Here is a 69,390-nt window from a genome sequence, read left to right as displayed (position 1 = left end):
GTCTTAGGATACTTAGGCTTAAGTGTCCTTGGGTTTGAATAGTATTAAGTTGGGTGACCTCCTAGGAAGTCCAAACTCAAGAGTTTACAGTTGGTTTCGATACACTGCTAAGTGGGGATGCCCTAAAGTCATAATACATGGTTAAAATGTTTAGTGTGAAAGTTTGGCATATTTAACTTGAACACTCTGGTGCAAGTGGCACTAAAGATATAATGAATAAGATAGGGATACCCAATCTCAATTATTATGGACCCTTGGCTACAAGGGTTAGTTTAGGTGCACTACCAAGTGTGGGGGATGCCCTCGGGTTATAGTCAACAACTTAAATATTTGGTGGACTTAATATTTATTGGTAAACATATTAATATCTCAATGTAAAATCACTAGTGATACTATGGCTAAATAAGGATAAGCTCTTTGTTAGGTTGAGGAATAATATTCTTAGTTCAAAGTGTGATTTGGTCAAGGTGACCAAATAGGAAAGACAACTAGGTGAAATAAGTTGTGATAATACAATGGTATTGCGAGTTTAAGAAAAATAGTGTCTAAGGAAGGAATCAGATTAGGGTTGCAAGATTAGACCAAGGATAGAGCCCCATAACAAAAAATGTTAAAGAGACATATTAGGGGTGAACATCCCCTAGACTTGATAAAGTAGAGCCTTTGTTATAGAATTGAAAGGATATCTTAATGATAAAGGTAACAATTTTATGTTGTTTGGTGTAATAATCAAAGGATAAGTGCGAAAGATTAATAATGAAGAATGGGCCTTAGAAATTGCTAGAAGGAATCCAAATTATAAGTTAGGCAAGGAATCACTAAGTGGTTGATGCTAATGGATTGTGAAAAAGGAATTATATTTCTAATGATGGAATTCCTAAATGCTCCAATTTGGCAAAGGTAAAAGCTTCAAGAGATGGAGTAGCAAGATAACCAAATGATGGGACCATAGACAACTCTAGCATAAATTATGGATAAGTGGAACTTAATACCTAAGGTGGTACAAAATAAAAGAGAGGATAATAGTGCTCTCAAATAAAGGATTTCTTAGGATGGGGAAATGAAGTTTGTACAATATGTGCAATGTAAAGTGTTAGAAACACTGAGGAAATTGATTTGAGAAGTCAATATTAAAATTCCAAAGTATGATCGTTATGTTGATAGAGGTAGAGATTACTCTAGAATGAGTAGTAAGATTGAGATGGAGAAGATATCTCTAACAAATTTACCGAGAACCAAATGAATAAAGGGAAAGGACCACATATGATATAATAAGACTCTAAATTGAAAAGACTATGCTCTTTAAAGGATGGGCAAGGTATGGTGAGCCTTCAATGTCAAACCATGACAAATATTAACTTGAGCTAAAGATGAAATGATAATCCATGATGGTTACTTTATAAAATGATTTATCATTTGATGAGGACATCGAACTTTATCTATGGGTAGTGGAGTTATGAGACATAAAACCAAAGTGGAGTTGAAGGTGTGACAGGCAATGGTCAAAGTGAAAGTTCAACAAGCATAACATGTTTGCTCTAGCTTGGAAAGTTGAGAACTAGAGTGAAACTCTAAACAAAGTGCTTGAGGAATAAGCATGAAGCAATCATTAAATGAGTCTCTAGAAAGGGATATAAGAACGACTGATATATGGAAAGTCTCAGGATACATGAAAGTGTCGGGACTGAATTCGAAATGAAGTTTGAGAAGGAGTCTAAAAATCAAGTCCGAGATGGAGTCTGAAAAGGAGTTCAAGATGGAGTCCGAGATGAAGTTTGAGATGGAGTCCAAGAAAGAGTCTAAGATAGAGTCTGAGATAGAGTCCAAAATGGAGTTCGAGAAGAAGTTGTAAGAGACTAAATTTTCCATTCTACTTTAGTCACTTAACCACACCTCCGACCACTTGGAGGAGTCTCATTCACAACCTCCATAAGTCCAATTCAGGACTTGGGACTTGCTAGCCCCGAGAATGGCATCCATGCCACTCAACATTTGCACTTGGTCTAAGTGCTCCATGTGTCCGATCCCATGACCGACACTCAAAGGTACCATCGACATGGCAGCTTGTCACGCTAAGGCCATGCCCAATCACCTTTGCCACACTGGTAGTCCAATACCACATGCACCCCAGTCTTGGCTCTCCAAGACTAGGCAAACCATCCGTGAGTGGTCATCTCAGATCCACTCCTTAGCATCCTTAGGATGCTCACCGACAAGGGGAATAGCCTTCCCCAATATCCCTCTGTCAGTCCCCACTAAGTCCCTTTCTGCCCCTGGCCGTGTTTGCCAACACTGCCACTGGATTGAGGCCCACAGGCCCGACCACTAAGTCCCACAGTCTTCTAGGACTTCCTCATTATACGACTGTGTCCTTGGTCACTACCCCAGAGGACTGCTCTTTTTCCTTTCCACAGTTTGGGCCTTTGGGGACAACATTTTAGAACACCGTGGCCTTACACAAGCCACCTAGGTACTCTCCCCGCCTTCCACCCTTGGGTGCTCTAGCCATGGGCTTAGAGCGAGGTTCCGTTAAGCCACGCCTGGTATCCAAGTAGGTAGTGCCACCCACACTTGGACTGGGAGCATCGGCCAGTAGATCTTCTGGGGAACTAGAGCTGGCTCTTGAACACTTCACCAAGCTACCCTGCTTGTCGGTCCGTGTTCACTCTAGTCTTGGACTTCCCAGTGGTCAGCTCATCACCCAACACTGGGTCTGGCCTTCCTGGGCCAAACTGGCCTTTCCTGGGCCAAACTGGCCTTTCCTGGCCAGACTGGCTCCACTGGGCTCCAACCCCCACACTCTCCCTACTATACTTTTGGAACCCCCCGCAGCCCCCCCTCCCCCTAGGGGACAATCGCTTTGGGCTTTCACCCAACTGCCTGTATTAGTATTCGGACTCGGACTCGGACTCGGTCTCGGTCCCGGATTCGGACTCGGACTCGGTCTTGGTCTCGGTCTCGGTCTCGGTCTCGGTCCCGGTCTCAGTTCCATCTCGGACTCCATCTCGGACTCCATCTCGGGTCCATCTCGGACTCCATCTCGGGTCCATCTCGGACTCCATCTCGGACTCCATCTCGAACTCCATCTCGGGTCCATCTTGGACTCCATCTCGATCCATCTCGGACTCCACTTTGGGTCCATCTCGGATCCATCTCGGACTCCATATCGGACTCCATCTCAGACTCCACTTCGGGTCCATCTCGGATCCATCTCGGACTCCATCTCGAACTCCATCTCGGACTCCATCTCGGACTCCACTTCGGGTCCATCTCGGACTCCATATCGGACTCCACTTCGGGTCCATCTCAGACTCCAACTCGGGTCCACCTTGAGCTCCATCTCGGATACTTCCACATGTCATGTGTTGGTCCTTTTTGGGTCCCTTTTTGGAGCCTTGCTTATTGCTCGCTTCGTGCTCATTCCTTGAGCACTTTGTTGGGAGTTCCACTCCCGCTCTCGACCTTCCAAGTCAGAGCTTTTAGTCCAAACGTGTTACACTCGTTTGGCTTTCGCTTCGGCCACTACCACATGGCACCCTTTCCGGCTCCACTTTGGGGCCTAAGGATTTTGTGGCTCACAGAAGTATGAGGAGTCTGAGATAGAGTCTAAGATGGAGTTCGAGAAAAAGTCCAAAATGGAGTCTGAGATGGAGTTCAAAATGGAGTTTGAGGTTGAGTTTTGAGATAGAGTCCAAGACTGGGTTCGAGACCAAGACTGAGAAGGACGCATGCATGGATTAGGGGTAGAAATATATTGTAAGGAACCAATTGTAAGTGACTAAATTTTCCATTCTACTTTAGTCACTTAACCACACCTCCGACCATTTGGAGGAGTCTCACTCACAACCTCCATAAGTCCTATGTCGGACTCGGGGACTTACTAGCCCCAAGAATGGCATCCATGCCACTCAACCATTGCACTTGGTCCAAGTGCTTCATGTGTCCGGTCCCATGACCGACACCCAAAGGTACCATTGATATATTGGCCTATTACGCTAAGGCTATGCCCATTCACCTTTGCTGCACTGGTGGTTCAATACCACTTGCATCACAATCCTGTCTCTCTAAGACTAGGCCATCTGTCCATGAGTGGTCATCCTAGATCCACTCCTTAGCATCCTTAGGATTCCCATAGACATGGGGAATAGCCTTCCCCAATATCCCTTTGTCAACCAAGTCCCTTTTCTGTCCATGGCCATGTTCACAAACACTACTATTAGATCAAGGCTTGCAAGCCTAGCCACTAAGTCCCATTGTCCTCTGGGACTTCCTCACCATATGACCATATCCTTAGTCACTACACTAGAGGACTACTCCTTCTCCTTTCCCCAGTTTGGGACTTTAGGATAACATTTCAGAACACCGTGGCCCTACCCGAGCCCTGTGGGTACTTTCCCCACCTTCCGCCTTTAGGTGCTCTAGCCATAGGCTTAGAGCAAGGTTCCATTGAGCCACGCCAAGTATCCAAGTAGGTAGTGCCACCCACACTTGGACTGAGAGCATCGGCCAGTCGATCTCCCAGGGGAACTAGAGCCGGCTTTTGAACACTTCACCAAGCTACCCCGCTTGTCGGTCCGTGTTCACTTTAGTCTTGGACTTCTTAGTGGGCAGCTCATCGCCCAACACTGGGTACAGCCTTCCTGGGCCAAATTGGCCTTCCCTGGCCAAACTGGCTCCACTTCAGTCCTCCCCCTACTATACTTTTGGAGCTCACCAAACCCTCTAGGGTTTGGGAGACGAACGCTTTGGGCTTTCACCCTCTCAGACTCGAACTTGGACTCGGACTCTGACTCGGACACGGACTTGGACTTGGACTTGGACTCGGGCTCGGGGCTCGAGCTCGGGCTCGGACTCGGCATAGGGCTCGATCTCGGTCTTGGTCCCGGTCTCGGTCTCGATCTCGGTCTCGGTCCCGGTCCCGGTCTCGGTCCCGGTCTCGGTCTCGGTCTCGGTCTCGGTCTCGATCCCGGTCTCGGTCCCGATCTCGGTCTCGGTCTCGACCTCGGACTCCATCTCGGACTCTGTCTCGGTCCATCTCGGACTCCATCTCGGGTCCATCTCAGACTCCATCTCGGACTCCATCTCGGACTCCTTCTCGGACTCCATCTCGGTCCATCTCGGACTCTGTCTCGATCCATCTCAGACTCCATCTCGGGTCTATCTTGGGCACTCCCACGTATCATGTGTTCGTCCCTTTGGGTCCCTTTTTTAGAACATTGCCTATTGCTTGCTTCATGCTCATTCCTCGAGCGCTTTGTTGGGAGTTCCACTCCCGCTCTCGACCTATCAAGTCGGAGCTTTTAGACCAAACGTGTTACGCTTGTTTGGCTTTCGCTTCGGCCACTACCACGTGGCGCCCTTCCGGCTCCACTTTGGGGCCTAGGGATTTTGTGTCTCACACCAACTCCCTGAAGTGTCAAAAGCTAAAGGATCCCCGAAAGTATAACCAAAATGATAAAGAGTTCATCGGATGAGACTAAGTCCGAGATTGAGTCCAAGACCGAGTCTGAGATTGAGTCCAAGACCGAGTTCGAGACTGAGTCTGAGACCGAGTTCAAGACCAAGTGCAAGACCGAATCCAAGATTTGAGATCAGGACTGAGACCAAGTCTGAGATCAAGTCCGAGGTTAGGTCCGAGATCGAGTTCGAGACCAAGTCCGAAGTTGAGTCCAAGATCTAGTTCGAAATTAAGTCTGAGACCAAGTCCGAACATTAATATAGGTCGTGTATGTGTCTCCCGGGGGGGGGGGGAGCTGTAGGGGGTTCCAAAAGTATAATAAGGATAGTGAGATCTAGAAATTAATCTTGAAGGAACTCTTCAGTAGTGCTTCTAAATTGACTTGAGGTTGAGATTAGGGCTAAGGGATAGAAGTGAGGGAGTAAGGGTACCCATACCAAGCTGTTAGGACACGGTGTTTCCCCTTGGTGTCCTCAAGTAGGTGTTGCACCCAAGGCTTGGGATTTAGAGAGTTCCATGATCAAATTTTGTTATACCAAGGGATGTTAGGAATTTAGAGGTTTGGTGTGCTTGGCTACTTGTGCCTGTGGGGAGTGTAGCCGAACCTTAAGTCTAGTCTAACTTGGGGAAAGGGATTGGGAGAGAATTTGGGAATCCGTGGATGGATGGTTAATACTCTGTTGCTTGTGCAGTGAGCTATTGAGACCAAGTAGGACCAAGTAGGAGTTGGTACAATAGGCGAGAACCTTGGCGAGGGAACTTAACTAAGGCCAAAGCCGTGGTGGTCAGATAGACGAGGTAAGCTAGTAAATTGGAAAAGAAAAATTTGTAATTTACATATTATATTGTTTTAAATAGCCATTAATCAATGGAAATTAAACCCATGCTATTTACTTCGATACCACATGTAACACATGTTATCTCTCCCTTTAATTAGGACAATCGTTTGATAAGAGAGCCCTTAGTGACTATTTTATCCTCATTTATTCCTAAGGTTCCAAGAGTCCACGGTGACAATATATTTAAGTCTTATCCCATAATCATATACATGTAAGTAACTAAAAGAAACGACTCGAGACAAGATTCATAGGGTTCAAATGTAAAGGGAAAGGGCCACTCGTCTCTTGAGTCATTCCCTTTGGTTACTTACAATTCACCACGCTGCCTACAAGTTCACGCCCTCGTGAATGGAAGCTGGAAGCCACAGCTTTCCCGAAAGCCCCGCTCTCTTGACACCCTACCCCTTGGGTCGAACCCAACTAGGAGCAAACTGGACCTACCAAATGTCAATCAACATGTAATGTGATTCCCTTTGGTTACTTACAATTCACCACGCTGCCTACAAGTTCATGCCCTCGTGAATGGAAGCTGGAAGCCACAGCTTTCCTGAAAGCCCCGCTCTCTTGACACCCTACCCCTTGGGTTGAACCCAACTAGGAGCAAACTAAACCTACCAAATGTCAATCAATATGTGGTGCGATTCCCTTAGGCTAACCAACAAAATCAAACTTGAGACCTCTCTGATACCAAATGTAAGTAATTGAGTTTGGACTTCTTGAGAGGTCACCCAACTCAGTATTATTCACACCTAAGGACACTTAACCCCAAATATCTCAAAACCCTTAACCAATTGGAAAAGGGGGTATACTTTTATTCATGCATGGGGTTCAAATATAGAGGGAAAGGCCTTATGAATAAAAATGCACCCCTTTTTCTAATCGATTAAGGGTCTTAGGATATTTGGGGTTAAACATCTTTGGGTATGAATAGTGCTGGGTTGGGTGACCTCTTGGGAAGTCCAAACTCAAGAGCTTACAATACATTACAATCATTAAGACAAAGGTGAATGGACATAATCTTAACATAATGGTTTGATATATAGTGGTACCTTTATGTGTCTATTGTGGGGTATTGTGGGGTTGGACAAATGGAACACTTAGACCAAATGCAAAAACTGAGTGGCACAAAGGCCATTCACAAGGCTAGTAAATCCTTAAGTTAGGAATAGAATTTATGGAGGTGGTGAGTAAGATTCTTTCGAGTGGTTAAAGATGAGTAAAGTAGAATGGAAGAATTAGTTGCTTATACAAACTAAGTTATTACTCCATGTTAATAGCCATATCATAACTTATAATCCATAGTAAATCACATTTTATTTTATATTATAATCCATCAAAATATCTATTATTCTATCTAGATTTTCATAATTGAGATTGTCAATATCAAGCAGTACAAATCCAAGTTTTCTAACATTACAATGCTAAATTATGAAGAGTAGCTTTCGATTTTTACATAACAAAAAACTACATGAGAATGAGAAAAAAAATTAACTTGGATTCTCTATGTGTTAAAAATTTATTTTTTCTGTTCTTCTATTTTTATCATTTTTTAAATCCTTTTTAAGCTGAAAGGCTCCATAATATAATTATTTTATTTTTTATAAACAAAGATTTTACCATACAATTTTATGGTCATTTCTTTTAAGATGATATTCATTATCTTGCACATTACCACTCTCTTGGAGTTTAAATTAATACTTATCTTTTCATAATTGTTACAAATATGACTGTGGGTATCCAAAGTTACTTATTGACTAATCCTTTTAGATATTCTTTCCTTACTGCCACAACAATTAGAGGTTAGTATTGCTAGGTCCGTATTGGGGGTTAGTATTGAAAGTTGGTATTGCCTTTATCAGTCCCTTTTGTTCAAGTGTTAATAAACTTGACTTAGCATCTATACTTGGCTAGATAAGCATAAAAAAGGAAATGTCTATTTAGCCAAACATATTTGGCCTAGCTTGTTAATTCTCTTTTGCTCTATCATACAATAGTTTGACAAAAGCCCCGTGATATTGAGATTGGTCCCTTAATATCCACCAAATGATAGGTTACTATATTTGCTAAACACTCTTGCTATCACACCCTTTGTGTTAGTCATGTTATGTTTTAATTGCTATTTATGGAAATTGTCTAGATTTGTTAATTTGGCATATCTATAGAATAGAAATTGTCCTAAATATAATGGTGTTAGTCTCGTGTTCAAATTCACAATTTAGTGCCATTCCATAATTAGTAAGTTTCAAGTTTGTCCCAAAGACAAACTCCTAGTACTAAGAGTGTCGCGAATGTGACTTTGGGTATCGAAAGTTACCCGTTAGCTAGTCCTTTCGGATATGCTTTCCTTACTGCCATGATGGCAGGAGGTCGGTATTGCTGGACCCGTTATCAGTTTCCCATTTGAGCTAGTTGAGAAACTGGTCAATGACCGTGTACTTAGATCGGATAAACATAAGGTAAGAACCCTATATGTTTCTTGCTGAGCATACTCGGCCTAGTTTGAGAAACTACTGTCATTGGCTTGCACTTGCTAGTATCAAGAACCCTAGCGATATTTATCGCTAAATGATAGCTTACCGTGTCTGCTAAACACCTTTGCTATCATGCCCTTTGTGTTAGTCTCATTTCGGTCCCAAATGCTATTTATGGAAAGTGTCTAGATTTGCTCATTTGGCATATCTACGGAATGTAGAGATCGGCCTGAACACAATGGTGTTCATCCTGTGTCCAAATTCATAATCTAGGGACATTCCATATTTAGTAAGTTTCAAGTTTGTCCCAGAGACTAACTCCTGATACTAAGGGAGGCTTGGGGTGAAAGCCCAAAACATATGTTCTTCACGGGGGGGGGGGGCTGTGGGGAGTTCCAAATGTATAATAGGGATAGTGGGTAGGTCGGGCATGGCTGACCAACTTAAGGCATAATCTAGCTCTCGCTTGTGTGCTTGTCCTTGTTCTGCGTCCGGCTTGGGTCTAAGCCCAAGTTCCATTCCATGCTAGCTGGTGGAGTACCCATGTCCTCACGTTAGGCAACCAGTATGCCGAAATAGCGCTAGACTCCGTTTAGCTCCATTTTGCGTGCTGATCCTGGCATTGGGATGCTGGTTGCTCTAGGACTATTCCAAGTCGCTTCGGGCTCTTGTCCCTTCGCTCCTTGGGCTGTATGCTCGGGAGTTGCTCCGTGGTTCAGTTCCGTCACTCCTTGGCTCCAAGCTTGGGAGTTTGGCACCATTTCTTCATTCAGTGGCCCAAGGCCCTGAACCTCAGGTTCCACACCATGTGACACGTGGCATGTGACACGTGGCATCTGTCATGTGGCACAAAGAGGTTCCGCTTCGTGGTGTTATCCTATGGTAAATCACCATAGGATAAAGGGTAAAAACCACGTGCGCTACAAAGAGTGACTAGGGGTGAAAGCCCAAAGTGTGTGTTCCTGAGGGGCGGGGTTAGGGGTTAGGGGTTCAAAATGTATAGTTTAGGGTTTAGGGTTTAGGTGTTAACTCTTATTTGTGTGTTTGTTATTGTTTTATGTCTAGCTTGGGTCTAAGCCCAAGTTCCACACCATGCTAGTTGGTAGTGTATACATATCTTTGCATGAGGCCACCAGTATGCTAAAATAGCATTAAACTCTATTTGGCTCCATTTTGCATGTTAGTTTTGGCATTAAGATATTGGATGCTTTAGGATTGTTCCAAATTGCTCTATGCTTCTGTTTCTTTGCTTCTTGGGCTGTACACTCAAAAATCACTCCATGCTTCAATACCTTCACTCTTTAGCTCCATATTTAGGAGTTTAATTCTATTCTTTCATTCAGTGGCCTAAGGCTCTAAAATTTGGATTCTACCCACTGTCTTTGGATATGAGGCATATGGCATATGGTATGTGACACATGGCATATAGAGAGTTTAGATTCTGCTTCATGGTTATCCTATGGTAAATCACCATATGATAAAAGGTGAAAACCACACACACTACAATAATATAAAATTTGTTATTAGGTAAAACTTTTAATGATAATGGTGAACTAACTACTCTTGGAAGCAAAATTTATTTAATCTTAGAAAAAAGATTGGTCAAAATGATTTTTAGCTCCTAAATTCATATAACTGTGCACAACTTTTAGGAGTTGGTTCATTCTTAAAAGTACGTTATTATCACTATTGAGAACATTCAATTAGTTTTCAATTTAAATATTTTCTTTAGCTTGGTATTCTTAAGCGGGTATGGAAAATCACTTAACTGTGAAAAAAAGAAAGTATGAAGCCAAAATGCAAAAAAGAAGTAAACAAATAAATATAAATAACAAACAAACAATTTTTAATCAAGAAAAAATAAAGTTACTCATTATATTAGGGTTGTTTCATACTTTTCTAGCTACAAGTATATAATTGCATTACTGTATAAACAAGTACAATATCATTTATAAAAGTAAAACATCACCAAAATCAATAACATAATCTTAATTTACATCCTAAAAATCAAATTAAATAAGTTTTGGGTCATGTTGTAGTGGTAAAAATCAAAGAAAGAAAATTAAATTGTTTAATAACATATATGCTACACTTGAGAAGTTACAATATAATATTTTTAATATTATTATTTTAAGAGATAATAATATTAAAAGTTTGTAATCATATAAAATATTAATTAAAATAAAATAAATAAAAATTTAATATTGATTTCCTTTTGTATAGAATACTCAACACCAATATTAAAACTGTTTAAGAGAGCAATTACAGCCAATGTTTACCTTTCAATAACTTTTTATAATTTTAGATTAAAACCTGAAACTTCTTGCTAATTTATTTAATTTAATCATGCATTATTGACACATGTTTTTTATATAAGCTTCATAAAAATTAATATTTAATACTTATATTTATGCTGGTAAATAATTTATTTTATTATGCAAATACATTTTGCATTCTTTGGAAATCTAAAATATGAAATTTTAAATAGAAAGAAACTCAATTGTCACAAAAGAAAATTTTAATAAATATATTTAATAATTAGTTAAATAATTTTTAATTCTATTGAATAATTACACTAAAAATAATTTTGTACACATTGGATGTAGCAATGCTTAGTTTGCTTAATCATAGTGTTATTCCAACTTATATGATCAAATAAAATTTTTATAATTATAAGCATGTTTGTAATTTATAAACACAAGATTAATGTTATTGCATATCAACCATTAGATGGTAGAGTAAAATAGAATATACTAGAAAGTCTTTAAGAAATTTTATAAATTATATACATTAAATTTGAAACCCTAAGCCCTAAACCCTAAACTAGTTTATAAATTATAAATACAAGATTAATCTAAATGAATAAGAACCATTAGATGGTAGAATATCCTAAAATATCCAAGCATATTCTAGGTATATCCACTCAGTCCCTAAGCTAACCAAATTGATGAACATTAAGTCTGCAATTTTATAATATATGATTCGCCGCTATATTGTTATATAAGTTATAGATTATATAGTGATTTTGCTGTTATTATTTTGCTCATGATGATGATGGTTCACTTTTTTTATCAAGGTTGAATTTCAATCAATAAAAAATATTATCAGTATTAGAATTATGTTTGCATAAACATGGCTAAAATCGTGTAACTTTATGTTGATAAAAGATAGTGCACCAGAGAACTTTCTTTCTAAGGAGGTAGATTCCATTTGACTCTATTGGTAGTTATAATTCAAAATCCATATTATAAACTTTTTTGAAATTCTATTGATCTCTTTGTTCTTGTTTAGAATGTTAAGCACTAATTCAAGGACTTTAAGATAAGTCTGGTGCTAATATTAGAGACTCTATGAATACCCACTAGCATGAAAAACATGAAAAATACCCTGAAAATGTCTTGTAAGTTTTCATTTTGCACTATAGCTTTGGCAAAGCATTTCAAAAACACCAGGACATAATTATGGTTTATATGTCAATGAAAAAAAGTAATATTCTAATATTATGATAAAAATCTTTGAGTAAAATACTTTTAAAATATATATTTCAAACACTTATTTAGTCATTTTTATATCTATTACCAGGTGGGAGCTACCTTTGGCAATACTAGGTCATCATTATTAAATTACATATTGCAATAATAAAACCTATACAACTTTGTTTCTTTCAGTTTCTCTTTGGGTTTCATGTAGTAAACAGTTAACATATAGTATTAATGATAATTAAAACAATAAAAAACTTTAAGAACCTAAATGGGATGCTTGGATATTCTATAGTAATACTATTTTTTTAATTTCTTTTAACCATTTTAATATATATGCAATAGCACCATTTATTGAAATGTTTGATTCAAATTATTCATGCTCTTATTAAATAAATAGATTTTAGTTTATGAAACACACTTGCAAGGGAATATTATTTATATATATTTTTTATATTAATATATGCATATGCTCTTATCTTCTAGCATATCTATAAAGATTTTTCAGTATTTCAAAAGAGTTAGTTGCGATCATATACATGTTTTTTTATTTTATATTTTCTTTCTTTTTAAATAGTGATTGTCAAATAATTTGTGGTTGATAGTAGTTTGACAAGGGTAGTAGTCATAAACCTCTTGAAACCACGTGCCACTGAATTTTTTTATCTGGACAGGAAGCATGAGAATTAAAGCTGGAAAGCTAGATCAAGGAATCAGATGCAGATCTAGATTAGGATACCTGGCAGGGTTTTTATTTTATCTTACGTTGAAAGTATGGGCCTCATTCTTTCGGAGGGGTTGAAGTCACCGCTTTCCCATCCAAAAACTCCGAGTGCAAGGTTTCGGCGGATCCAGCCAGTTCCGCTCTCCCTAGTTTCTGGCTCAGGCCACGATGATCAGTGACGAGAACACACAGTACGAGTTACTGAGGAGCTTCTTGGAAGGACGGCCGGAGTTGGAGAGCTGTAAGATTTAGAACTTCTGCAATATGAAAACTAGATTCCAGGAAGTAAAAGAATTGTGTACCTTTCAGGAAACTTTAACCAAAAGGTGAGTATGAACAGAACAGTGAAGATTGCGTGCGTGCCAGGCGAGTCATAACATGGCCTTCCATTCCATATCTCATGCCAAAGTTCTTAAGTACTGACACACTTGCAACACAAGTTCTTTATTTTTCCCTTCCATCTGATGCCCATGTTTCATACTAGGAAGGAAAGCCAAAACAAAGAAGACACTCTTGACTTGCTATCCCGAAGGATGAAACTTGGCTGCCAACAGAAGGGCCTTGTCACTATAAATTTCTTCCACGCAGCTTGCCAGTCCCCGGTCGATCTCACAATTGAAGAAACACTCACGAATTTGGAGGATTGCGAGCAAGAGCTTTAAAAACATGCCGGTGTTGCGTTTCCATCGCTCTAGTTTTGCCAAAGTCTCGAATTTTTAATTTCGTGTGTAGCGTGTGGTGGTTTTATCAAGTGGGCAACAACGACCACAAAGAATTGATCGATTGCTCAAAGCTTTCTGGTGGGCATGTGATGAAGTGGTGGTTGCTGCAAAATACCCCCAACAACTGAAAAGATTGGACCACTGTTTGTTCCTCGACCACCGAAATTCCGGGTAGAAATCTTATCCGTTGACTCTTTGATGACCATCGCTGACCTCCATTGACCAGAGAAAAAAACAACATGGTCTCTCCATTGTCTCTCTAACGAAACAACGACAACATGGTGTGTCCGGCAAAATGCTTTACAGCACCGTCTTCTCTGGCCGCTGACGTGGGCTCGGATCTCCATTAAATGCCCGCGCAAAGATATATCGCCATAGAAAACAGGGGAGCTCTGCAGAGAGCATGGGCGAAGCATTGCTGACAAGAATGCCTTAAGAATCGCGCTCGTCTCTGGCAGTAGATAGATTGATAGATAGTTTCGCGAGCGATTCGCGCTCGCCCACCAGGGAGATTGGGAGATTCGAGAATCGCCATCTTTTCTCCTCTCTCTTGTCTTCTTCGATCGATGATCTTCAACCAAAAGTACCACGGGAGGAAGGGCGCGTTGCAGCGGTGTCGATTGTGGGTGCAAACGCTGGGCCGGGATATGCAGAAGAGCGGAGTTTACAGAAGCGTGACCGAGTACGTGCCGATGATCACGGGAGCAATCCTGACACTGCTTCTGTTTTGGAGCTTCTTCGTGTCACCTCTGCTCGAGGCCGCTCAAGAGCACGTCATTCAGCACGAGGACAAGAGCAAGGCCACCGAAGCCGGGAGGCACACCCTCTCGGTCGATGGATCATCGAGGCAGAACTATGGTGGCGGGCATGGAGCCGAGGATTTCATGCCGGAGAGGACCGACATAGAGTCCCTGCTCAACAAGACGCTGTCGATCGATCCGCTGCTCAACACCTCCTTCACCCTGGGCGCCAGGATCTCCGACTGGGACGAGCAGCGGCGAGCGTTCCTCGAGAAGAATCCCGACGCCAATGTGGATTCCTCGGGCAGGCCCAAGCTTTTCATGCTGACGGGATCGCAGCCCGGCCCCTGCCACAATCTCATGGGCGATCATATGCTCCTCAAGGCCGTCAAGAACAAGATCGACTACTGTCGCATCCACGACATGGAGCTCTTCTACAACATGGCCACCTTCAGCCGTGACATGCCCTCCTGGTGGGTCAAGCTCCCTCTCATTCGATCTTTCATGCTCGCACACCCCGAGGTGGAGTGGCTATGGTGGATAGACAGCGACGCCGTCCTCACCGACATGACCTTCCAGTTCCCATCGGAGCGATACAAGGACTACAACCTGGTGATCCATGGCTGGGAGCACCTCGTCTATGGGGAGCGTAAGTGGACTGGTCTCAACATGGGCATCTTTCTGGTGAGGAATTGCCAGTGGACGCTGGATCTCTTCGACACTCTGGCGCCGATGGGCTACCGCGGCGTCGTGGGCGATCGAGTCGGGAAGGTCCTCACCATGGCTCTCTCCGGCAGGCCCGAGAGCTTCGAGTCGGACGACCAGGGAGCTTTCATCTATCTCCTCAATGCCGATCGCAACACCTGGGGATCCAAGGTCTATCTCGAGAACTCCTACTTCCTCAATGGATACTGGAAGGATATCGTGGACAAGTATGAAGGCTATGTGGAGAGCAGCCACCCGGGATTTGGCGACGATCGATGGCCTTTCGTCACGCACTTCACCGGGTGCCAGATTTGCAGCGGCAAGATCAACAACGTCTACACGGCGGAGGAGTGTACGGCACAGATGTCGCGGGCGCTGACGCTGGCGGACAACCAGGTGCTCCACTCGTACGGATACGCGCACCCGAGCTTGGCCACCGCCGAGATCGTCCCCGTCGACAAGAAGGATGCCGGCGACGACCATCATTGACCGGCATTGACCCTCTGTTTCTCATGCGCTGGATGGATTGGAAGCTTACAAGCGGGGCAGCTGAGCGCTTTTCTCCTCCGTGCAAAGGACGAGCAAGGCAGAAGATACCAAGTGAGCGATATGATCTTCTCTTTTTTCTTCTTTAGTTCTATACAAATCCAGTTGATAAACGCATCAAAGAATCAAAGATAGTAGGCAGAGCCAGCTGCTGCCAGCCAGTTTAGCTGTGCGCTTTAGAAGAAAAAACTGTACTCGTTTACATGGAACAAAAGTACTGTCTATACTCTCTCTAGACGACCCCGGCCTCCATTGCTACAAGAGTAGCAGTATCTACTCTAGAAAACTTAAAGTTCTAAATTCCAACCAAAGAGGAGAGAGAGAGAGATGGAAAGATGTGACTGGGGATTCTTCTTTCACTGTTCTAGCTTTTCAGGGAATAGACCTTTAGAAGAAGCCATGGCTGGAAGCAAAATGCCAAAGCTAAAAGATTGGAGGTGTAGGACCGAAAGAAGGAACCAAGCAAAAACAAAAGAGCTAGTTCTTGTGGATCAGTCAAGTTGGTCACACATTTACTCGCCACTGACGGTTTCACAGCGGCATTCACCGACGCTGTTAAAAAACACAAAAATTTGCCCGGTCAAGCAAATCGCTGACCGAGATGGTCAACTACTTTCAGGTGGGTCATGAAGGAGGCATGGGGCGGCTCAGATCGCGCACACGTGTCCTTGTATAGAGCGTTGGATCGCCTCTAGGGATTGCCGCGGAGGAGCTGGGCAACAGGCGCCAAGAGCAAGAGAGGTGAGTGCGCGTGATCTTTCGATCTTCTCTAGCTATGGATGTTTCAATCGATCGAATCGATCGTAGGGACAGCTATGGCGCATCCGTCGCTGGATTCCACCGTCGACAGCCTCTTTGGCGGGAGGAGCCCAGAGGATTTCTACGCCAAGCATGGCGTCACGCACGGCGAGAGGATGATCACAAACGCCCGAGGCATGGCGCAGTACACGCAGTCATGGCTGCCAACGCGGGAGAGAGTTAAGGCACTGGTGATGGTCTGCCATGGCTATGGCGCCGACAGTGGCTGGTTCGTGCAGCTCACAGCTATCGGCATCGCGCAGAGGGGATTCGCCGTGCACGCCATCGATCACCAGGGCCATGGACGATCCCAGGACTGGCAGGGACTGCGAGCTTACGTCCCAGATATCAATCCGGTGGTGGACGACTGCATCGCATTCTTCGATTCCGTGCGATCCCAGCAAGAGTTCCAGGGACTTCCGGCCTTCTTGTATGGAGAATCGCTGGGTGGCGCACTGTGCCTCTTGATCCATCTCCGCCAGCCGGGGGTCTGGAGTGGAGCCGTGCTGAATGGAGCGATGTGTGGGATCTCTCCAAAGTTCAAGCCGCCATGGCCGCTCGAGAACTTGCTCTCGTACGTGGCGGCGCTAGCTCCGACTTGGGCGATCGTCCCCACCAAGGACATCCCCACCGTGTCTTTCAAGGAGGCCTGGAAGCGCGAGCTCGTCAAGAAGAACCCGGTCCGCTACTCCGGGAGGCCGAGAGCCGGGACGGCACTGGAGCTTCTCAGGGTGGTGAGAGAGCTGGACGAGCGGTTCCCAGAGGTGACGCTGCCGCTGCTGGTGATCCATGGAGAGCTGGACGTGGTGACCGATCCGGAGGGGAGCAAGGCCTTGTATGATCGATGCAGCAGCAAGGATAAAACGCTGAGGATCTACCAGGGAATGTGGCACCAGCTCGCGGGCGAGCCTCCGGAGAATTTGGAGGTGGTGTTTGGAGAACTCTACTCGTGGCTGGAAGATCACGCTGTCGCCGCCGCCGCCGCGAGCTCTCAAGAAAAACCATGAAATTCTTGTCCACCACCTTTCTCCATCGCAAGAAAACAATCTTCCAAGCTTGATCTTGCAACTATACTCTCTCGATCTGGAGCTCTCGTCTAGAAGACGACCATGATCCTTGCAACGTTTTAAAATTCTTGTCCACCAGCCTCTCTCCATCGAGAGAAAACAATCTTCCAAGCTTCCAAGCTTGATCTTGCAACTATACTCTCGCAGAGGAGCGAAAATTTTCTACGCTCTCGATCGTGGTGGCGAGCATGAATTGTGGATGTTGATATTGGCGAGGAGCAAATAAGCTCCGCCATCGCCGGGGTTGAAGTGGAAGACGTTGCTCGCGATCTCCGCTCCATGGCGGGCCTCCGTACACGCCCCGAGCAAACACTTCCAGTCGAGCGCGTCGGGTGCGTACGGCATCCCCGCGATGAGGCCTCGTGCGTCGTCCACGTGTCCGGATCTGGCCAGCAGCGCCACCATGACACGGTAGTACGGCTTGGTTGGCGCCAAGCCATAGTCGAATGCCATGGAGATGAAAGCGCTCCTCCCAACCGCGAGCTTCCCCCCGTGGTTGCAAGCGATGATCGCCACCAGGAAGCTGATCTCGTCCACGGCGCTCTCCACCGCCATGGAGTCGAAGATCTGGAGCGCGCTTTGGCACAGCCCCTGGTTCGTGTAAGCCGCGAGCATCGAGTTCCAGCACGCAATGTCGGGTCGCTCGGGCATTGTGTGGAAGAGGAGCTCGGCGCGTTGGAGGGCGCCGTTTTGCGCGCAGGCGGAGAGCATCGCGCTCCAGGAGATGGCGTCGCGCTGCGGCATCTGGCGGTGGAAGAGATGGAGCGCGCTGGAGAGGTGGCGGTTCTGGGCGTAGGCTCGCAGGAGGGCGTTCCAGGAGACGATGTTGTGCTCGGGCATGGAGGAGAAGATCTGTGTGGTGTTGTCGAGGAAGCCAGCGGCGGCGTAGGCGGAGAGCATCGCGTTCCAGGAGACGAGATCCAGCTCCGGCATGGAATCGAAGACGCATTTTGCGTCCTCGAGGAAACGCCCGTTTTGGGCATATGCCGTGAGGATGATGCTCCAGGAAACCACGTCCCTCTGTTCCATCCGATCGAATTCTTGTTTTGCTAAGTCGAGGCGGTTTGCTTGAACGTAAGCGGCGAGGAGGGAGTTCCAGGAAAAGAGATCTCTCCTTGGACAAGCATCAAACATTCGTTTCGCTTTCGCAAAGTGCCCACTGTGGGCATATGCGGAGATCATAGCGTTCCAGGCTGCTACGTCACACACTTTCATCTGGTTAAAAAGGTTCTCAGCCTCGTCAAGGTGGCCGTGTTTCGAGTACTCCGCTAGCAGCGTTGTTTCTAACACTATATCTCGCACAGGCATCTCGTCAAAAAGCAACTTGGCGCGGTTAAAATGCTTGTTCTGGGCAAGTGCTGCAAGCATGACGGTACACGCCACCAAGCCGTGGTGAGGCATGCGGTTAAAAATCTGCCATGCCTGCTCTACGTTGCTTTCTTGCGCGGCCGCGGCCAGCAGTGCATTCCAACTCACACCATCGTGTTCAGGCATTTCATCAAAGATGTTTTGCGCGTCTGCAAGATACCCACACTGGGCATTTACAGAAACCATCGCTGTCCAAGAGACCAGGCTTCTCTCCGGCATTTCTTTGAAGATTCTACGAGCGCAATCGAGATGGCCCTTCTGGGTAAAGGCAGCGAGAATCGCATTCCAAGCAACGAGGTTTCTAGCAGGCATGTCGTGGAAAACCTTGTAAGCCTGCCGCAAGTACCCGCTCTGGGCAAGCGCACAGAGCATGAGCACCCAAGAGAAGCAGTCCTTGATCCGGATGGAGTCGAACACCCGGCGGCATTGCTCGACCCCACCCAATCGCCCATACATCTCGATGAGCTTGTTGAGCATGAAAACATCATCTCGGCAGAGAGATCCCCTCACCCTGGAGCCAATCTCCTCCGCCAGTGACAAGCATTGGCAATTTGCCATGAGCTGGATCCACTCCCTCCTGCAACTTGGGATCCATGATCCAAGATGGGACCCAAGCTCGCGTCCACAGAGAACTTGGCTCGATCCATCCATGCAGGGAGGAGAAAAGAGCTAAAGATTTTTGTACATAGCTAGATAGCTATGATCTCCATGTTTACCGTTTGATCATCTGGGAGATCGTGCCGCAGCCATGAGAGATTGCGATACATTCCATCCAGAGATGGATAAGATTGGACCAAAGCAAGTTGCAAACCCTAGAACTTAACGTAACCCATTTGTTTACTGGGAATGCCCCACGCGCCTATCAGCCAAGGGGTCCATATGTTTGTCTTTGGCTTGCGCCACCCTGCCATGCGCAAGTTACGTGTGCACATTGTGAATTATTGGCCTCTATGCTAACGTGGTGGCACTTTCTGGTTTGTATCATTGTACCCCATGGCATACAGATTCAGCATACGTAAATCTCAAAGATTGGAGCGTAGTGCCAATGTTTGTTTGTTTTCGAGGGCTGACGAGTGGCACCAGAGGTGGCGGCTCTAAAGTTACATTGACAAACACGGAGCCACAGGGAGAATTCTTGTTTGAGAGGGAACGTAAAGTTGGCCAAGTATGATTTCTTGTATTCCTGGGAGCGGCAAATTAGAGACCAACACGTTAACTCGCAGGATATTCCAGTGGGTGTGTATATTCCACACAACAAAAAGGGAGGCACTTGGAATTGTGGGGATGGAAAAGAGGAGGAGTCAGAGGCTCGAGATCAAGCCTTTCTTCTTCCATAGCTTTTGGCTTTTCTCCTCTTTGTCAAGCTCTGAAGCTTTCAATCCCTTGTTCTTCGTAGAAGGGAGGAATAAAGTTGGATCTCGAAGATGTGTGCTATCGAGGATGGTGCTTCTAGCGGTATCACGGTGAACGAGAGTGCGTTATCGCTGGATTCCTTGTCTGGAGGGGATGAAGGGTCTTCTAGCATCAGCTCGCTGGCGGAGGAGGAGGAGATCGTGTCGGGATTGGATCAAGCGCGATCTATCTCGAGCAAGAAGAGGGTGAAGATGATGTGCAGCTATGGCGGCCGGATCTTGCCCCGGCCTCACGACAACCAGCTGCGTTACATGGGTGGAGAGACCCGCATTCTGGTGCTGAAGAAGGAGATTGCGTACAAGGATCTCATGGCGAAGCTCTCACACCTTGCCGGGAAGAGTGTTCTTCTCAAGTACCAGCTGCCTAATGAAGATCTGGACGCGCTCGTGTCGGTCACCTCGGACGAGGACGTCAAGAACATGATGGACGAGTTTGACAAGATGGTGAGTCGAGACCGATCTTCCGATGGAGCTGCGGTGAAGCTGAGGGTGTTTTTGTTCGATCCTCACGGCCCTTCCAAGTCGCCATTGTTCGATCCATCGGCAGTGCTCGAGTACTCGTCCGACGAATCCGTCATGGATCCAAGCTCCACAAGCTCGGGGTCAAAGTTTGCGGCCTCGCCGCCACTCCTCGCGACCAATTCCTCCTCGTATCACCACCATCCACCTCGCAAATCCAAGATGGGCGCTGCGCAGCAGTTGCGGGATCACGAGTTTGGGTCGCTCAAGGCGTACCAGCGCAAGCACCAGGCCCAAGATCAGCACCACTCCCCGGTGGAGCCGGAGAACAATCACAGCGAACGACGAGGAGGTATGTTCTACAACCAGGATGTTCCATCCAGCGGCCAGCTCCACCCCCATCACTATCAATTCGTTGATGGATTCACCAGCAGCGAAGCAAGCCGCGGGATCAAGCCTCCCTGTCACTGCTGCGCTGCGGAGCCATCATCTTCTGCGTCATCGATGCTCCCCCCGCGGCATCCTGTTGCACAGCGATCCCTGAGTCCCTACCACCATCACTCCCCTGTGCGTACTGGCTACTCCATCAACGAAGCCCAAGCCCACTTCTGCGGACCACGCTACTATAATCCTCCATCTTATTCTCACCACCACCACCCACACCACCATCACCACCTCCACCACCTATATAACAATGCGTGAAAAGATGGTGTCGGCCAAGGAAGAAACTCTTAATACTACCTTTATATCGAAGGAGGAAGAAAGAGGGCTCTAAAACAAGGAGGGCTCTAGAACAATAGATTCTTAATTTTTCTCATTTTTCGTGTCTGTAAACGCACAGAGAAGCGGAGATTACCAAAACAATTTGTATATACGAGAGAAAAAAAACACACTTTTAATGGAAGAAGCAAAGTCCGATGTACCTGATAAGTATGCTAGCTAGTAGCGAGGACTTGCAGCAGCAGGAGAAGCGTGGACCTCTCGCTGATGTTGTTGATGATGTTGCTGCTGGTGATGAGATCTCGGCACATTCCCATTGCGTTGCTCTCTGAAGATCCGTAGCAAAGCGGAGGCCTGGCACGAAACGAAAAGAGGATGCAAGTCCGAGTCAGTCGCTGCCTGTGCCTTGACATATTTGGACGTTCCATACCTTCTCTTTTCCTCGCGCGGTCCCAGTCTGTGACAAAATGTGTAGCATCGGAGTGACACCCTCGTTGAAAATCATGGCTCGGTGCCTGGGACTGTTGGAGCAAAGCGTCAGCAACGCGGCAGCCGCATGCTCCTTCCCGCGCTGGGACCCGGCTTCCACGACTTCCACCAGAGCTGGAATTCCTCCGTCCTCGGCAATGGCGCTGCGTCCCTCCGACACCGTGGACAAGTTGGTCACCACCGCCACGGCCTTGTCCACCATCCCCAGCCTCGGCTCGCAGATGAGGTCGATGAGAGGCTTAACGGCTCCGGCCTTGACCACCTTGTTCTTGTTGTCGTGGCATATCGAGAGGTTGAAGAGCGCGGTTGCCGCATCCTTCTTCCCGCGAGGAGTTCCGGACTTGAGTAACTCGACCAGCGGCGGGATGGCGCCAGAAGCGCCGATGAGTGCCGTGTATTCCTGCTTCACCGAAAGGCTAAACAGCGTGGCTGCCGCGTTTTGCCTGGCTTCCGGGTTTCCTTCCGAGAGGACGCTGATGAGAGGCGGGATGGCGCCCGAGTCCACAATGTCGTGCTTGTTGCCGTCGTTGAGTGACAGGTTGAGCAGCGACGTGACCGAGTCCTCCTGGACTTTTGGATCCGCGGAGCTCAGCAGTGCCACCAGCGGTTTGATGGCGCCAGCGTTGGCTATCCGGATCCTGTCCTCGGCGTTGTTCTTGGCGAGGAGTCTCAGCTCCGCCGCAGCCGTCCTTTGCAGGTCCAGAGATGGCGCGTCCAAGTCCTGGATCAGACTCCTTATCTTGCTCTCCTTGTTCTCGTCGTTGCCAATGATGTCGAAGAGCTTCTCGCTGTTACCACCAAGTTTCAACCTCGACCTCTCCTTCCTGTTCCTGTAGAGAAACCTGGGTGACTTCTCCTCGAGACTGTCCGAGGCTGCGTCTCCGGAGAGCTCGCCGCTGAAGCGACGTCGACTCCCAGGAGAAGCAGCACCTCTGCTGGAACCGGACGGCTTGTGCTGGATGCCTACCAAGAAGGATCTCATGTCAGGCTCCTCGCCGCCACCTTGCTCAGGATCGTGGTTCCCGTCCACCATCTCGGACGAGGACACTGGCAGCGACTCGGCCTCCACTCCACTGCCTTTGGTGCCCGACGACACGTCCTGCTCTAGCAGCTGCGGAGGAGGCTTGGAAGGAGTGATGAGCTCCCCCAGCTCGTCAACTTTCGGGGGCTCGGGGAGTGGCACGTTGTGCATCTCACACCAGTTTGCGATGAGCGCCTTGACGGTGTAGTTCGGGATCAAGTTGGTGTGAGAGATCACTTGCTGCGTCTTGGGACAAGTCCTGTTTCCTCGATCCACCCACTGTTGAATGTAAGCTCGTTCATAGGTCTGTCCGGAAGCCACGATGACAGGATCCGACATTAGCTGCTGCGATAGTGGACAGCAAAAGTCGGCAGGGATCGGAATGTTTTGCTGCTGGACGCTATCCACTTTCTCTGGAGCAGGATCTTGGGTGGTCATACTCAGCAGCGATGTAAGCTTGTCGATGACAGCAGCAGCGCCATCTTCCCTTGACTCCCTCTCTTTTTCCAAAGCGGCCTTCTCCTTGGCAATGGTTTCTAAGGACCCCAACTCCATCTCCTCGAGAAACCTTTTGAGCTGCGCTGGATTCACCTGGGAGCGGCCAAAGTCTTTGAGAAGGATGGCAATCTCGTCCGCCAGCTGAGAGTCACGGGCATTGATCGTGAACTTTAATCTCCGTAGCTCCTGGTGACAGTGCTCGATCTGCACTGAAGACGACGAGGGGCTCAGAAACAAACGCAAGGAGGAGCAAGGCTCTCATGAATTACCTGTGATCTTGTGTGACTAGAAATATACATAGAAGATAGAGGGATGGTTTCGATGACCCGACACATATCGCCAGCGATTTCTTGAAACCCAACGACGATCTCGTGACAGCGATACATCTACACAAAAGCGCATTAGAAAAGAAGAAGAAGAAAAAGAAACTCCCACGCTCTTTCTCACACTCGCAACTTACCAGGAAAATCTTGCTCCTTCCAACGCTGCATTCCTCCACCGCGTCCCTGGCCCTGAGAAGAACGCTGTTGAGCGATTGGAATGGCGCTAACGCGGGCTTGGGCAGCGGAATCTTCACTTCACGGAGGTAATCAATGGCGGGCTTGAGCATCTTGATGCGAGCGAGCAGGCTATGGACGCTGGATCGCTGGAATTTCACGCTCTCTCGAGCCAGCAGCAGCATGTGCATGGAATCCGACACATCCGTGAGGATCACCTCGTCCTCCATCACCATTGCTAGCAAGATTTCCACTAGTGAGCGCGCGCGATCCACTAGAGAAAAACAAAGAAAACGCATTAAAATACCATACCTCAAATCCCTGGAAACCCTTGCTGGAGCTCGCGATTGGAATGCCGCGGCGTGGATCTAAGATTTTAGCCCGAGGCGCGCGATGCCGCCGCGGCGGGGCGCCATGGCGCCATAGCCTAGCGAAACAAAGAGATAAAGAAACTCTCGCGCAATCGATCAGAGGGGGTGGACGTTTCCCATGGCGTACGGACGCATGTGGCTACTGACCACCGATTGTCAGCCGGGCTGCCTTCTCAGCCGTCGATGCGATGTCGAGCGAAATGAATGCGGTCAGTACGGTCGCGCATGATTAACGGTGAGATGGCCCGCCACCTGGCGAGGCATAATCCAGGTTAAAATGTAAGTAAAAAACTTCATGGTAATAAAACGTTTGACCGCGTCTTTTTCTATGAAGCTACGAGTAGAAGAATTTTCTCCTTCGATCAGGGTACTGGGAGTGTTTATACTTAGTATAGTTTTTCTCTTTGGTTGTTTCTTCGAAGCCAAGTTCTCTCTTCGTGCATCATTGCCGAAGTTTAAAAGAAGAACTTCCGCGGGATCAATCGCTCTCTTGCTTGCTCCTTGCGATGTTTCTAGCCAGAGATCAGCAATGCTGCGATGGGTTTCGTGGCAGATCTCGTCGTTGGAGCGCTGGTATCCATCGTCGACTTGGTCAGCAGCTTGCTCCTCCAGTCGCTCTCCATCGTCCTGCTAGCTGCGATCCATCTCTTGAGGGGCTTGGTCACGATCGTCCTGCGAGCAGCCAAGCTCTTGATTCGTGCAATGGAGATCTTTTTCGATGCGTTGCTTGATGCGCTGCTCGCCGTCCTCGTCCGGATCTCATCTGTGCTGCTCGTGTTGGTTGTCGAGATCTGGAGGCTGCTTGTCTCGTTTCTAGCTCGAGCTGTCCGCGAGTTCATTGGTGACGTCCACACGGCTCTTGACAACACACTTGGCATTCTCGTTGCTCTTGGAAAGCTGCTGGGACTTTCGCTCTACACGGTCTCGAAGAACTTGATTCGCGCCGTGGTCCATATCCTCGATAACTTATAGCTGCTGCTTTGCTCGTCTTTTTACTTTTCTTGTCTTCCACCTCGTCGTGATCAATGTATACAAGCTAGTAAAGAATGTTGCACGCCCGCAGGCATTAGCACAAGTTGAAGCTAGAAAATCAAAGTTACCGGTAATTAAGTCTATCGGGGATGCGGGGAGTCCAACGTTTCCGAGAACGCAGGAGAAGGATCAAACGGCACCGGAAAAGCTTTGATGCTTGACGACCTCCGGAATGATCCGATACTATCCATTGAAAGCATGTACTGGGACGCGTTGTTCTCGATTATAAGAGCGTCGTCGAGCTCCTTCACGACACCAGCCATGTCCGGTCTACGTGCTGAGCAGGTCTCCACGCTTGCATAAGCCACCTCCACTACTCTCCACATTGCCTCCGGTGTGTAGCTAGCGCTGATGCTCGGATCGATGATCGATTGAATGTTAGCTTCGCTTATGGACTTCCTGGCCTGCAACAAACACAGTAGAAATTCAATGCCTTGTCTAGCAACAAGTTAAACGAAAACTCACCCAGTCAACCAAACTGGCCTCTGAACGGGGACGGCGTAAGTTCAGAGGCTCGCGACCACATACGATCTCCAACAATACGACGCCAAAACTAAAGACGTCGCTCTTGGTAGTGAGCACCTGTGTCATGTAGTACCTGCAAGCAAAAAATACATGGCGACTCAGGTTATCACGGAGGATGGTGACTTACTCTGGATCAAGATAACCAGTCGTTCCTCGAACTTCAACCGAGACGAGGCTGTCGTCTTCCTGAGGTGCAAATCGCGAGAAACCGAAGTCCGCGACTCTTGCGTTCATGCTGTCGTCGAGGAGAATGTTACTCGATTTTACATCTCTGTGAATGATGGGACGCGGGCCACTCGTATGCAAAAAGTTCAACCCTGCAATGGTCGGATGATCAGTCTCCAAACAAACTGAAATATACTCTACCTCGAGCAGCTCCTATCGCGATAGATAATCTGGTTTGCCAATCGAGCGGCTTTCTTGTTGCTGCCTCGCCATAAAGTCGGTCTTGTAAAGTACCATTTGACATGTAAGGATAGACGAGCATTTCGTGTTGGCCTTCCGTGCAGTAGCCAAGCAAAGGAACCAGATTCGGGTGTCTAATCTTGGATAAGAGCGTAAGCTGTCACAAGCTCCAAAATCAGCAAACGTGTTTAACTTCATCCAACTCGCAGCTTACCTCAGCAGTGAACTCACGTAGGCCTTGTGATGAAGTTGATGATCGCACTTTGATCGCCACCTCCTGTCTGTTAATCAGCGTCCCACGGTACACATATCCAAATCCACCTTCAGCTATCTTAATCCCGATTGCTTCTTCCAGTTCTTTCAGCATGTACTGCTTAATGGCGATTGGTTCTTTGTTTACTTTCAGCTCCATGCTCCTTTGATCTGTAAAGTGATATGAGAATCCATTTTATGGGACATGGGACGAAAAACACTTACAAATTCTCGGAGAAGACTGAGGCTCCACTGGCGGGGTTCCCCTCAGTGCTCGAAACAGCTTAGTGATACAAAGTGCCGTGACCATAGTCAGCGATGTCAAAGATATCAGGACCGTGCTCATAAGTCCAAGCATGGATAAAGGACTTTGGTGTGGTCTTTCAAGCAGCTTTCTGGAAGAAAACCTGAGGCCCCTTGACGTCTGAAAACTCGGAGACATGAAGCTTACCGGCTGTAAGTGAATTTTGGAGCGAGAAACAGTTCCAGAGTCGGCATGGTTGTCACGAGGCCGCTTGGAGCTGGCATCAAACAGTAAAGAAGTAGAGTGCTGTTAGCGGGATCAAGAGGAACCTGGATGACAAGATCCTTGGACGTGTCGACGTTGCGGAGTAGTTTTGAGTTGATCGAGATGTCTAATGCTGGCGGCTGTTTGGCAATCTTGTCACGTCTGAAAACTCCGCGGACGATGAATCTCTGGCCGGTTATGTTCATTCTAGAGCAAACCTTCGTTTCTCTTGTAGCCAATTTGTTCCCATTCGAAGAAGAAGTGGCCACGCTTTCCTTCCAAGAGGCAAGAGCAGTAACCTCTGCAACAAGGAGTCGAATTACAACAGTACTGCCGAATTCCCGATTTACTCCTACCTTGATCCGAGCTGACCACCGGTCCTGCTTGTAGTAGCACAAGGCCAGAAATCACCAAAGCCGCAAAGAATTTCCATTGTTTATGAGGAAGCATCTCTTATGTCCTCCGCCAATGAATCCGATCATGAGATCGATCAGGGATTGCGATGATGAACTGTTGCCGCAACTACAGAAGCAACAATTCAGTCCCAAACAGGGAAAGTCAAAGAAGAATCTCTCGAGCCAAAGCAAGCAGCGAACAATCACTGATGGGAAACCAGAAAAAAAGAAGAAAAGCAACAGGAATGCGAAGGATCGATCACTGTATCCACAACCTTGGGGCAAGATCGGGGAGTGTGATGCGCTCCAGCGCTGGGGCAGCAAAACCCTACCTCGAATCGAATCAGGCCGGCATGGCGCATGAGACTAGCTCCTCCTCCGCGAGATGGGCCACATTTGATTCCCGTCAAACCCTTTGTTAAAACAAGGTTTATACTAAACACCCTCGAGCGGGAAAAAATAATTTTAAATTGTAAAGGCGGGAAACTAGTTTAAAAATGAGCTTCTAGAGTTCTCTATCCAGATGCGCCATAGCCAATGGCGTTTAGCTTGCGATGGCCAGTGTTTTGTGTGTGGCTACACACGGATCCTCCCACTCATGGCCGCAATTCCTCTCTAGGGCTAGGGTTCGTGTGTCTCAACAGCGATGGCGCAAGGCCATTTGCTGGAAATCGTCATCGCCGGTGTGGCCGTGCGGCATCTAGGGTCGCGGATGGGAGATTGGAAGATAAGGCGCTGGATTCTAGCAAGGATGATGACGATGCCATGGCTGCGCAGCTCAATGCGTTCTCCTATTCCGGTAGCTGCAAGGATGGGTCTCTAGTCTCGGTGGAAGTGCTCAAGCCCAAGCACTCGAAAGGTACAGTGGAAGTTCTCACGGATTCCTTCTGCGATCTTCTCTGGGGTCCTCTCACTTACAGGCCGCTCCTCCGGATGATCGTGCAAGAGAATTTGATCGAGACCCAGAAGCTCTTCCCCAAGAATGTGATTCTCGTGGCCTTGTACGAGCAAAGTTCCGCCAAGGTTGTGGTTGGTACGGTAGAGGTTTATTTGAGCAGTGCTGGTGTCTCGAGTCCCAATCCTCCTCCCGACGCTCCATTTCTTTGCAACATGGCCGTCAAGCAGAACTATAGAAGGTGGAAAAAATTCCATTTTTCTTTCTCCATCCTAAGTTTGTTCTTCGTGTGTACAGGAAAGGCATAGCTGGGCAACTTCTCAAGGCTGCCGAGGAGCTGGCTGTGACAATGGGTTCCAACGAAATGTACCTTCACTGCCGCTTGATCGACAAAGTTCCCCTGGGAATTTACCAGCGAGCTGGATACGAGGTGGTCTCTACAAGCAGCGTCTTCTCCTTGCTCGTGCTACAACGCAGGAAGCACCTCATGCGTAAACGCCTGTGATAGCAACGAGATCTTCACAGAAGCTGGCTCCTTTTCAGCACGAATCAGTTGAATCTTTCGGAAGAAGTGGCTCTGTGATCTCGGCATCGTCCTGCGTCAACCGACAAGATTAGATACCGCAGATGGTAAACAGAAAACAGAGACTACGTACTGAAGCCGGAAGAATCGCCTCTTGAAGAAGTTGGCAACGTTTGTTAACGATCAAGCAAGCACAGCCATCTCCCAGATGTTCACGGAAGTTCGAATGGATCCCAGGAGCCAGTCTACGGCGAGGAGTACTGAGACATCACCAACATATCTTGAGAAACCAACCGCCTGGAAACATAAAAGAATAATGTAAAGACACAATTTTTTTCCTTTAGAAGGAACACTCGCCCGCAATGCAGTGATCACAGTGATCACTCCAGCTTGTGGAACGGAGGCACACCCGATAGCTGCTAAGGTCGAAGCTATCGCTAAAACAAAGAGCTTGTTGAGATTTAGCTCCAGACCATGAGCCTGTATGAGAGCACAAAAGATTGCCAATGAAAAATAGCGACTCAAAGCACACCTGACAAATAAAAAACACTGATACTGCTTCATATAGAGCTGACCCGTCGCGATTGATGTTCGTTCCCAAAGGTATCACAAAACTCACGAGACTGGGATCACATCCGGAAGCCTCAGCACATTCATTGTCAGCAAAGGCATTGTTGCAGAGCTGGAGCAAAATCCCTGTCAAACATAGTTGTAGGTGAGAAGGAAACGAAAAGCTTGTATGCTTACTTGAGGAGCTTGAAAGGATTTTTCTGTGACAGTAGCACCACTGTGAGAGGAAGAACCACCAGCGAGTGTAATAAAAATCCTCCTATTACAGTCCCCACGTCCACTCCAAGGGCCTTCAACAGATGGAACACATTGCAGGCTTTCAAGAGTGTCTTGCATGCTAACGAGGCAACTCCAAAGGGACTAAACGCTATAACACCTAAGATCTGACAAGAAAAGTGTGTGAGCGGATTAGAGCTTGAGAAAGTTCTGGCTTACAATTTTTATGACAACGCTGTTGCAAAGCTCGACAAGCGTCACTAGTGGATACGTGCGCTCGCCTAGAAAGAAAGCACAACAGGTATGAAGTCTCAAGGCAGAAATGCAAAAGCGTACCAACAGTGTTGCAGCAGAAGGCAAAAACAGTTGCAAAAGCAACAATCCAAGTAGCACGGCCAGTAGCATGGACAAAATATAGTAAAGAAGAGACCACCTAGCCTGCACAGATCTAAAAACCTCATTTTTCCGAGCGAAAAAAAGAAGAGCAGAAACTTACCCTCCCCCTGCCTGCCTCAAACTAAAGACTCCACTCATAAGTGAAGATACTACCAAGGGTAAGACGAGCTGCTGCAATGCTCGAAGATACAGCTCTCCGGGATAGCCTGCAACGCATTCCTTTAGTTTCTGATCATAGAAATTTGGAAGCATACCTATGAGATCGATTGTTAGACTGGAGCAGTTTGAATTGTAGAGGGAAGCTCCAACTCCAACTCCGGCAGCAACTCCCAGTAATGTCCACCAGACCAACATCTCCTTCCGTAGTAACGTCGCGAAAAGAGCCATGAAGAGATTTGAGACGCGAGATTCATCCGCAAGATGCTCCAACATTCTGGGACTCCCAACAGCCAAGGAATGCGTGAGGCGACAAAAGAACTTCAAACAAGATGTCCCACCTGCTAATTGTCCACGGTTGTCGCTAATAATAAAATCTGAAGAGCTTGGTGGTGATGATTTTGGCCATGGATTTCCAGACTTGACGCTGCAAACTTGCTGTGGCGATGGGCCGTCCCATATCTCCCAACGCTCCTGGAAAAGAGAAGCCTCCAAAACACAACCTCCTGTAGCTGGTTGCTGCTGGCAAACTTTTCTCTCGTCTTCGCAACTTCTTCTCCAGCTGCCGAATCGAACAAGGCCTCCCAGCTTTGCTCCCATTCGAGGCTTGACGCATCACACAAATCTAGCTTATCCATTCCATCTGTGGGAAATCATCCGACAGCGGCTTCACAATCGCGGACGAACGCTCCAGGCTTGATACTTTGGCCTTGCTGGAGATGGAAGGCACTGATAGATGCCAACCTTGGAGGCCACGGCCATTTCCTATGATCGATGAGGCAGAAGAAACGTTGTTCGGCACTGCTAGAGCTCCAATTGAGACTCGAAAAGAGCCTTTGATGATCCAATCGTAGAGAAACTCGTGCTTGCACTCGTAGTCAGTGATCAACACCCCTCGATCAAGCGGAAAAAAATGTGCCAGGCCTTGCAAGCCATGAGAAGAACCTTCGGCCTCGACAACGTTGGTCTCTGGAAGTGAAGAGCCTTGCCTTTGAAAAGCGTGACTGTGCCGGGGCGCGTGAAGGAAGACGTGAGCGTCCAAGACGTAGTTCTTGGTTGTAGCTTAGATCTTGATTGGTATCAGGGAGAATTCACCTCCGCTTCTGGCGCTCGCTCTGCCTTTATGTTGCATGGATCATAGAGCAAGAACCTTGGAGCTTCTTGCTGAGATTTTTGGCTACTCTCGCGGGAATGAAAACGATCTAATGCATTTCGATCGCCCTCTTAGAAGAGATCGAGCTGCGATTTAAGGTTAGGGCGCCTCGAGCAAGAACCCTAAATTCTAAAGTGTTCTAATCCTTATGGCAAGCGCTTGCACCACCATTGACAGCCTGCCAGACGCTGTTCTAGCGCTCATCCTCGACAAGGTAACTTTCATAAAGTACAACGTCATGTACCTTTTGGTAAGCAAGAGGTGGCACAGAATTGGCAAAGAGCTTGGTCTCGTAATAATCGATCTTCATGACTTGTATGAGGATAAGCCACCACCGGAGGGTAGGGTTTTCAAGCTGGCGCAGCAATCCATCCGACAGCTCCTCATTCACGAATACCATTACTTCTTACACGAGAACTACTCATGGATCACAAGCATTGCCACCACTCTAGAGAAGCTCACCATTGAAGGTGTGGAGTACCTGAACAGTTTTGACTTTGATCTAGAGCTGGTCTCCAAGGTGTGTCCCAAGCTGAAGTTTGTCAGCTTTTACAGGCTTCACATTAAGGCCAGGGGCGAGGAGTTGAAGCTTAAGGCTCCGTTACGCCTTACGTTTCCGGCTCTCACGCATTGCAGCTTAAACAGGGTGACTGGTCTAGACCTCGCAACAGAGCTTCTGCCTTCGTGTCCGGTGCTGGAAGAGCTCTCGGCATTCGTGTATTACTTCCCCGGCTCCCTATCATCGTCAAGCTTGAGAGTGTTAAACCTTGAAACAAAATACCGTAACAGCACTGTCGAGTTGGATCTTCCCAATCTAGAGACTGCATGGATCGGTGACTGCGAGAAGCTCAAGATGAGAGCTCCACGTCTGAAGAGCCTCTCGCTTGGCAATTGTGGGAAGCTTGTGGAGAAGATGGCAGTGCCCGGGGAGCTTGAGATTGTATGTAACGCGTTGGAGACTCTGAAGTTGAGATTGGGTGCGTTCGAGACAACGATTGCCTCTGTAGAGAAGATTCATTTCAAAACTGTGACGTTGAACTGCAGCTCACTCTTTGACCGATCTTGTCCTCATGACGTGGCATGGAAGGTGTTCGTGTTGGAACAGTTTAAAGAGTGCCAGGAGTTGAGCCTCCTTGACTGTTTTGAAACATATTGTGAATGTGGCAGGGGTTTTCCAAGTACGATTCAAGAACTTCCGAGGCTAAGGAGGGTTTGTTTAGACGCGTCCCGGGGCGGACCTTTACAATTTCGTGTCTTGCTTGATAAGTTTGTGCAATGCTGCCCAGCTTTGCAAAGTATCGTCTTGTTTGGGAGAGAGGACGACCTTAGTGAGCTCCAACAGCTAGCAGCTTGTGTGGCCAACATTCCGGTTACCATTTTGCCATTTTGCCCAGAAACTAAAGCTTCAAAATGTTTTCAATATTTAATCTAGTCATTTTATCACTTCTCTGCCAATGCGTGCCTGATGATGCTCTGTGGAAGCGCAGCGAGAAGGAGGCAAAAGATACTCCTGACCATCAGCCGCTATATTTCACAGCGCTGTAGCAGCTCCGAGACTGATTTTCACGGCATCTCGAGGCTGGAAGAAGTGGTGAGCATCATTAGAGAATGTGGAAATTCCAGGGATATAGGCAAGGGAAGAAAGATCCACGAGTGTATCTTGCAATCGGGAGGAGCGCATAACAAGTTCGTGGCTAATCTGCTCATAGAAATGTATGGAAAATGTGGGTGCCTACAAGAGGCATTTGCAGTATTTAACGGGATTCCTTATCCCAACAAGTATTCCTGGAAGATTTTGCTGCAGCTATACATAGAAAATGGTTTGCTCCACTCGGCAGAGCAAACATTTAGGAATATGCCAGTCGCGATTCGAGATTCGGACGCCATTGCCTGGAATGCTATGATGTCTGCATTTGCCCTGCACGGGCATCTTCTGGTCGTCTTAGATTTGTTTCACGACATGCCGCATCGGACGGTCGTGTCATGGAACACCGCCATCGCCGCGCTCATCCAGGCGGCCAGTTTTGAAGCCGCAATAAACGCGTATGAAAGGATGCCGGAGCACAATGCGACGTCGGGCACTGCGGTACTCGCGGCGTACGGGCATGACGGGTACGTTGGCAGTGTGGAGGACGCCAAGGCCATCTTTGACGGCCTTCAGGAGCGCGATGTCATGGCATGGACGGCCATGGTGAGGGCGTACGGACTGCACGGTATGCTCGACGAAGCAAGGGCGGCATTCGACAAGATGCCTGCGTGGAGCATTGTGACGTGTACGGGCCTCATGGTTTTTTTCGCGGAAGGCGGGCATGTCTTTAAAGCCACGAATTTGTTCCAGGCAATGCCGGAGCACCACATCGTGTCATGCAGCCATATGATCAAAATGTATGGTAGCATTGGCAGCCTCGAACAAGCTAAGAAAATTTTTGATACTATGCCAGAAAGAGATCTCAAGTGCTGGAACGTTTTTCTTTCTGCAAATACCGAAACTCAGCTTGCTCGGGTGACTTTTGAAAAGATGCCACTGTGGAGTGGAGTGTCTTTCACAGCACTATTACAAGCATTTTACATGGCTGGCAGTGTGAGTGATATGCTAGAGATCCTAGAGAGAATGCCAGAGAAGGACCTGGTTTCGTGGGTTGTGATGCTCAAAGGCTATGCCGAGAATGGGCATATGCTCGAGGCAAAAGAAGCGTTTGATCGTATGCCCCAGCACGATGCTTTCTCGTCAAACGCTATGCTCGCTGGACTTGCTCAAGCTGGAGAATTTGGGGCAGCTAGAGATTTTTTCGATGGAATGCCTTGTCGCAATGGGTATTCGTGGTCCACGATGATTAGGGACGCTGGGACAGCAGCAGTTGCCGAGATATTCTTTAGCTTGATGCCGCAGTGGGATTTGATGTCGTGCGGTGCCATGATCTCGGCCTACGCTGCTGTTGTTGACGGGATCGAGAGAGCGAAAGCTCGTTTTGAAACTATGGTCCAGCGTGGTGCCGATTTGTGGAGCTCAATGTTTCTAGCGTACGCTGGCCATGGTTCTCTCGTGGAAGCCGAGAAAACGTTTCAAAGAATCCCGCAAAGAAGTGTGAGAACTTGGACCGCGATGCTCTCGGCTTATGGCGAGGGTGGCAATTGTGAGAAAGCCAAGAGTGTGTTTGAGAGGATGCCGAGCTTGGACACGCAAGCGAGCAATGCCATGCTTGAAAGTCTTGCTTCTTCGTGCCTCCAGGAAGAAGCGAAAGCTCATTTTGATGGAATGCCTAGACGAGACTCTGCCTCGTGGAACGTTTTGATGTCCTCGAGCTCGAGCAGCAGCTCGATGGAAGCTACAAAAGCCGTTTTTGATCGTGTTCCACAGTGGGAAATCTCCTCGTTTGCGTCCATGATCCACACCTATTTCTGGAACGAGAAGATCGAGCAGGCCAGGAGCTTGTTCATGGGAATTCCTGAGTGGAGCACTGCTCTTTGCAATTACGTGATCTTGGCACTGATGGAAAAAGGCCTGCTCCAAGAATCCAGGAACATCTTTGACGCGATCCCAAACAAAGCTCCCAGTTTGTGGGCCGTAGTCGTGGGATACACCAGGAATGGGCACACGGAAGAAGCAATGGAGCTTTTTAATCGCCACACAGACTGCCAAGAGGATACTCTAGCTTGGAACTCCATCATTGCCCTCCACGCCACGAGAGGAGACGTCGATCAGGCTCTCCACAGCGCTTATCTCATGGAGCTCCAAGGTGTGGAGCCAGACGGACTCACATTCACGACGCTTCTGGCATCGTGTAGCAAAGCCGGGATGGTGGAACAGGCATGGGGTCGTTTCATGGCGATGGTGGTGGACTATGGATTGAGAGCCTCGGCGAGCCAGTACCGAGTGATGGTAGATCTTGTGGCAAGGCTGGGAATGGTTGCGGAAGCCAAGGAATTGATTGATGGAATGCCATTCTCTCCCGACGTTGCAACATGGAGGACGCTCCTCTCGGCATGTGTTGTCCATCATGACGCTTCCATGGGGTCTTGGGCAGCGATGGAGATGGCCGAGCTCGATTCGCGCAGCTCCTCAGCCTATGTCATGGTGTCCGGCCTGTGTGACACAAGTAGGGATCTTCCTCATCTTGTCTAGATGTAGGGGGTGTGATTAGGCGTTATGATGATGTTGTGGTTCTTCTCTGGTCCAAAGGGCCAGTGAGGGCGTCTGTGCAGATGGAAAATCTCTCTTGGAGTACTTAAGCCATAGGCAACTGCTGGAGCCGCTGGTGAAGTATTACATTGCCAGGGATGGCAGCAACTAACAGTGTGTATTGCACAAACTTGTGCTTGTGATCAAAGAGGGGTGGAGCTAGCTCTGGAATCTTTCTGCATGGGGAGCAAGGGTTAGGTGGCACCATTCTGGCCTCGTTGGAAAAGCCAAGCCTCACCCCACCCCCTCAAGGATTATGCATTTAATAGTGTTTCTTGGAGTGTGCTCTAGAGTGAGTGTGTTTTTGAGCATCTTGAGTGTGGTTTTGGAATATGCTCACATTCATTTTGTGGGTTCTTTTGTTTGAACAGTAAGTGTGTTTCTATTAGTGTCTTGAGTACTTTGGAGTGAGCATGTGTGGAGATCTTATCTTAGCATCTAAAACACATTGTGAGGCTAGGTTATATGTACACACTTCTATTGCATCATGAGGTTGCCACCAACAAGCAAAAAGTGACTGGGCTGTGTTAGCAAGAGATTAAGGAAGCATCACCAAACTGATGTGTCAAATATTTCATAACACATGGCTTAAGTGATGAGTTTATTCATTGCACCCTTCTTAGTATTAAGGGATTTATATGATGATTCTTGCATATATGGAGAGAATCAATTTTCAAAGTGTGAGTTTCTTTTACAATATTGTTGCAGCATTTTCTTGAAGAGTTGAATGTAGAAAGATAGCCAATGGTGGATCTAATTTAAAACTAAATGAATCTTCTATAAAGCCTAAAAAGCAAAGTTGGGATGATATTGTTGAGGAAGAGGAGCATGCTTAAGGAAAGACATTAATATCAACATTTCTAGTTAATGCCAAGGGAAAAGATGCTCAAAAGGTGTAAGCAACCAAAGGGAACGACTTAAGAGACGATCCATGGGGTTCAAATATAGAGGGAAAAGGGCCCATGAACAAAAATGCACCCCCTTTTCCAATCAGTTAAGGGTCTTGGGATATTTGGGGTTAAGCGTCCTTGCGTTTGAATAATACTAGGTTGGGTGACCTCCTGGGAAGTCCAAACTTACGAGCTTATATTTGGTATCAGAGGAGTCTCGGGTCCAACTCTGTTGGTTGGCTAAGGGAATCACACCACATGTTGATTGACATCTGGCAGGTTCAGTTTGCTCCCGCTGGGCTCGGCAATCCAAACTTAGGAGCTTACATTTGGTATCAGAGGAGTCTCGGGTCCGACTCTGTTGGTTGGCTAAGGGAATCACACCACATGTTGATTGACATCTGGCAGGTTTAGTTTGCTCCCGCTGGGCTCGACCCGAGGGGTAGGGTGTCAAGAGAGCGGGGCCCTCAGGAGAGCTACGGCTCTTAGCTTCCGTTCACGAGGGCATGAACTTGCAGGGAAGCGTGGTGGATTGTAAGCAACCAAAGGGAACGACTTAAGAGACGGTCTATGGGGTTCAAATATAAAGGGAAAGGGCCCATAAACAAGAGTGCACCCCCTTTTCCAATCGGTTAAGGGTCTTGGGATATTTGGGGTTAAGCATCCTTGGGTTTGAATAGTACTGGGTTGGGTGACCTCCCAAGAAGTCCAAACTCAGGAGCTTAAATTTGGTATCAGAGCGGTCTCGGGTCTGACTCTGTTGGTTGGTTAAGGGAATCACACCACATGTTGATTGACATCTGGCTGGTCCAGTTTGCTCCCGCTGGGCTCGACCCAAGGGGTAGGGTGTCAAGAGAGCAGGGCTCTCGGGAGAGCTGCGGCTCTCAGCTTCCGTTCACAAGGGCGTGAACTTGCAAGGAAGCATGGTAGATTGTAAGCAACCAAAGGGAACGACTCGAGAGATGATCCGTTGGGGTTCAAATATAGAGGGAAAGGGCCCATGAATAACAGTGCACCCTCTTTTCCAATCGGTTAAGGGTCTTGGGATACTTGGGGTTAAGCATCCTTGGGTTTGAATAGTACTGGGCTGGGTGACCTCCCGGGAAGTCCAAACTCAGGAGCGTTACATTTGGTATTTTGGTATTAGAGCGGGTTTCGGGTCCGACTCTGTTGGTTGGCTAAGGGAATCACACCACATGTTGGTGGGCTCGACCCGAGGGGTAGGGTGTCAAGAGAGCGAGGCTCTCGGGAGAGTTGCGGCTCTCAGCTTCCGTTCACGAGGGCGTGAACATGTAGAGAAGCGTAGTGGATTGTAAGCAACCAAAGGGAACGACTTGAGAGATGATCTATAGGGTTCAAATATAGAGGGAAAAGAGCCCATGAACAAGAGTGCACCCCCTTTTCCAATCGGTTAAGGGTCTTGGGAGGGAAAAGGGCCCATGAACAAGAGTGCACCCTCTTTTCCAATCGGTTAAGGGTTTTAGGATATTTGGGGTTAAATGTCTTTGCGTTTGAATAGTACTTGGGCTGGGTGACCTCTTAGGAAGTCCAAACTTAAAAGCTTACAAAAGGGTGGTGTGGGTATATTTGGTATGTTTGTTTAAGAGCAAGGAGAAAGATCAAGAAAAGGGGAAAAAATGAGCTTCCCTTGAATGAGAGATTTTGTAAAAAGATCACAATATGGGTCAAAGCCTAGGTGGCAAGGTGGTGGCAAGAAATCTTTAAAAGGTGATTTTACATTTTTCTACCAAGGAAGACCTTCTTTTAAACATGGATATAAAGGACTTTCACCATTTTTTAGAGGAGTTAAAGGTTAACATAGCACCTTCAACATGCTTAAATTTCTTTTCATTTATACCATTGAATCCTGATAGAAAGCTTTATTTTGTTAAAGTGGGATTTATTCAGTAAAATGGGACTAGGTACAAATTTTCAAGTATTTGAAAATGACGTGAAATTATATATTTTTTGTCCAGGGGCTAGACATATCTGGGGCATGGTGACTAGCGCGGTGACTTTGTGTCCAGACTGAGTCCATCTGGTTGTATAATAAATCTCATTGTTAAGGTGAACAAGCCGAATCTGAAGCTAAAGAAGAGCGATGGCATGCGCGCACACACTATTTGTTTGTTCATTAAGCGTGTGGTGAGCTTTCCAAGATGAACATCATTCCTATTAGCTAGACATATAACTTAATGGTGAGAACATTTAGATATTATTCAATGTTATCTTTTTCTAACGAATCTAATTGTGAAGGTGTAGCAAGAGGCATTGCTAGTCTGGAGAAGTCATTTAACTCATTTGACCCTTAGTGTATTTTCATGAAACTAAATAACATTCATATTATTAAGGAATTTCTCTAGTACCTTTTTTTTACGACATAGAGGCTTGCATTTCTTTCAAAGGTGATTTAGTAAAAGGCCTGAGGGCACATGCCATTCTATTTCTCAGACCGGTATTAAGATATACTAGTGCAAAGGGCCACATGCCATCACGCCTCCTCTGATTCAGATTCGGATTGTTCACCTTGAAATAAAATACATTAGAAACTTAGTAAAGGAATATTAATGAATCTCACCTTGAACCCGGGTTATGAATGCTCTTGCTGCATCTCTTGCATGGTCTGGCAAGGTGATGGTGGCACTCTGCTTCCGCATCCAACCATGCACAACATTATCCACCGATATGCTCATGCTAGGATCCCTTGGATTCAGCACCCATCTCTTTTCTAGGCAATCCTTCGTATATCCGGAACTTGGCTTGAACCACTCCACAGTTACATTGAAGGAGTTAGTTTCTGCGTCCTCCTCTGCATCAGTGATGCAGCGCCCCACCCATATCATTTGTTTTTTATTACTGGGTCTGACAAGCACGACCATTCCTTTGCAGACCTGTACTGGATTGAATGCTGAATCCGGCTTCTTGTTCCTCGGCCCACAATAGTGATCCTCAACATCGTTATCTGTCACTGCATTTCCAGAGGACATTGTTCCGCTACTATCTGGTGCTCTAGGTTCTGGCCAAAAGGACTCTTCCAATTCTTCATATACAACCGGCCCATTTTGGATAGTAGATATAATCTTCTCCCAGTATTCAAGCAAAGGCTTGCACCTCTTAAAATAGGATTCTCCACCAAACACCAACCCCCTCTTCCAGAAGGCAATATGCTATCTAATCCCGGCCACTATACTTTCCTGGTCTTTGAGTCCATCCGGGTGCATCGGCCGTGGGGAACCCTGAGGAATCATAGGTTCCCTAGTTATGGGATCTCTCTTGAAGAGTTCAATGCCATCCACTGGTAGCTACACTGTGTCCCATTCTCTCATCTTGTACCTCATCACTGGAGCACCGTCACGCATGCTGAAATGAAACTGAAGAGGCTTGGAGTGGCCAATCAGCGTTTCGGATCCGTCCCTGATATGGCCTCTTACAAACCCCTTAAAGTCTGGAACCTCTGTCACAAGTGCAGCTTCAACAGTGCCTTTGATGCAATTTTGGAATTCATCGTAGAGTTGTGGGAGGGTGAGGACATTGGATCACCGGAGGGACTCTGCCAAGTGACTGAACATGGCATCGACGTCTTCATGAGTGTGCCCAACCATGAGAAAGCCAAGTGTAACAGTTTCAAATATGCCTTTGGCAACAAGCATTGCCAAGTACGCGAAGACGTACATGTTTTTGTTCTCACTGCCAGCATTGTCTGTTTGGAGCAGAAGATGGGGTGGAAGGCCACATCGGCCGCAAAAACTTCCTTGAGATTCTGCTTCGTTTGGATGAGGCTGTGCATTCACCGGGCGACCAGCCTCGTCGGAATGGCATGAGGCCTCACGTGATAACCCTAAAATCTGACGGCCAATATATTCACTGGGATGGTATGGGGCCCCACGCGATACTGCAAGCCTTTGCTCCTCCTCCAGCTGAACCCTGTATGGGGTTCGATCGACAAGGGCCTTATGCAAGGGTTGGCCGTTCAGCTCAGTCTGCGCACTTTGGAGAGACCTTAAGTGTTTTGCTAGGGACGCAATCATCATGTTTGCACCCCCGCCACCCATAGAGGTACAAAGAAGTTCCCATAATTCTGGGCAACATGCCGATGAGTGATTATGCCAAACAGAGACACAGGCAGCTGCATGGATGAAGAGATTGCCTTGGGGGCAGGATTGAGTCGAGGTAAGCACGTCTTTTTCTGGTCCATTTTGTCGTGGATGATGCAGAGGTAAGAGTCAAGTCTCTCCATGGAGAGAATCCTGTTATGATAATATGCAGTCCTGCAGCTTCTCTGCTCGATGTTGTGGTCGAGCCGCCTTCTAACCAACGTCTCTCGCCCTTGAGCGCTGCAAGAATTCTTCGACAAAGCCATTTTGATAGCAGTGCACTCGTCACACTTTGAAAAGCTAGAGTACTTTCCTATACTCACATCCCTGAACCTGTTGCTCCACAATCTACTAAATCTAGATTGGCTCAGCTTCCTGTAGCCATTACTCTAGAGTTCCCGATTCACATCTTCCAATATGGCCCCCTTGGTATACATGGAAGGGAGAACTCGTTGGGTGTCTCGTGTTCCATCTTCTAAGAGGCGGGTTTTATGTGGTTGCTGCTCGCTACATGTCTCGACAAACCTCTTGAAGATTGCCTCTCCATATACAACATGACCCCTGGTTTTGTGCGTACCGTCGTTCCCATGGACTGTCTATTGAACCCTTTGTTCCTCGAACTCAGTTTTGATTCTGTAGAATGTGCTTTAAGGGACTCCATAAATGATTCTCCATGCCTTCATGCAGACCAAACCCCTCTGGAAGACCATGCCCCCCACCTGATGTTCTGAAGCATCAACAGATGACCGTAATGCCTCATACACAAAATTGCGAGCTGCCTTCCAGGACAATGTCTTGTATCTTGCTCTCTCCTCTTCAATAGCATCTCAATCAGCATGTTGACAGCACCTCCTCTTGCAACAAGCAACTGTCGAGACCATTCGAACCTCCATCGCCATTTTCTGCCTTTTCAGTTTGTTGCTTAGATCCCTTTGGCTGCGCTGTAGGAAGGTGTACTTTCTTTTCCCATGAAGAGATGTTCTGTCATCAGTTGTAGTGGTGTTTGATTGTGAATCCTTCACATTCTCAAACACTAAATGCCTCAATTTCCACCGCATAATGCTTCCAATAGTCAGACTGTTTTCTTCTGTGTCAACAACCTCTAAAATCGCAACTCCAATATCATCCCAGCCCAATTTTTGATTAGCAACCGCATCTCTTGGATCGACAACTATGGCTAAGCCCTCAGCTACCACCTCCCCCTCGGGGTTGTTTAGAAACACTTTTGCCTGAATCCATGTAGTACGGTTCTTAAGATCCATGGAGGGAACATGCGTCGCACTTGCGCTGTCCCCAACATCTGCTTTCTTCTGCAGATTTTTCAAGGCAACAACAACATTTACCCCGACGACCATCTCTCCTCGTTCAATAGCGACCACATTCCCATCGAAGACAGTCTCTACTGATACAGCAGCATTGCCTTCCCCAAGCCTTTGACAGTGTATAACAAAGTTCCGATCCATAGACACAAGGGTCCCTTTTGCAACTCTCTTCCCACCATTCAAAATGTAAACCTTTTCCCCAACCCTGAAGGCCATTCTAAAAGTGCAGAAAAGAAGTTAAGACCATACAAAAAATGATTGGAGAATGGCCTAAATCATAACATACCAAATAGCATGAGGCCACATGCCATTATTCAAACATGCTATTGACACCCACGTGAAATTTCGCATTCACAAAATTGGCATGAGGCCTCATGCCATCTTGATATACACACAGTTGCAGGCAAGTAAAAACATATATGACAATACGCTAGCCATGAAATTGCAAGGGCCCAAGATGGCATGTGGCCTCATGCCATTTCTAAATGTGGTCCTAAACCATTCCATGGTGAACATACCAGGAAGCACAAGTGCCGAATATCAAGAGGAAGCGGTAGCCACACCAAAGATAGTGCCGCTCGCAACACCGCAACTACTCGTAGCGCCGCTCGCAACACCGCAACTGCTCGTAGCACCGCTCGCACAAACTGCCACTCGCATAAACTGCTGCTCGCAATGCCACAACCGCTTGTAGACGCATAAACCACAGCTCACAACGCCACTTACACAAGCAGAGCTCACTGCGCTTAGCGGAACCAAGAACACGGCGCACAAAAATGATAGACCTAGGAATGAGTTCGAGAATTCAAAAATAACACACGCTTGAACGTCACATCAAATCCTCTGACAAACTAGATCTTATGATTCCTCTGACAAATTTCAAACTGAGTAGCTTCTAGACTTTGCTGTTGGAGGTTGAACTTTGTCACATCATGTCCTTGCCTCGATCCAGCTGTGCCATGTCAGTGATTCGAACTTTGCCATGCCATGTCAGCGATCCGCACCAAGATTATTCGCCGTGTAAAGGAATAATTATGCTGTGTGTGTACGTCCATTTATGGCAATATAAGGCCACACGCCATTCAAAGAATAATGCTAGTCGAGCATTTTTTGGTGCATTTTTGGGTTCAAAATTGCATGAGCCCACACGCTATAAAGTTTACCTGTACCAAAAATAGAAACAGCTTTATTTACTTGGGAATTTAAGTGGTTGAGGCATTTTTAAACTTACAAACACATGCCCTACTTACATTCCTTTGGTTGCTTAAAATTCATAAATAAAATTCATAAAATTCATAAAATTTATAAACCTTTCTTTTTGCATTTTCAATGTTTTCAATTATGGTTTTTGATTTTCGCAGGACCAGCCTAGTAATCTATTTGCATCCCGTCATGTTTATAGCTAGCTTTCGTTTGTCCCCTTCGCTAGCTTGAGATACATCTACTCGGCATCTGCCTCTTACAGCATTTGCCCAGAAAGGGCATCTTTCTTCACGCAGTATTTGCCACATGTTTAGGGTTTAGGGTTTAGGGTTTAGCAATTCAGTAGCTTGATAAACATGCAAATACAAAACTTGATGCAAAATCCTTTGATATGTCACAATGCCCCTAGGACCATAAACACATTTCAATAGAGAGGGTCCTTTCATTTCATAACTCCTTACGTAGATCTTAGTGAAACCAGAGTTAGTGAAGTTAGTTTCTTGTGATCCCGCATCTGATTGTGATGTCCCTTTGCAGTGTCGATGGAAAGGTCAATCCACACCAAACTGTAAAATCTTGGAGCAAAATAACGGTCGGATCTATGGCAAATGCCCCTGAAACATTGTAAGGCTGTTGTGGTCTCATGTGGTGTCCGATCGAGATGCTTCTTTGCAGGGTCATCAAGAAGGACATTGTATACCATTCTTTATTTAGTTGAACATCTAGCATTTTTGGAAATACAAGATGCTTTGGAATATCCAATCATGCATGGTATAAATATAGCGAGGGTATTAAATGATATCCCAATCATGATCTTTCTTTTGGATTTTGCGTGCATGCAGTCCGAGGAATGATGATGTTGCGGATTTCTTTTGGATTTCACGTGCATGCATGCGCGCGGCGATCCAGAAATTAATGGTGGCGCCCAAGTCCGAGGAATGATGACATTGCGGGATTACCAACTATCGTGACATTTCGCGCGTGTGAGGTTAGGTTTTGCATTTTGCTTCGTACTTGCGCTCACATCGCACTCGCACACTCGCGCTCACACACTCGCACTCGCATCGCGCTCCCACTCGCGATCACGCTCACATTCGCGCTCATCTACCTTCTCTACAGGTTTCTCGTGTGCATCGGTGTCCACTCGCGCTTGCATCACACTCGCGCTCGCATCGCGCTCGTGTGCATCGGCGTCCACTTCAAGACACACCCAGTTTGTAACTTCGCCGCCAACTCCGCCGCCCACTCCGCCACCCACATGCAACCCACTTGGTGTCCCGGGAGATTTCAGTGCCACTCTCCAACTGTAAGTGGTAGAGTAGCCTTGCTGCTATGATCCGCTGCACACACAGTGCACATTCGCCAGTGAGTCCGGTTGTCATGCCTCCATTCGGCTTCAGATGGTAAGTCTTTTAGGCCAAGTAGAAAATGGCATGAGGCCACATGCCATTCAATAGCAACATTGGCATGCACCGATTGGGCTCTCGAGTGCAGTCTGGTTACAGATGGCGTGTAGCCTCACGCCATCTTAGGATGTAGCCTCAAGGCATCTGATGCAGTGGTGAATGGCGTGTGGCCTCACATTATTTCCAGCTGCTAGCTTTTCATTTGTTAGCTCTAATTGTTGTGCATTTCTGAACAGGCGAGGAATTGCGTTCTTCTTCCAGCCACTATCAATGTGGATGCAAAGAAGGGGGAGGAGCTCACCAGTTGGACTTTCGGGATGGAAGGCGAGGATCTGAGGCTGTACAACACAGATGGTGGGAGAAAAGAATGCATGGGGATCCTCATCCAAGTGACAGACACTCCATGCAGTTCCATGCAAGAATATGGACTGGCACTTGTGGTAGAGACAGCGTCCGCCTTCAAGATCCACCTTGCACATCCTAGCGGCTTCCCGGAGGGGGGCAGCGGCTATGAGGAATTCCTAGAGGGAGCTAGGGAGAGGTTGTCCAGGAGGCCCACAATTTCAAAGACGCTGCGGGTCTATGAAGATCACATGGAATCCACGGACCTCACCTACGGCGATGTTCAAAAACTATATTCCAACATTGAGCCGTTGAGAGTGCCTCCAGTTCGCGAAGCGAAGGGGAAGGGGGTCGATCTGGAAACTACCCCGAAGCAGAAAAGGGTGGTCAAGCTCAAGCCGACGTCCGAGGTGAAGGCTCGGTTGAAAGGCAAGGAGATGCGGGAGATCCATGGGATAATGGCTAAGAAGAAGATACCAACGAATGTCCGCATCTTCACACTTGCCCTTGTTATTGGTCTTGCAGCAGAGTGGGATTGGAGTGACTTCCCAACTTCGTACGACAAGGCCAATCCAATTGATCTGAGGGAGGTCAATTTACCCGTGCCTGAGGAACTAAAGACGGCTATGGAGCTTTCGAATCCAAAGAAAGCTCCAGGTGCAGCATGGGAAATGCTCAGCTGGGTCTTCAACGCAATAGCGGGTGGGTCACCTGCTTTCGACTCCAAGGGCAAATGCGTTGTCGAGTACAACAGCGGCAGACTATTCTTTCGAGCCGCACTACTCAAGGGTGTCCCGTGTGTTGCGGTGACAAACTCCATTGAAGAGGTGACTTCAATGGAGCATATAATTACAGTTGCCAAAGAAAAACAGTATCTTCTCTGCGAACCTGGTGAGTACACACTTTAAGTTTAAATGTTATCTCACAAGCTCTGTATGCAGGAGCGTGGCCACCCCCAGATGCTGAAACAACGTTAACAGCTACTGTTGAAGATACCCATGTTGGGCCGAGCTCACAACCTGCACAAGGTAAGGTCACGTGAGGCCTCACGCCATTTTGATTATAGATCGTTGTGAATATTCAGACACAAGGACTGAAAAGCGCACTGGTGGCACATCGAAGAAGGACAAACAGACAAGCAATAGGAAAAAAGGAGGTACAAATTATATTTGCAATGATGTGTGGTCTCATGCCATTCCTTGCAGGAGACACTTCTTCAAAGGCAAAACAGGCAAGCACCAGCCAAGCTCAAACTGACAGTGGTCATAAAAAGCGAAAGCACGTTGGACAGTCATCGAGATCAGAGGCGTTTGATTCAAAAAGGAATAAGGGCAACGAAAAGATGATAGGTAATGCCTCGCGGTTATGGCGTGTGTGCTCATGCCATTCATTGCAGATCAAGGGCTGAGTGAAAGCAGGCAGTCACCACCTCTTGACTCAGATTCCTATGGCAGACTCCCCTTCCCCAATCTCAATGGAGAGGTACAATGGATGAGGGATGCTTTTCAAGTCAGGGCCACGTTTTTCTCATCTCATCGTCTTCGAAGGGTGCAAGAACGTGCAGAAACCATGTTAAGACAGTCGGGTGAGGATACGGTCCTAGGTCACGCACTAAAACAGGCTATGGATGTCTTGTATTTTGAGATGGAGACTCGGCCAGATGATTTTCCCAAGATGGTCCTGGAAGAACAAGCCATCCAGCCTGAGCAGCCTATGGAAGAAATGCAGGAGGGGGATGAGGAGCCAGAGAAAGATAATGAGCAGGAAGAGCAGAAGGACGAAGAGGAGGACAAAGAAGAGGAGGACGAAGAAGAGGAGGACGAAGAGGACTTGGATGGTCCTCACAATGGTGACGATCACAATAACGACGACGACGATGATGACGACGATGGCCAGCCTGAGGTGGCCAAAGAGCAGCGGAGGAAGGTCATACAAGACAAACCATCAGGTAAATAATAGTACATCCATTCTTAACCTTTTACCATTTCTAACATTGTCCATGTAGGTCGCAGAGCAAATGGTAAGTAGAGATTATTCAGTTGAATTTACAAACTCTAGCCTTTAGTGTCGAGGAAGGATAGTGCCAAGCAAGGGTCGAAACGTATGTCCAATCCTTCAAAATCAGCAGTGCGCCCAAGTGATATCGGTCCTAGTTCCTCAATAGCAGTTGATGGTAAATCAGTATAGTCGATTCAATGTGCTAATGAGTTTGTTTTTAGTAGCACGGGAGGATACCATCTCAATTGAAGGGAGATATTTGGACATGCATATGGATCCGCCAGTGGACTCTACTTGCCTGCAAGAGTCATCAGAGCTGGTGGAGGCTACTATCCATATCAACGCCAAGCAAGCTGACCACGCTCCACTTGATGCTGCCCATACCACTGAGTCAATCTTGTCCACGTATCCAACTGACGGTGACCAGGCGCCATTGGACCCGCATGAGGCCGCCCCAGCCGCCGAGCCGGTCGTATCCTCATTTCCAACGGACTCAACGTGTGCCCAATCGTCTGACTATGCGCCGTTGGAACCTCCCTACACCGCCCCTGCTGCCTGTTCGGTCATGTCCACTTTGCCAACGGAGGCACCAGCTGAAATGGCGTGTGATCACACGCCATCGGAACCACCCCATGCCACTGTTGAGCCAGTTGTACCAGAGTCTACAGCTGAAATGGCATGTGCCCACACGCCATCGGATGCGATTGACCCCATATTGCAGAGGAGAGTATTTCCGCCCTTCACGTTTCCTCGACCAAAACCCTCTCAACGACCATCGGAAGCACCATTCGCTAATATTGTAGATGGTAAAATTGACTTGTACCATTTTTTATGCTGACGCATTTCATTTCAGAGTCATGGCGAAGGTACTATATCATTTTTGATCTGAACGGTGTCCTTTTCTCCCATGAGCGTGGCTCGTCCTCGAATGTCATTGCACCCTCCAAAGCCTGCGGTCGCAAGTTGGTCAAAAGAGACAGATTCACATTAATCACACAAGAGAAACTGCGGGATCTAATAATGACCATGCGACACTTAAAATAGAGGGCCGGGTTCAATTTGCAATTGGGAGTTTGGACATCCATGATGCGCCACAATGCATTATCGTTGCTACAGATGATGCACAATCAGACGCGAGTAATATTACCATTTGACTTTCTCCTAACGCAGGAGGATTGCTTGACTATGGTCCATGTGAGGGGTAGCAAGCCCATCTTCATCAAGCTAGAGGCTGTAGTGATGAACCGGACTGCTAGGTCAAGTGAAATCCTCATCATCGATGACTCGCCGATTAAAACTGCAGCGAACACGCACACATATGCAGTGCACCCCATCTCTTGTAGTATGGAAACTAGGGAGAAGAAACTGTATGTTCTGGGGGACCTTGCAAAACGGCTTAGAGCGATGGTGATAGAGAACCGGCCAGTCCAGGAGGTGGCTGCAGAAATCAACCAAATGGCAGATGGAACGGTATATCAGAAGCCATTTGATCGGACAGACACCAGTCATCATTTATGGCATGTATATTGTCTAGCCAAGCACTATCCGCATCTCCATAATCTGCTCAACCGGATGGGTTCTTTGACCACTGAAAATGAGCGTTGATGTATTAGAGAAGAGATGGCATTACTATTGGGTTTAAATCTTGATAGTGTGGAGAGTGATGAAATTCCAAGATTATTGTATAGGCGTTGGAGGCAAAAAATAACAATCTGAGATGGCATGTATTTATTTAAAAATGTAACTTATTATGGCATGGGGTTCCATGCCATTGTATTAATATTAAAAGACAATTCTTTGAGAGGATTTGCATTATACTAGAAGTGTTACAGCATGTTATTGGAAGTCTACGAAGTTGTTTTATTAATAAGGGGAAAGTAAAGATTGAATGGGGACTTGGGCTCCACCTAGACTCGGAGCAACTAAGCCAATATTAAAAGGATGGAAAGAAATTGGACGACGATGACAAGGAGAAGAGAGAGGTGAAGCAGTGGCAGGGGGAGGAGAAGTGATTGAGTAGACATTTCCTTGTTTAAAATAAAATGGCATGTGCCTCAATGCAGTTGAATTTTGTTATATTTATATACTATATAAAGGTTTGGAAACCTTATTTTACAAGTGGGATAATGACAATTCCCACTTTAACGAAATAGAGCTTTAGAATGATCCTTCTTATACAAAATCTATAAATGTTAGTGGATTTCTATAGTTTGGTTGAAAATCTTCATAATCCCCATCACAAAGTGATTTGACAAGTTCAAGTAGTGAGATGGCTAATTTTTGTTTATAACTTACATTTAAAATATTTTATATTAATAATGAAAAATTAATATATGAGGTCCAAGTGTACCGTATACTAATATTAGCGTAGTGGGATTTTGGTACCTATCGAATTGATTTCAATCTGGACCACTCACTCCTGTATATAATTTAAGGTTTTTGAATTGATAAACACATTTTCTGTATTCCCTTTCTATATTCCATGCACTCACATTGGTGGAGTTGAGAGGGACTTTTGATTGTCTTTGGGGAGTGCTTGGATTTAGGATTTTGGTTTAGATATAGCTTTTGCATTGTCTAGATCTCCCTTTCCTTCTAGCTTTTTTCCCATTTCTCTTCTTTTGCTCTTTCCTTTTCATTCATCTTCATAGCAAATCAGCAGTTTCTTCCTCATTTGACTATAGAGCAGTAGTTGGTGCAATTGCAATTGAACAACCAAACTCAATTGATGGTGGCATTCACGGTATATGGTACAGCTCCTTTTGCTCTTGATTCCAATCCTCGCGTTGGGCCGGAGTTCTTTTGTGAGAATCCTGGAATGATGTGTATCATTGGTTCGATCACTTCATAGTGATTGGCACATATCATTCTTGGGATGATGTTCGACATTTGCATGAGTTTCCCACGTATTTCCAAGGGATGGCATTGCAGTGGTACAATGGTTTGAGCGTAGCCATTCGTGGGGATTGGAGTGTTCTCCTGGATGTCTTCAAACACACATTCGAACATGTTGACAATTGTGATGATACCTTCTAACAATTGCATCATCTTTGTCAAGGGCTATTTGATTTGGTGATGCAATTTGGCATTCGTTTGCGAAGTCTTTTGCTTTGTGCAAAGCCAAATATATCAGAGCGGATCAAGTTAGGAATGTTGTGGCCAGCACTTCGTCAAGATCTTGTTAGACTTGTGCATGCACTCCAGCCATTTGTAAGGAACCAACTCCTAGAGGTGTCGAAAGCTAAAGGCTTCCCCAAAGCACGACCGAAATGACAAAGAGTTTATCAGATGAGACCGAGTTCGAGATCGAGTTTGAGACTGACTCTAAGACCGAGTCCAAAACCGAGTCCGAGATCGAGTTTAAGACCGACTCCAAGACTGAGTTTGAGATCGAGTCTGATATTGAGTTCAAGATCAAGTCTGAGATCCGAGATTGGGTCTAAGACTGAGATAGAGATAGAGTCCGAGGTCAGATCTGAGATCGAGTTCCGAGATCAAGTCTGAGACCGAGTTTGAAGTCAAGTCCGAGATTGAGTCCAAGATCGAGTCCAAGACCGAGTTTGAATATTAATACAGGTCGTGGGGTGAAAGCCCAAAGTGTGTGTCTCCCGGGGGCGGATGGGGGGGGGGGGGGGGGGCATTGTTGTAGGGGGTTCCAAAAGTATAGTAGGGATAATGAACTCTAGGAATTAGTCTTGAAGGAACTCTCCAATGGTGCTTTCAAACTGACTTGCGGTTGAGACTAAGGCTAAGGTACCAGCTTCTCATGCATCTTCGTTGTGAGAGGCCTTGGGTGGGAGTGAGCATGGACTCGGCTAATGTTGAAGGGGCCACCCAAGGAAGTGCTCAAGAGTAGCTCTCACTCCTGGAAGGGAACTGACTGCGGTGCTCTTGGCTCATGTGGAGTGGTGCCCCACTTAAGTACTTTGTGGCTCATTAGTCCTCACCCTTCTTAGGGGCTTGGGCCTTCCCTTCGGGATGGAAGTGGGGTAGTAGGGGTACCCATACTGGGCCATTAGGCCATGGTGTTTCCTCCCGGTGTCTCGAAGCAAGTGTTGAACCCAAGGCTTGGGATTTAAAGGGTCCTATGATCAAGTCTTGTTATATCAAGGGATGTTAGAAAATTGGTGGCTTGGTGTGCTTGGATGCTTGTGCTTGCAAGGAGTGTAGTTGAACCTTAAGTCTAGTCTAACCCAAAGAGGGGGATTGGGATAGATTTGGGAATTCATAGATGGATAAGTATGCTCGTGTAGTAAGTAGTTGAAACAAAGTAGACTAACTAGGAGTTGGTACAATATGCAGGAACCTTGGCAAGGAAACTTAACTAAGGCCAAGGCTGTGGTGGTTGGATAGACAAGGTAAGCTAGCAAATTAGAAAGGAAAACTGAGGAAAACTGACAATATAAGATCGGGAAGAGAAACTTCAAGAAGTCAGGAAGTGCAAGAAGAAAATGGCGGAGTGCCTGTAGCGCATATGATCATGGGATGAGATTTGGATATACTATCACCATGGATCCTTGGAACTTTGGGGGATAAATGGGGATAAAATAGTCACTAAGGGCTCTCTCATAAAGCAATTCCCCCTTTTCCAGTTGGCTTAAGGGGAGAGAGATAAGGTGCACTACAGTGCCCAAGACAAAGGGGTTACTCAAGAGGAAGTATCATTGGGCTAAGAATGTCCAAGACTATGTAAAGATATGTCCAACATGTCAGTAGGTCAAAGCCGTAAATAAGGCTAGTGGGGGCTTGTTACAAAGCATTCCAATTCCAGATTGTCCGTGAAAGTGTCTTACAATGAACTTCATCATGAGACTCCCCCTAAGTGAGGGGTTTGATGTGATATTCTTGGTGGTGGACCAATTTTTGAAGACAACACATTTCATATCCACTACAACGGAAGTGGATGCGGAAGGTGTGGCAAAGCTATTTTTCGAACAAGTGATTCAAGTGTGGGGAAAGCTAGAAGAGATCATCTCAGATCGAGATAAGATCTTTACCAGTAGGTTCTGAAGAACTCTCCTGGAATAGTATTGCACCAAGTTAAAATTTAGCACTGCCTATCACCCACAGACAAGTATTGGGTATTAAGTCAAGCTTGATGGCACTAACACTTCTTGACAGATGGACAAACGGAAAGGGTGAATTGGCAGCTGGAGGATTCTTTACAATGCTATGTTTCGGGAGACCAAACCGATTGGGTAAGTCATTTGGGACTTGAGAAAATGTACTATAACAACTCACCACATTCGAGTATTGGGCTGAGTCAATGGGTGAGCTATTGAAGGTCCTGTTGAACTCGGCGTGGCCAAGTATCATGGAGAGATACCTAGGGTGGAGGCATTCACAGCGGAAAGACTCAACATTTGGAATCTAGTGAAGGATTCTTTAGAATAGGCTTAACAAAGGCAAACCAAATATGTGAACAAGAAGCACCAGGATGTAGAGTTTCAATCTGGGGAGAAGGTGTGGTTGAACACCAAGAACTTAAGGCTACCAAGTGGGATCAGCCGGAAGCTGACCCAAAGGTAAAAATGCATGTATTACTGGAAATGAATTAATCTTGAGTTCCTTAAGTAGGTTTAGAGGGCCTTACGAGATTGAGGCACAAATTGGTAAGGTGGCTTACTTCTAACTTCCTCGAAAGATGGGAAAGATGCATCCTATGTTCCATGTGAACTTACTCAAGCCGTACTTTGAGGATCCGCTTCGCAGGGACCAAGTAAGACCTCTACCTGAGATCATCTAAGGGGAAGAAGAATATGACGTTAAGGCCATCCTCAATATGTGCAAGAGCAAGTGACAAGGACATGAGGTGAGGGAATTCCATGTGAAGTGGAAAGGATTTTCATATTGCAAAGCAACATAGAAACCGGAGGAGAACTTAGCGAACACGTGGGATTTAGTGGAGGAATTTTTTCAAAGTATAACTCTATGTACTTATGCAAAATTCAATTAAAGAATCTATTTTGAGAAATTGAGCAATGTCATATGTTGAGACCCGAAAGTGCACTAGAGGTAAACTAATTAGCATGGGTTAGTTAGGTTGACCAGGCATAGAGAATTACACCCGACTCCCCACAAGGATATTGAATCCATAAATGTATTCTATGGAGGTTAGGTTCAAGTCCCAACCCCTTAGTAAAGCAAGGCTTGGTTCAAGTCCCAACCCCATACTAGGGCATGGTGAGGGGAGGGGTATAGGGACACCTATAATCTATTGTCATGGGCTCTTGGCCAGAGAGGCTAACTTAGGCACATTGCTAAGTGGGGGGATGCCCTTGAAGACATGGTAAACAAGTCGTAGGATTAAAAAGAGGCATTCGATGTGGGCATTGAACTTCAAGGAACTCACCCATTCCTTACACAATGGGTGGTGGAGTTGTAAGGAACCAACTCCCCGAGGTGTTGAAGGCTAAATGATCCCTGAAAGCATGACAAAAATGACAAAGAGTTCATCGGATGAAACTGAGTTCGAGACCAACTCAAAGACTGAGTTCGAGACTGAGTCCAAGATTGAGTCCGAGACCGAGTCCGAGATTGAGTCCGAGACCGAGTCCAAGATTGAGTCCGAGACCGACTTCAAGATCAAGTCCGAGACTGACTTCAAGACCGAGTGCGAGACTGAGTCCGAGACCAAGTTCAAGATTGAGTCCGAGATCTAAAATCAGGTCCAAGACTGAGTCCGAGATTGAGTCCAAGACAGAGTCTGAGGTCAAGTTCGAGATCAAGTCCGAGATCGAGTTCGAGACCGAGTCTGAAGTCAAGTCCGAAATCGAGTTCGAGATCAAGTCTGAGACCAAGTCCAAATACTAATACAGGTCATGGAGTGAAGGTCATGGAGTGAAAGCCCAAAGTGTGTGTCTCATAGGGGGGGGGGGGGGGGGGGCTGTAGGGGGTTCCAAAAGTGAGGTCTAAGAACTAGTCTTAAAAGAACTTTCTATTGGTGCTTCCAAACTGACTTGAGCTTGAGACTGGGGCTAAGGGGCCATGGGTTGGAGTGAGCATGGACTCAGCTGGTGTTGAAAGTGCCACCCAAGGAAGTGTTCAAAAGCAGCTTCCACTCCTGGAAGGGAAATGGACTGTGGTGCTCTTAGCTCATATGGACTGGTGCACTTGAGTACCTTGTGGATTATTAGTCCTCGCCCTTCCCAAGGGTTTGGGCCTTCCCTTCGGGATGGAAGTGTGGGAGTAGGGGTACTCATACTGAGCCATTAGGCTATGGTGTTTCCCCCTGGTGTCTTGAAGTAAGTGTTGCACCCAAAGTTTATGATTTAGAGGGTCCCATGATCAAGTTTTGTTGTACCAAGGGATGTTAAGAACCTAGTGGCTTAGTGTGCTTAGATGCTTGTGCCTATGGGGAGTGTATCTAAACCTTAAGTTTAATCTAACCTGGGGAGGTAGATTGGGAGAGATTTGGGAATCCGTGGATGGATGGGTAACACAAAGTTATTTGTGCAGTGAGTAGCTGAAACCAAGCAGACCAAGTAGGAGTTGGTACAATAGGCGACCTTGGTGAGGTAACTTAACTAAGGCCAAGGCCATGGTGGTTGAATAAATGAGGTGAACTAGCAAATTAGAAAGGAAAAATTTGTGGCTTACACCACTCTTGACGATGCTCTTCGCTTGGCACAACATTATGAGTTGTCACATCTTCCACTTCTCACGGCATGTCCTTCAACTCCACTTCCTGTGGGTGATGGTCCTGTTCTAATAGAGGTTGATATTGGTACTGCTTGATTCCAAGGACAAGGGTGAGGATGTGGTCGTGGCCGTGATGTTCATTACTGGGTGTGTGATGAAGTTGGTCACATTTATCGGTGTTGTTGGCATTTTCCAGATTAACAGCTACCATTTCCTGGATGGAGACCTTGGCTTCAACAACATCTTATTAGTGTTACTGTAGTGGAAGCTCTAGACACCAAGATGCATCTAGGAAATGAAGAATCACACGAGTAATAGAGAGACTTTGTGCGAATAAGCCAATGACCACTCTATATTTCTTTCAGGAGTATTATCAAGGGGTCCACTCAACACCAATTCATTCAGTGTTTACTTTCCAATCTAGTTTTTATAACAAGATGTCTCCTATTATTCTCTTCATTTTCGTTGATACAAGTTTGAGTTTATCTTCTATTACTTGACTTGTTGCTACATATTGCCGTCTACACTTGTGTTGTGTGGCAAAGTCAGTTTTCATTATTTATGGCAACAGCTTGTAAGCAACCAAAGGGAACGACTTGAGAGACAATCCATGGGGTTCAAATATAGAGGGAAAGGGCCCATGAACAAGAGTGCACCCCCTTTTCCAATCGGTTAAGGGTCTTGGGATATTTGGGGTTAAGCGTCCTTGGGTTTGAATAGTACTGGGCTGGGTGACCTCCCGGGAAGTCCAAACTCAGGAGCTTACATTTGGTATCAGAGGGGTCTCGGGTCCAACTCTGTTGGTTGGCTAAGGGAATCACACCACATGTTGATTGACATCTGGCTGGTCTAGTTTGCTCCCGCTAGGCTCGACCCGAGGGTAGGGTGTCAAGAGAGCGGGGCTCTCGGGAGAGTTGCGGCTCTCAGCTTCCGTTCACGAGGGCGTGAACTTGCAGGGAAGCGTGGTGGATTGTAAGCAACCAAAGGGACGATCCATGGGGTTCAAATATAGAGGGAAAGGGCCCATGAACAAGAGTGCACCCCCTTTTCCAATTGGTTAAGGGTCTTAGGATATTTGGGGTTAAGCGTCCTTGGGTTTGAATAGTACTGGGTTGGGTGACCTCCCGGGAAGTCCAAACTCAGGAGCTTACACAGCTGTACACATGCATATGCATGGGATGAGGCAGACCTAGTTGTGCGTATAGGCGATCTCAAGCTTAGGTTGCAGTCATTGTGGGTGGTGCCAAGTCAAGCTTTTGACTTCATCCTTGGTATGGATTGGTTGCAACACAATCATGCCAAGTGTGACTTTGAGATTTCTCCCCTTTATCTCATACTTGCTCATTTGTTTTTTGTCCAGGGGCTAGACATATCTGGGGCATGGTGATTAGCGCGGTGACTTTGTGTCCAGACTGAGTCCATCTGGTTGTATAATAAATCTCATTGTCAAGGTGAACAAGCCGAATCTGAAGCTAAAGAAGAGCGATGGCATGCGCGCACACACTATTTGTTTGTTCATTGAGCGTGTGGTGAGCTTTCCAAGATGAACGTCATTCCTATTAGCCAGACATATAACTTAATGGTGAGAACATTTAGATATTATTCAATGTTATCTTTTTCTAACGAATCTAATTGTGAAGGTGTAGCAAGAGGCATTGCTAGTCTGGAGAAGTCATTTAACTCATTTGACCCTTAGTGTATTTTCATGAAACTAAATAACATTCATATTATTAAGGAATTTCTCTAGTACCTTTTTTTTACGACATAGAGGCTTGCATTTCTTTCAAAGGTGATTTTAGTAAAAGGCCTGAGGGCACATGCCATTCTATTTCTCAGACCAGTATTAAGATATACTAGTGCAAAGGGCCACATGCCATCACGCCTCCTCTGATTCAGATTCGGATTGTTCACCTTGAAATAAAATACATTAGAAACTTAGTAAAGGAATATTAAATCTCACCTTGAACCCGGGTTATGAATGCTCTTGCTGCATCTCTTGCATGGTCTGGCAAGGTGATGGTGGCACTCTGTTTCCGCATCCAACCATGCACAACATTATCCACCGATATGCTCATGCTGGGATCCCTTGGATTCAGCACCCATCTCTTTTCTAGGCAATCCTTCGTATATCCGGAACTTGGCTTGAACCACTCCACAGTTACATTGAAGGAGTTAGTTTCCGCGTCCTCCTCTGCATCAGTGATGCAGCGCCCCACCCATATCATTTGTTTTTTATTACTGGGTCTGACAAGCACGACCATTCCTTTGCAGACTTGTACTGGATTGAATGCTGAATCCGGCTTCTTGTTCCTCGGCCCACAATAGTGATCCTCAACATCGTTATCTGTCACTGCATTTCCAGAGGACATTTTTCCGCTACTATCTGGTGCTCTGGGTTCTGGCCAAAAGGACTCTTCCAATTCTTCATATACAACCGGCCCATTTTGGATAGCAGATATAATCTTCTCCCAGTATTCAAGCAAAGGCTTGCACCTCTTAAAATAGGATTCTCCACCAAACACCAACCCCCTCTTCCAGAAGGCAATATGCTGTCTAATCCCGGCCACTATACTTTCCTGGTTTTTGAGTCCATCCGGGTGCATCGGCCGTGGGGAACCCTGAGGAATCATAGGTTCCCCAGTAATGGGATCTCTCTTGAAGAGTTCAATGCCGTCCACTGGCAGCCACACTGTGTCCCATTCTCTCATCTTGTACCTCATCACTGGAGCACCGTCACGCATGCTGAAATGAAACTGAAGAGGCTTGGAGTGGCCAATCAGCATTTCGGATCCGTCCCTGATGTAGCCTCTTACAAACCCCTTAAAGTCTGGAACCTCTGTCACAAGTGCAGCTTCAACAGTGCCTTTGATGCAATTTTGGAATTCATCGTAGAGTTGTGGGAGGGTGAGGACATTGGATCGCCGGAGGGACTCTGCCAGGTGACTGAACATGGCATCGACGTCTTCATGAGTGTGCCCAACCATGAGAAAGCCAAGTGTAACCGTTTCAAATATGCCTTTGGCAACAAGCATCGCCAAGTACGCGAAGACGTACATGTTTTTGTTCTCACTGCCAGCATTGTCTGTTTGGAGCAGAAGATGGGGTGGAAGGCCACATCGGCCGCAAAAACTTCCTTGAGATTCTGCTTCGTTTGGATGAGGCTGTGCATTCACCGGGCGACCAGCCTCGTCAGAATGGCATGAGGCCTCACGTGATAACCCTACAATCTGACGGCCAACATATTCACTGGGATGGCATGGGGCCCCACGCGATACTGCAAGCCTTTGCTCCTCCTCCAGCTGAACCCTGTATGGGGTTCGATCGACAAGGGCCTTATGCAAGGGTTGGCCGTTCAGCTCAGTCTGTGCACTTTGCAGAGACCTTAAGTGTTTTGCTAGGGACGCAATCATCATGTTTGCACCCCCGCCACCCCATAGAGGTACAAAGCAGTTCCCATAGTTCTGGGCACCATGCCCATGAGCGATTATGCCAAACAGAGACACAGGCAGCTGCATGGATGAAGAGATTGCCTTGGGGGCAGGATTGAGTCGAGGTAAGCACGTCTTTTTCTGGTCCATTTTGTCGTGGATGATGCAGAGGTAAGAGTCAGGTCTCTCCATGGAGAGAATCCTGTTATGATAATATGCAGTACTGCAGCTTTTCTGCTCGATGTTGTGGTCGAGCCGCCTTCTAACCAACGTCTCTCGCTCTTGAGCGCTGCAAGAATTCTTCGACAAAGCCATTTTGATAGCAGTGCACTCGTCACACTTTGAAAAGCTGGAGTACTTTCCTATACTCACATCCCTGAACCTGTTGCTCCACAATCTACTAAATCTAGATTGGCTCAGCTTCCTGTAGCCATTACTCTGGAGTTCCCGATTCACATCTTCCAATATGGCCCCCTTGGTATACATGGAAGGGAGAACTCGTTGGGTGTCTCGTGTTCCATCTTCCAAGAGGCGGGTTTTATGTGGTTGCTGCTTGCTACATGTCTCGACAAACCTCTTGAAGATTGCCTCTCCATATACAACATGACCCCTGGTTTTGTGCGTACCGTCGTTCCCATGGACTGCCTGTTGAACCCTTTGTTCCTCGAACTCAGTTTTGATTCTGTAGAATGTGGTTCGAGGGACTCCATAAATGATTCTCCATGCCTTCATGCAGACCAAACCCCTCTGGAAGACCATGCCCCCCACCTGATGTTCTGAAGCATCAACAGATGACCGTAATGCCTCATACACAAAATTGCGAGCTGCCTTCCAGGACAATGTCTTGTATCTTGCTCTCTCCTCTTCAATAGCATCCCAATCAGCATGTTGACAGCACCTCCTCTTGCAACAAGCAACTGTCGAGACCATTCGAACCTCCATCGCCATTTTCTGCCTTTTCGGTTCGTTGCTCAGATCCCTTTGGCTGCGCTGTAGGAAGGTGTACTTTCTTTTCCCATGAAGAGATGTTCTGTCATCAGTTGTAGTGGTGTTTGATTGTGAATCCTTCACATTCTCAAACACTAAATGCCTCAATTTCCACCGCACAATGCTTCCAATAGTCAGACTGTTTTCTTCTGTGTCAACAACCTCTAAAATCGCAACTCCAATATCATCCCAGCCCAATTTTTGATTAGCAACCGCATCTCTTGGATCGACAACTGTGGCTAAGCCCTCAGCTACCACCTCCCCCTCGGGGTTGTTTAGAAACACTTTTGCCTGAATCCATGTAGTACGGTTCTTAAGATCCATGGAGGGAACATGCGTCGCACTTGCGCTGTCCCCAACATTTGCTTTCTTCTGCAGATTTTTCAAGGCAACAACAACATTTACCCCGACGACCATCTCTCCTCGTTCAATAGCGACCACATTCCCATCGAAGACAGTCTCTACTGATACAGCAGCATTGCCTTCCCCAAGCCTTTGACAGTGTATAACAAAGTTCCGATCTATAGACACAAGGGTCCCTTTTGCAACTCTCTTCCCACCATTCAAAATGTAAACCTTTTCCCCAACCCTGAAGGCCATTCTGAAAGTGCAGAAAAGAAGTTAAGACCATACAAAAAATGATTGGAGAATGGCCTAAATCATAACATACCAAACAACCTCAATAGCATGAGGCCACATGCCATTATTCAAACATGCTATTGACACCCACGTGAAATTTCGCATTCACAAAATTGGCATGAGGCCTCATGCCATCTTGATATACACACAGCTGCAGGCAAGTAAAAACATACATGACAATACGCTAGCCATGAAATTGCAAGGGCCCAAGATGGTATGTGGCCTCATGCCATTTCTAAATGTGGTCCTAAACCATTCCATGGTGAACATACCAGGAAGCACAATTGCCGAATATCAAGAGGAAGCGGTAGCCACACCAAAGACAGTGCCGCTCGCAACACCGCAACTACTCGTAGCGCCGCTCGCAACACCGCAACTGCTCGTAGCGCCGCTCGCACAAACTGCCACTCGCATAAACTGCCGCTCGCAATGGCGCTCGCAATGCCGCAACCGCTTGTAGACGCATAAACCACAGCTCACAACGCCGCTTACACAAGCAGCGCTCACTGCGCTCAGCGGAACCAAGAACACGGCGCACAAAAATGATAGACCTAGGAATGAGTTCGAGAATTCAAAAATAACACATGCTTGAACGTCACATCAAATCCTCTGACAAACCAGATCTTATGATTCCTCTGACAAATTTCAAACTGAGTAGCTTCTAGACTTTGCTGTCGGAGGTTAAACTTTGTCACATCATGTCCTTGCCTCGATCCAGCTGTGCCATGTCAGTGATTCGAACTTTGCCATGCCATGTCAGCGATCCGCACCAAGATTATTCGCCGTGTAAAGGAATAATTATGCTGTGTGTGTACGTCCATTTATGGCAATATAAGGCCACATGCCATTCAAAGAATAATGCTAGTCGAGCATTTTTTGGTGCATTTTTGGGTTCAAAATTGCATGAGCCCACACGCTATAAAGTTTACCTGTACCAAAAATAGAAACAGCTTTATTTACTTGGGAATTTAAGTGGTTGAGGCATTTTTAAACTTACAAACACATGCCCTACTTACATTCATTTGGTTGCTTAAAATTCAAAAATATTATAAACCTTTCTTTTTGCATTTTCAATATTTTCAATTATGGTTTTTGATTTTCGCAGGACCAGCCTAGTAATCTATTTGCATCCCGTCATGTTTATAGCTAGCTTTCGTTTGTCCCCTTCGCTGGCCTGAGATACATCTGCTCGGAATCTGCCTCTTACAGCATTTTCCCAGAAAGGGCATCTTTCTTCACGCAGCATTTGCCACATGTTTAGGGTTAGGGTTTAGGGTTTAGGGTTTAGCAATTCAGTAGCTTGATAAACATGCAAATACAGAACTTGATGCAAAATCCTTTGATATGTCACAATGCCCCTAGGACCATAAACACATTTCAATAGAGAGGGTCCTTTCATTTCATAACTCCTTACGTAGATCTTGGTGAAACCAGAGTTAGTGAAGTTGGTTTCTTGTGATCCCGCATCTGATTGTGATGTCCCTTTGCAGTGTCGATGGAAAGGTCAATGCACACCAAACTGTAGAATCTTGGAGCAAAATAACGGTCGGATCTATGGCAAATGCCCCTGAAACATTGTAAGGCTCGTGTGGTCTCATGTGGTGTCCGATCGAGATGCTTCTTTGCAGGGTCATCAAGAAGGACATTGTATACCATTCTGTAAAATTTAGTTGCGATCTAACGGTTGGATCTCCAGGAAACTCAAAACAATCTCGCGCGTGTCAGAATATTCTAGGAATATACTCCTATGTGCTCCTGAAAATGGCATGCGGCCCCACGCCATTCAAGAGATAACACCAGATGACGCCAAGCATTTTTTGGTGCATTTTTTGGGATCAAAATTGCATGAGCCCACATGCTTGAACGTCATCCTCTGACAATTTATTTAGCTGAACATTTGGCATTTTTGGAAATACAAAATGCTTTGGAATATCCAATCATGCATGGTATAAATATAGTGAGGGTATTAAATGATATCCCAATCATGATCTTTCTTTTGGATTTCGCGTGCATGCAGTCCGAGGAATGATGACGTTGCGGATTTCTTTTGGATTTCACGCATGCGCGCGCCAATCCAGAAATTAATAGTGGCGCCCAAGTCCGAGAAATGATGACGTGGCGGGATTACCAACCGTCGTGACATTTCACGCGTGTGAGGTTAGGTTTTGCATTTTGCTTCGTACTCGCGCTCGCACACTCGCGCTCGCATCGCGCTCCCACTCGCGCTCCCACTTCTCTATAGGTTTCTCGTGTGCATCGGCGTCCACTTGCGCTTGCATCACACTCGCGCTCGCATCACGCTCGCATCGCGCTCGTGTGCATCGGCGTCCACTTCAAGACACACCCAGTTTGTAACTTCGCCGCCAACTCCGCCGCCCACTCCGCCACCCACACGCAGCCCACTTGGCGTCCCGGGAGATTTCAGCGCCACTCTCCAACTGTAAGTGGCAGAGTAGCCTTGCTGCTACAATCCGCTGCACACACAGTGCACATTCGCCAGCGAGTCCGGTTGTCACGCCTCCATTCGGCTTCAAATGGTAAGTCTTTTAGGCCAAGTAGAAAATGGCATGAGGCCACATGCCATTCAGTAGCAACATTGGCATGCACCGATTGGGCTCTCGAGTGCAGTCCGGTTACAGATGGCGTGTAGCCTCATGCCATCTTAGGATGCAGCCTCAAGACATCTGATGCAGTGGTGAATGGCGTGTGGCCTCACGTTATTTCCAGCTACTAGCTTTTCATCTGTCAGCTCTAATTGTTGTGCATTTCTGAACAGGCGAGGAATTGCGTTCTTCTTCCAGCCACTGTCAATGTGGATGTAGAGAAGGGGGAGGAGCTCACCAGTTGGACTTTCGGGATGGAAGGCGAGGATCTGAAGCTGTACAACACAGATGGTGGGAGAAAAGAATGCATGGGGATCCTCATCCAAGTGACAGACACTCCATGCAGTTCCATGCAAGAATATGGACTGGCACTTCTGGTAGAGACAGCGTCTGCCTTCAAGATCCACCTTGCACATCCTAGCGGCTTCCCGGAGGGGGGCAGCGGCTATGAGGAATTCCTAGAGGGAGCTAGGGAGAGGTTGTCCAGGAGGCCCACAATTTCAAAGACGCTGCGGGTCTATGAAGATCACATGGAATCCACGGACCTCACCTACGGCGATGTTCAAAAACTATATTCCAACATTGAGCCGTTGAGAGTGACTCCAGTTCGCGAAGCAAAGGGGAAGGGGGTCGATCTGGAAACTACCTCGAAGCAGAAAAGGGTGGTCAAGCTCAAGCCGACGTCCGACTCTCCTGCTCCAAAAAAGAAGCTACTCAGTGATGCCATTGCCTCGGGTTCGAACACTACACCCACCAAAAAGAAGAGCCGCAAAGAGCAGAAAGAGCAAGAAGAGGCAGCAAAAATTGTCGCAGATAATAGTACTTGTTACTATTCCAACAAAGTATATACAATCGACGTGAGCCGTATCGACATCCAAAGCAAATACAACCACAGGCTAGTATCTGATGAGTGGGTGGAGAAATTGAAGCAGAAGATGCTGGCAAGTCCAGTAACACCCGACATCGCAAACGTGATCCCCTACTACCAAAAAATGAAGGGCGAGATGAGGTTTCCAGACTTGATCAATAGGAAGGTGTTGGACGATCAGAACATCCGGTTCTATGCCGTCTCCGGGCAGCATTCTAGCTTGGCGATGCAAGAGATAGCTGTGGATATTATGGTGGGCGAGGAGGTGAAGAAAGTCTTCAAGACAAGAGTTGTCCGCCTGATAAAAGGCAACTCGCCCCTCCGATCTATCATATACATCTCCCACGCGCAGAATGTCAAGCAAGAAACGTGCTACAAATCGGGTCTGCACGAGACATTGGCACGAACACGGAAGCTCTGGGTTCAACTGAAGAAGCCACAAAAACCAGGACAAGGACGTGCACTAGCAACTAGCGCCTGGCAGGTAAGCCTCGTTGTATGTGGCATAGCATGTGGCCTCACGCCATTTCCATTGCAGGAATTCTCGAGTCTTCTCTCGAAAACACTGGGGGTCAATGACACACTCAGCATCCATAACATTCTACTCGCGACAAAAGTTGTTTTTGACAAATGGGTAGATGTGCTGAGGAGGTACCATGACGGGGAGTTGCCAAACTCAATGGGTGTGGAGGACGGCCGGAAGCCCAATGATTTGAAGCTCAACGCCTTGCGTTTCTCGCGGTCTCTAGACGACGACGACCTTCTGACAGTGGCTAATGCTCTTCTACGTGGTGAGGTTGTCTTCAACAAGACCAAAATGACTCCCGGCCATATTGTGACATACGAGGACTTGTGCACGACTCTGAGAGCTCGTGCGCTATTGAAGGATTGGATCTTAAAGATTGAATGGGGACTTGGGCTCCACCTAGACTCGGAGCAACTGAGCCAATATTAAAAGGATGGAAAGAAATTGGACGACGATGACAAGGAGAAGAGAGAGGTGAAGCAGTGGCAGGGGGAGGAGAAGTGATTGAGTAGACATTTCCTTGTTTAAAATAAAATGGCATGTGCCTCAATGCAGTTGAATTTTGTTATATTTATATACTATATAAAGGTTTGGAAACCTTATTTTACAAGTGGGATAATGACAATTCCCACTTTAACGAAATAGAGCTTTTCTGTACTTCTTCATCCCTCTACTTCTACCTCTACTTCTATTACTTTTGTCCCCCCACTACTTCCTCCTATGTTTCCGTATTGTTCTGCTCTTCCCTTTTCCAATCCCTCTGACAGTCTTTGTGTTGCAGTGGTTGACTGGCTCATAAAAGAGTATTCCGATCTCTTTGAATTTAACCTATCATCTGAGGCCAAAATTGCCACACATCATCCTACTCCAACCGGGAATGCTCACCTAATTAAAGTTCTTATTTGTTGTTGGTCACCCAAAGAAATCAAGATTTTACGTGCAAATGTCAAGGAGATGTTAGAGAAAGGTGTTATTCGGAAGTCGTGGAGTCCTTGGGTATTTGAACATTATCTTGTGACAAAGCTTAATGAGAGTATTCATTTCTGCATTGATTATCATCCATTAAATGCCTTGATGATCCTAAATATGTACCCTTTTCCTCACACTGCTGATCTCTTGGATCATTTGGGAGAAGTCGTTGGTTCACTAAGTTGGATCTTGCTTTTAGGTACTAGCAAGTATCGATGGCCGAAGAAGATATTCCTAAGATTGCTTTTTATACACCATTTGGTTTATACAAGTTTTTAGTGATGCCGTTCTGTTTGAACAATGCTCCAGCAATTTTCCAGCGGATGATGGACAAGGTTCTTTGCGATATGTGGAGGTGATTACTGACTTCATTGATGATGTCTTGATCCACTCGGAGGGGACATAGGAAGAGCACGTCCATGATGTTTGTAAAGTGTTAGATCGACTACAGGACATTGGTTTAAAGTTGAAGTGGTCGAAGTGCGTATTTGGGTCCAAGAACACAACTTATCTTGGGTACTGTATTTCTTGTGAGGGTTTGCAAGTTGATTTGGCTGTTCTAAAGTTCCCTACTCTGAACTGTGTGAATGATGTGCAACGCTTCTTAAGCAAGGTGCAGTATCTTAGTCGTTTTGTGGATCATCTTTCTAATTGCACTGCACTACTATGAGCGTTGTTGAAGGCGTCAATGTCATTTTTCATCTGATCTCTAAATTGTGAGTGGGCGTTCATAGATCTCAAAGAGCTATTGACGACTCCTCTAGTGTTGGCATATCCAAACTACACTCGACCTTTTATTTTGTGCGTGAATGCTTCTGATATTGGTCTTGGAGTTGTGTTGATGCAAGTGTGCTTGGTCAATGCCATCCTATTGTTTTTATAAGATATATATTACAACTGGTGAAGATGAACTACTTTACGATAGATGAGTGTTTAATAGCAGTTTAGGGTTTCAAGAAACTTCATGCATATTTACATGGTTCTCAGACGTTACTAGAAGGTGATCATATTGCCATTACTTCATTATTGAAGCAAAAGAACCTAGTTGGTCATATTGCTCGATGGGCTTTGAAGCTTCAGACATATAATTTTAATGTTATTCATTGCTCAGGGAGTGTTATGGCTGATGCTGATACCCTTTTTCGAGCTCCTTTTCCTTCTTCACTCTTTTTTTATGTTTATGACGAGCCTATTATTCCAACATTTGTGAATGTTCTAAATAAGAATTTTGTGCTGTTGGCAGTTCCTGTACTTGACGTTTAGTGTCCACAAGGTGTAGAGCAAGATCTACCTTCTCTTGATGAAGTTCGCAAGGCTCAAAAGATTGAGCCATAAATTTGAATGCTTTGAAATGAGTTTGAGAATCCTGAGGATGACTTGCTGATGACTTGTCTTTCCAGCATTTACATTTTGAATATCGCCCTAAAGACGCCCTTTTTTATTTTATGGGGACAGATCCTGATGATCATTTATAGCTGGTGGTGTCTTTTGTCTTTATTCCACAGTTTCTCCATGCCTACCATTCGGATTGGGATAATTATTTGCCATCTCTTCAGTATGTATATATCACAAGGGTGCAGAGTTCTGTTGATGCTTCACCATATAAACTTCTATATAGTCATACTCCAATATTACCAATGAAGTTGGGTTTACCTTCGTGATTGCCACGAGCTACCGATGCTAAGTCATAGGATTAGTATTTGAAAAACATTTTTCCACTTGTCTGAGCAGAGTCTGCTAAACACTTAGGCCGCATACAAGTGGGACAACAACGATACTACAACTCCCATCATCGTCCACTTGTGGAGTATAAAGTGGATGACTTAGTGTTAGTCTGTTTTCCCTATCTTATGGTATGTGATTTATTTAAGGGGCTTTTTGCTCAATGGAAAGGACCGTATCAAGTGTTGTAGCAAGTTGGATCATAAGTTTATGAAGTTTGGTATAACGTCCAACAGGCCGATCCTCCAAAAATTGTGCATGCACAACAGTTGAAATGTTTTGTATAAAGGGATCCGGAATAACTAATACTACTTACAAATCCACTAATGCCTTCTCCTGACATTCCTCTAGATCCTGGCTTATCTATAAGAGAACCCTAATAGTCTTCTATCATTCTGAGAGAAGGGGATGATGTAAGGTCCAAGTGTACAACTACAATGCCGTACACTAATATTAGTGTAATGGGATTTTGGTAGCCATCGGATTGGTTTTAATCCGAACCACTTGCTCTTATATATAAGCTAGGGTTTTTGGGCTAATTGATATACACATTTTCTATATTCCTTTTCCATATTCCATGCAATCACAAATATAATATACATTATAAAGTAGCTTAAATAATTCATATAAATACTAATTATTAAATATTAAAATAATAATTTCTATAAGGCAAAACCTCTATTAAATACAATTAAGATTAGATATTAGGATAAATTGCTATGTGTTGCATGTAACAACGCTTGGTTTGCTTAATAGTAGTGTTATTCTTACTTATTAATCTAATTAATCAAATAAATTTTATAATTATAAGCTTATTTGTAATTTATAAATGCAAAATTAATCTAAATAAATAACAAGGTAGAATATCCTAAAATAACCAAATATATTCTAAATATATCCATCCAGCTATTAAAACGTTAACAAAATATTATTTAGTGTACCAAAATATTCTCCTTCTTCCACAGAAGGATCAATCCAATTGTGAGTTATGAGAAGGCAAAACGATCAGCTTCTAAAGCAGGATCACCAGTAGTCTCCACATGAGCACTTCCCATGCTCAAAGTGATGGAACCGGCTAGCGTCTCTCACGATGATCTTCCTGACAACCAGCTTAGACACGAGCTTCGTGAAGCTGTGACAGTCCGAGCAAACTCTAAGGTTCTTAAGCACCCGCACTGGTTTGCGTGGATTGGCGCGATCGTCCTGGATCACCATCAACCCAAACGCGATCGCAAGCCGCTCGCTGTGGTGGCACAGCAGCTCGTCCTTGCTTTCCTCAGCGACGTGATGCAAAACTTCGATGGTGTCTGGAACGTAGCCAGCTTCCTTGATCCCAGCGCTCAGCCGATCCAGCTCCGCAATGATCTCTGGAGATCGAGGGTGGGATAAATCTCCAGCCACGAACCGATGGAGCGAGCCATCGTGCCGGATCACGCTGACTCCCGGCTGCTTCTTCACACCTCTGGCGATCATCATCCTTCTCACCGCGGCAACTTGGTCGTGCTTGCCGAGCACTGCGTAGATGTTGGCGAGGAGCACATAAGGAGCAACGTTTCCTGGATCGAGATCGAAGACACGCTCGGCAGCTCGAGCTCCGCGATCACCATCGCGGTGGAGCTTGCAAGCAGCGAGCAGCATTCCCCACTCCACTCCATCTGGGCGAAACGGCATGGTGGTGATGAGCTCCTCGGCAAGATCAAGGCGGCCGGATCGTCCGAGGCTGTCCACCATGCAGCAGTAATGTTCTTTCCTGTGATCCAATCCGTGGTCTCCGGCGATAGAGAGGAAGTAGCTCCGGCTCTGTTTCATCAGTCCTTCGTGGCTGCAGGCGCTCAAGACGCTCACGAAAGTTACTCCATCGGGATCGATGCCTTCGATCTTCATCGCCTGGAAGAGGTCGAGAGCTCTCCTGGCGAGGCCGTTTTGCGAGCACGCGGTGATGATTGCGGTCCAGGAGATCACGTCCCTGTACGGCATTGTTTCAAAGCTCCACTCGGCCTCGTCCATGAAACCACTGTGAGAAAACCCCGTGAGCAAGACGTTCCACACGTACATGTTCCACTGCGGGATTTTGGCGAGGAGGATGGCCTTGGCTTGCTGGAATTCGTCGTTGTGGACGTGAGCTTCCACTAGGGCGTTCCACGACGAGGAGTTCTTGGCCGGTGCCTCGAAAAACAGCGTTTTTACAGTATCGAGCTCGCTGCTCTCCTGGTGGACGTGAGCGTTCAGCAGGATGTTCCACGAGAGGGTGTTCTGTTCTGGCATTTTCGCTTTCAAAGTGTTGGAGGCTTCCTCCAAATCTCCACTGCTTGCGAGGACCGAAACGATAGCGTTCCAGCAGGAGACTGTGTGCCGTGGCATCCTGCCAAAAACTTCTTTTGCCTCTTGGTGACGACCATTTGCAGCAAACACTTGCATCAAAGCGAGCCAGGAAGCCACTTCTTTGCCGACCATCCTGCTAAACACTACTCGAGCTTCCTCGACTTGGCCAATCCCCGACAAGCTAGCCATGATTCCTGCGTGAGAAACAGCGTCTCGGTCCGGCATTCGATTGTATGTCCACTTTGCTTGCGAGAAATTACCGTTTTGAGAATACGCTCCCATCAAACAGTTCCAGGAAACGATGTCGGTCTGTGGCATCCTCTCAAAAACAGCCTCCGCGTCGTTGATACGATCGCGAGCTTGAGCATAAGCCTGGATCATCGAGTTCCAGGTCACCACTCCCCGATGATGCATCGTGTCGAAGCAATCCTTTGCAGCACAGCAGTGACCAGCGTCAGCGTACCCGGTAACCATTGCGTTCCAAGGAACGAGGTCCCAAAGCGGCATTTTTTCCAGCACGGACTTTGCTTCGTCTAGATAACCATTTTGGGCGTAGGTCACGATGATCGTCGTCCACGACACCAAGCTCACACTCGGCATCTTGTCGAAGAAACTTCTAGCCTCTCCAACGTCGCCTTGCTGGCCAAAAGCTTGGATCATCACAGTCCACGACACAACGTCATGGCGGGGCATTCTCTGGAAGATTTCCAGAGCTTGATCGTGGTTGTGAAAGCTCTGGGCGTAGCAAGAGAGCATCACATTCCAAGTGACATCGTTTCGTTCCGGCATGTTGTTGAAGTAGAGCTTTGCTTCGTGTAGGTTGCCGCCTTGCGCAAATCC

The 69,390-nt window shown here is 46.5% G+C and overlaps 8 protein-coding genes and 1 pseudogene across 10 annotated transcripts in view; 4 read left to right on the top strand and 5 right to left on the bottom strand.

Moving 5' to 3' along the window:
- Positions 1-14,048: 14,048 nt before the first annotated feature.
- Positions 14,049-15,921, top strand: LOC9647989 (xyloglucan 6-xylosyltransferase 2). The gene has a single exon (XM_002990170.2). The coding sequence runs from the start codon at positions 14,260-14,262 to the stop codon at positions 15,625-15,627; it is 1,368 nt and encodes a 455-aa protein (XP_002990216.1). The 5' UTR covers positions 14,049-14,259; the 3' UTR covers positions 15,628-15,921.
- Positions 15,922-16,164: 243 nt separating this feature from the next.
- On the top strand, positions 16,165-17,714 carry LOC9647653 (caffeoylshikimate esterase). Of its 2 annotated transcripts, none has more exons than XM_024663944.1 (2): positions 16,165-16,425; positions 16,498-17,714. In XM_024663944.1, the coding sequence occupies exon 2, from the start codon at positions 16,500-16,502 to the stop codon at positions 17,487-17,489; it is 990 nt and encodes a 329-aa protein (XP_024519712.1). In that variant the 5' UTR covers positions 16,165-16,425; positions 16,498-16,499; the 3' UTR covers positions 17,490-17,714. The 2 variants fall into 2 exon arrangements, with proteins under 2 accessions (XP_024519712.1, XP_002990215.1); XM_002990169.2 differs by having other exon boundaries at positions 16,166-16,425; positions 16,492-17,714.
- On the bottom strand, positions 17,712-19,568 carry LOC112342316 (pentatricopeptide repeat-containing protein At4g02750-like). The gene is made up of 2 exons (XM_024663966.1): positions 18,495-19,568; positions 17,712-18,401 (listed from the first exon to the last, which is right to left on the bottom strand). The coding sequence occupies exons 1-2, from the start codon at positions 19,566-19,568 to the stop codon at positions 17,712-17,714; spliced, it is 1,764 nt and encodes a 587-aa protein (XP_024519734.1).
- A 773-nt stretch (positions 19,569-20,341) lies between these two features.
- LOC112342315 lies at positions 20,342-21,490 on the top strand. The gene has a single exon (XM_024663965.1). The coding sequence runs from the start codon at positions 20,342-20,344 to the stop codon at positions 21,488-21,490; it is 1,149 nt and encodes a 382-aa protein (XP_024519733.1).
- Positions 21,491-21,638: 148 nt separating this feature from the next.
- Positions 21,639-24,502, bottom strand: LOC9647652 (U-box domain-containing protein 2). Its single transcript, XM_002990133.2, has 5 exons — positions 24,326-24,502; positions 23,977-24,251; positions 23,786-23,902; positions 21,939-23,720; positions 21,639-21,862 (listed from the first exon to the last, which is right to left on the bottom strand). Exons 2-5 carry the CDS (start codon positions 24,247-24,249, stop codon positions 21,728-21,730), a joined length of 2,307 nt encoding a protein of 768 aa, XP_002990179.1. The 5' UTR covers positions 24,250-24,251; positions 24,326-24,502; the 3' UTR covers positions 21,639-21,727.
- A 223-nt stretch (positions 24,503-24,725) lies between these two features.
- Positions 24,726-27,901, bottom strand: LOC9647988 (nodulation receptor kinase). 2 transcript variants are annotated; one of them, XM_024663931.1, is made up of 10 exons: positions 27,834-27,901; positions 27,463-27,628; positions 27,050-27,407; positions 26,824-27,005; positions 26,561-26,769; positions 26,308-26,503; positions 26,069-26,258; positions 25,882-26,014; positions 25,485-25,820; positions 24,726-25,420 (listed from the first exon to the last, which is right to left on the bottom strand). In XM_024663931.1, exons 2-9 carry the CDS (start codon positions 27,554-27,556, stop codon positions 25,497-25,499), a joined length of 1,686 nt encoding a protein of 561 aa, XP_024519699.1. In that variant the 5' UTR covers positions 27,557-27,628; positions 27,834-27,901; the 3' UTR covers positions 24,726-25,420; positions 25,485-25,496. The 2 variants fall into 2 exon arrangements, with proteins under 2 accessions (XP_024519699.1, XP_024519700.1); XM_024663932.1 differs by having other exon boundaries at positions 26,824-26,993.
- A 109-nt stretch (positions 27,902-28,010) lies between these two features.
- On the top strand, positions 28,011-29,256 carry LOC9647651. Its single transcript, XM_002990168.2, has 2 exons — positions 28,011-28,637; positions 28,694-29,256. The coding sequence occupies exons 1-2, from the start codon at positions 28,039-28,041 to the stop codon at positions 28,899-28,901; spliced, it is 807 nt and encodes a 268-aa protein (XP_002990214.2). The 5' UTR covers positions 28,011-28,038; the 3' UTR covers positions 28,902-29,256.
- LOC9647987 lies at positions 29,083-30,857 on the bottom strand (annotated as a pseudogene).
- Positions 30,858-67,135: 36,278 nt separating this feature from the next.
- The window catches only part of LOC9647986 (pentatricopeptide repeat-containing protein At4g02750), a 4,761-nt gene continuing 2,506 nt past the window's right edge, over positions 67,136-69,390 (bottom strand). Inside the window, exon 3 of the mRNA XM_024663977.1 lies at positions 67,136-69,390. This exon is cut by the window's right edge and continues 1,176 nt beyond it. Within this exon, the coding sequence (XP_024519745.1) occupies positions 67,252-69,390 (2,139 nt within the window). The 3' untranslated portion in view covers positions 67,136-67,251.

The sequence above is a fragment of the Selaginella moellendorffii genome, unplaced genomic scaffold (genome assembly GCF_000143415.4).
Source record: "Selaginella moellendorffii unplaced genomic scaffold, v1.0 SELMOscaffold_105, whole genome shotgun sequence".
NCBI classification, from domain to species: Eukaryota; Viridiplantae; Streptophyta; class Lycopodiopsida; order Selaginellales; family Selaginellaceae; genus Selaginella; species Selaginella moellendorffii.
Note: the sequence above shows the minus strand (reverse complement) of the source record. Positions and strands in the feature narration are given on the sequence as shown.

What these genes read in the sequence shown, in the direction of transcription:
- LOC9647989 (XM_002990170.2), top strand. Translation starts at nt 14,260, where the DNA reads ATGATCTTCAACCAAAAGTACCACGGGAGGAAGGGCGCGTTGCAGCGG.
- LOC9647653 (XM_024663944.1), top strand. Translation starts at nt 16,500, where the DNA reads ATGGCGCATCCGTCGCTGGATTCCACCGTCGACAGCCTCTTTGGCGGG.
- LOC112342316 (XM_024663966.1), bottom strand. Translation starts at nt 19,568, where the DNA reads ATGGATGGATCGAGCCAAGTTCTCTGTGGACGCGAGCTTGGGTCCCAT. An exon ending in TCCTCGAGGACGCAAAATGC is followed by an intron (nt 18,402 to 18,494) that starts GTCTTCGATTCC and finishes AACACCACACAG; the next exon opens with ATCTTCTCCTCCATGCCCGA.
- LOC112342315 (XM_024663965.1), top strand. Translation starts at nt 20,342, where the DNA reads ATGTGTGCTATCGAGGATGGTGCTTCTAGCGGTATCACGGTGAACGAG.
- LOC9647652 (XM_002990133.2), bottom strand. Translation starts at nt 24,249, where the DNA reads ATGGTGATGGAGGACGAGGTGATCCTCACGGATGTGTCGGATTCCATG. An exon ending in CTAGTCACACAAGATCACAG is followed by an intron (nt 23,721 to 23,785) that starts GTAATTCATGAG and finishes TCTTCAGTGCAG; the next exon opens with ATCGAGCACTGTCACCAGGA. An exon ending in CCGCGCGAGGAAAAGAGAAG is followed by an intron (nt 21,863 to 21,938) that starts GTATGGAACGTC and finishes GTTTCGTGCCAG; the next exon opens with GCCTCCGCTTTGCTACGGAT.
- LOC9647988 (XM_024663931.1), bottom strand. Translation starts at nt 27,556, where the DNA reads ATGCTTCCTCATAAACAATGGAAATTCTTTGCGGCTTTGGTGATTTCT. An exon ending in GGTGGTCAGCTCGGATCAAG is followed by an intron (nt 27,408 to 27,462) that starts GTAGGAGTAAAT and finishes TCCTTGTTGCAG; the next exon opens with AGGTTACTGCTCTTGCCTCT. An exon ending in TCAGTCTTCTCCGAGAATTT is followed by an intron (nt 26,770 to 26,823) that starts GTAAGTGTTTTT and finishes ATCACTTTACAG; the next exon opens with ATCAAAGGAGCATGGAGCTG.
- LOC9647651 (XM_002990168.2), top strand. Translation starts at nt 28,039, where the DNA reads ATGGCGTTTAGCTTGCGATGGCCAGTGTTTTGTGTGTGGCTACACACG. An exon ending in GTCAAGCAGAACTATAGAAG is followed by an intron (nt 28,638 to 28,693) that starts GTGGAAAAAATT and finishes TCGTGTGTACAG; the next exon opens with GAAAGGCATAGCTGGGCAAC.